This window comes from Vombatus ursinus, unplaced genomic scaffold (assembly GCF_900497805.2).
Source record: "Vombatus ursinus unplaced genomic scaffold, bare-nosed wombat genome assembly UNPS02014784.1, whole genome shotgun sequence".
NCBI classification, from domain to species: Eukaryota; Metazoa; Chordata; class Mammalia; order Diprotodontia; family Vombatidae; genus Vombatus; species Vombatus ursinus.
Window position 1 is genome coordinate 20,282,335 of NW_020954562.1, and position 72,089 is coordinate 20,354,423.

Consider the following 72,089-nt stretch of genomic DNA (forward strand, 5'->3'; position numbering starts at 1 on the left):
AAGTCACCATCCCTGTGAGTTACCAGACCGAAATACACTTCTGTGGTCACCACTCTCTTAAATCATAGGACCTTAGAGGTCAAGCTTAACCCCATCATTTTATAGATGAAAAAACAACTGATGACCAAAGTGATTAAGTGACTTACCCAGGGTCACACAGCTAGAAAGTATCTGAAGAAATGGCACTAGGGAATATGAAAATAAATAGGAATGCTGAAGACAAATTTCAGTTACCATTTTGCCAAGGACAAGTCCTACCAATAAGCAGGCATCTCTGGAAAGTAATACATGACTAGGTGCGTGAGAACTAGCAGATCCAATAATATCTTTCCTCCAATTTTTTCTTGTATTTAGTTTTTGTCTTTTAATTTCTGCAGATAAAAACTAAAATCAATCTATAGAAAAAATTTTACTTCACTAAAATATGATTGCTGATGTTATTAATATTGCTATTTAATTATTCTTTCTTTTCAAAAAAGAAGAGAAAATGAAGAACAGTAAGAGCAGCTATAGAATATAGGTGTGGGTAGCATTTTTTTGTAAACAATTCTTAAATGAACTCTCAATATCAATTTCTCAAGTAAGCAAAAAAAAGCTAAAAGAGAGTAGTCTTTCGAAAATTATTTTAAAAATAAAGTTTAGGGGTGAATATAGAAATGCTTACTTTGCTCTTCAAAAATATTCAAAGGCAGTGAGATCCAATAATCATGTTCCTCTACTGTAAAATGAGGATAATAATAGTACCTACCTCACAGGGTTGCTGTGAGGATCAAATGAGATAATATTTGTAAAAAGTATTTAGCATAGTGCATGGCATATAGTAGATACTACATAAATGCTTATTCCCTTCCCTTTCTAGATGTTTAGGTTCATTTTAATATGAATCAGATATGAAGGTGGAGCATTGAGAAAGGGGTGGGAACTGGCCTTGAGATTAGAATTGTGGTGAGGAGACATCACAAAAGTCAAGATTTAACTCATAATTTTCTCTTTGATAGCAGAGAAATAGGTTTAAATGTTATAGTTGGTGTGAATTAAATTCAAATATCTATTCTTATTCTAAACAAACCTTAAGAAATTGTTAATGGATCATAAAACTGGCTTCAAAAAAAGTGACAAACTAAATTCTTTCCCCTCTGCCCATAAAAAGAAAAACCCTCTATAAAAGCCTCTGTATATGTATATATATTTTTTCTAAATAACCAACTTCCAGTCTAAGAATCACTTGGTTCCAAGTCACAAGGTATAATTTAGATCTCTCTTTAGAAAGAGAGAAGCTATGAAAATAAATAGTCAAATCTGAATTGTTTCTATTCTGAAAATGCAATTTATTTCTAAAAGATGTGGGAATATTATGCTTTTGCTGTAGGTATGGTAGGTTTGTTTTTTTTTTTTTTTTTGGCAGAAATGCTGGAGGTTTTTACGTTTTAACAAATGATCCAATATATCTACGCAGATCATCATTGAAGTCTTTGAGTTTTTTTTTGTGAATCCTAGATAAGCATTTGCCAGTGCTGAGACAGCCTTTGGGCATCTCTGTTCTGAATGGAAGGATCATAAATCCAAGGTTCCTCAAAACTGAGGAGGTCAAAAGGCTCCAAGAACCAAGGTAACTTTTGGTCACTATAATCATAAAGGTCTTTCTTTATGGTGTCATTATAGAAACAACCAATATGATACATCAGGTCTCCTCTGCTAAGCAAAGGAATCAATGTAAGCACATTCAGCACAAGGACTATATTGTTTTCTGTTTCTACATTCTCAGTGCCTTGCACATAATGGGTGCCAAAAGGTATTTGCTGAGTTGAATTGAACTGAACTTAGTCAATAAAACTGACTGGTTTGACTAAAATTCAGTCAGATAATCCTTGAAGCCATTATGCAGTCAAGTATTTAGGTCAATCTGATGCCAAAAAAAAAAAAAAAAAAGGATTTAAAAAGTACAAGGCAACATGTCTAGGGTATTGGGGGGAGGGGTACAAAAAAAAAGTCAGTTACTGCCCTGAAAGAGCTTACATTCTACTGGGTCCAGTTCAATATATATGGAGGAAGAGAAAATGGTTGTTTTCTCTGAAGGCAGAATATTTTCAGAAACATTTCTATAGGAGTCTTGTAGAAGTACTCAAGTAGTTCTATGTCCTAATACTTTTGTCTCAATTTTTACATTAATAACAAGCCCTTCAAAGTCATTGATTCATAGGCAATACTTTGGCTCCATGTGCATTGATGTAGGTGAGAAGAATCTTGGCCCTCTGTTCTATCACATCAATAAGTTTTTCAATTCCTTGTCGACCTCCTTGGCTTTCCCAATAAACTTTATCAAGAAACAAGGACTGAAGGAGTTTCTCCCTTAAGTGCTGACTCTTCAGAACTGAAACTGCAGATTCAGGAAACCTGAAAAGACAAAATGGATTATAATCTAACCAATAGTTCTGGCCATCATTGATCCACCATAAATCATAGTACCTAATTATCTCTTTAAAAAACAAACCATTTAACTCACTGTCACACTACTGGTATGTCTTTTAACAATGACATATTAGAAAAATGTCATCCAATTTAACAGAGTTTTCAATATCACTCCCATCTTAATATCTGGGGATACATCCATATCGGCAAAGTGAAGAGCAGAATAAAGAGTCATTAAAGTTTCTATTGGGTGGCTTGAATACATTTCTTTAATCATCTATTTTGCTTTATCTATGGTGATAATTTTCAATTATCAGGAGAGATGAGTGTATAGGCAATCAGTTAAAAGTAGGGCAGGGTGTTTAACAAGAACTATATTAACAATTTCGGCAAAAGTATTTTTCATGGATAGTAGGTAAAGAACTAACGTGGGGGGGCTCTCTACAACTTCTTCCAATCTAAATCGAATGGGCTGAGAATGGCAGTTTGTTTGCTAGAAGCCTTGAAGCATCTGTCTAGACACCCTATGTGTGGAGAGGCAGGTAACTTCGTCCTCTTGAAAGAAGACATAAAAAAGGGGTCATTTGAGAGATCTGGGAATGGGAGGAGCAAGGTGTTAAATGCGGAGGTATGTACTTACAGGCTGCTTTGAACTCCCAGGAGAAATTTATTATGTAAATGAGTGGCTATATTGTTAAATAAAAATTTCATGCAATGAAGTATTAAAAATCCATGATTTGCAAAGTCTATAGATGTTCAACTAATTGAATTGTAGCAGGAAAGTAAACATTTGAGAAGAAACTATTAAAATGAGAGAAAGGAGAGAGGAAGTTAGCCTAAAAACATATCCAATCTTCCCAAAGAGAGGAAAAATGTTTTCTAAAAACAAAATTGTATGCATTTCTTAATTCTTCAAAACAAACTGATTAATGAATCTATTCCATACTTAAATCTTGAATTAATTACCTTTTCATTTTGCTTTTCAGTGTACAAGTTTTACATATATATATATAATATGTATGTATGTATGTGTGTGTATATATATATTACATGTATATATGATATATATATTTTTAAGTTTCCATTTTAAACTCATTCCTCACATATTAAAGTCTAGTTCTAGTAAAAGAGACAGCTAAACTCAAGATGGATGTTTTGTTTGTTTTTTTGTTTGTTTGTTTGTTTGTTTTTGCTAGACGATGGGATTAAGTGACTTGCCAAGGGTCACACAGCTAGTAAGTGTTATATATCTGAGACAGCATTTGAACTCAGGTCCTCCTGAATCCAGGGCCAGTACTCTATCCACAAGATGGATGGTTCTTCATGATGTCTTCTGGTGACTATTATTTCTAGGGAGCTAGAACTTAAGGAGGCATTTAAAGTGACCTATTTATTATGTAATATCCTTTCTAATGGGCATATGCACTAAATGACAATCTGGGTACCTGAATCTTCCTTCCTACAAAAGATACACAAAGGAAGAAAACCACTACATGCCAAACCTTCAGCTTCAGTGTGTGTGTGTGAGTTTGTGTGTGTGTGTGTGTGTGTGTATAACAAGATCAATGGTAGTTTTAGGTGGTAGCAGCAGTGTCCGGGAGCTAGCCAGACTTGCTCCCAAGAGTTGATTGTTAAATGTTCATAATGAATATTTACACCTTGGAAATTAACAAATATTCAAATAAGGGCCTGATTTATTATTTTGTTGGTTATCTAGACTTAAGAAAATGATAGAAAGTATATTAATAATGATTAAATTTTTAAAAACATCATGTATAAATTTTTTTTTCCCAAAGACCTTATCATTAAACATTTACCAGCACATCCCTGGATAACGATTTTAGTAGCTTCTTTAATAATTCAAAATCTATAATTGTGTCACTGGGAGTACTCCTTCCACCAACATAGATTGCAACTACTCTGTAACTTAGTAGATAGTCTTCAAGAGGTGTTAGAACCAAACAATTCATTATCCCATATCCATACTAGGAATGAGATTCTCCAAACTTAGCTGGGACTATCATCATACAATAGCAATGCCTTCTTTCAACAGGCCCACATTTTGTAGACTCTACATGGTCTAAAAGATAAAGACTATAGATGACCAGAAAAGGTGATGGGCCCATAATATTGCTGGAGATTGAAACTCCACAACATCTCTCATATCTGATCACTTCTCTCTGCTCCCATAAATTGAGGCTCTCATCACCTGGACTACCATGATGGCCTCTGAATCGGTCTCCCTGCCCCAAGTCTTTCCCTATTACAAGTCTGTCCTCCATATAGCTGACAAAATGATGTTCCTTAAACACAGATCTAACCACATCACTCACTTAACTCAACAAATTCCAGTGATTCCCTATTGCCTATAGGATAGAATATAAGTTCCCTTATTTAGCTTTTAAAGCCTTTCACAGTCTGCCCTGCCCTACCTTTCCATTCTCATTATCCATTACTCTCTCTCCTTTACTCTATAGCCCAGCCAAACTGGTCTTTTATCTGCTCCTTACACGGCACTACAACCCCCACCTCAATGCCTTTGTATTTGAACTATCTCCAATCCGAGAATAGACTTCTTCCTCATCTACACTTCAAAGTAGCCCTCTTTTCTTTTCCTTCAAGACAAAGCTTAGGCACTACCTTCTATAGAAAGCCATCCCAGCAAGTGCTAGTGCCTCTGCTTTCTAATGTCTTGAATTTAACTACCTTGTATTTTATGCAAGGTATAAAAAATATAAGATATTTATTTTCTATTAATTCTGTACATCCATACTACCTATACTTATATATGTAAATGGCACCTTCCCAAACAGAATTTAGGATTCCTGAAAGTAGGAATTGCTTCATTCTTTATTTTTTAATCCCCAGTGCTTAAAGCATATTGCAATCACTTGATAAATGCTGACTTGCTTTGACTTTCAGGATGGGAAAGGGTGAAAGGGCTATCATTTGCATTGGTGGAAGGAGTACTGGTGCCAATGAAATCACCGACCTTTGAAAGTGACAATGTGTTAGGAGCCACGAGATGATAATGGGGATAATTCCTGTGTACCTAGGTTTTGCTCTACTTAGCATTACTTCCTTTAACTCCAGCTTCCTTCCCCAAGAGACACAAATTATATTTCTGTTAAAAGTAGGGCCTAAAGCCTAATTTCTCTCAGCCTTGCTACTTTTCAGCACTGAAAAGAGTATGAGCTCATTATCATTATAATCCAAAAACTTACTCTTTGATTCCTTCTAATAATTTGAAATTTAAATTATCTTCACTTCGGTCAAAGAAACCTTTATTGTCTATAAAGACCAAATGCCTTGGGTCATGCTTTCTTTGAACAATGTGTGTTAGCTCCATGGTATCTTGGTTGTCACATTTCTGCCTCACTCCCTTCTGACCACAGGCATCCTCCTTCCGAGGTCTGAATCCACAGCAGTTTACATCTAAGCGGTTGTAGATCTGAAAATACAAAGGTTGAAAAAACCAATAATAAGCCAGGCTGCTAAATGTCACCAACATTTATGAATACCAGGGGAGTTTTACAAGTGATCAAATCTATGCTTTATTAAGAAATGACTAACCAAGATCAAAGAGAATAAAATAATTTAATTAAAGTCAACTGTCAGTATAAATTCACAGTTTGGGACACCTTGATTTAACCATGACTAGCATGGCTTCAGTAGAAGTCATATGGTGTAGGTGATAGAAAGCTGGATTTGGAGTCAGGTGAATCCAGAGTTTAAAAACCAACTCTGACCTTAGGCAAAACATTTAACCTCTATGAGCCTTGCTTTCCTCACCTATACAATTGGGATAGTAATATCAATAGAGTTGTTTTGAGGCTCCAATGAAATAACATGTGTAAAATATTTTTTGAATTTTAAAAGCCTTCTATTAGTATTAACTAGCTTCAGCTTAACCTAATATTAACAAGGCCAGATCAGTCCAAGCAACTTGGCATCTCTAGCCTTTACATATAAAATCCCCATTGATATAACACATAGATAAGTGACCAGAAAAATTCCTTGCTTTATTTCTGGTACCAAAGGAACTGCAGCTCCTAAAGCATAAAAATTTCAGTATAATTAAAACTTAATAGATAGCAGTATCACAATGAATAAAACATACAACTTGGAACCAAAAAAGCCCAGATTCAAATTCTGCCCCTGATATTTGATGGTCTTGAGACCATGGGCAAATAAGTCACCTAACTTCTCCTCATCAGTAAAAAGGGCAGGAGAGGAAAGAGAAAGACATTAATAATAATACCTGCAATACCCAGTTCATAAAATTGTTTTGAAGTTCAAATGAGATAATGTCTATAAAGCATTCTGCAAACTTTAAAGCCTTCTATAGATGTTATCAATTTTAATGATGATACTCAAACTTAGATCCCTCCCAAAGACCAAGTGCAATCTACACATTTTCTCTTTCCTTGGGGAGGAAACACATGAAGAAGACAAACAGCATCTTCCAAGCCCAGGAGTGTTCTCCCCACCTGTGGTCCAAACCACATATAAACTATATTACTAGTATGACAGAACTGTAGATTCAGAGCTGGAAGGAACCTTAGAGATCACCTAGTCCAATGCTTTTATTTTACAGATATGCCACATCTAGGGTCACATCGTCAGTTATGTTCTGGGCACTGCGCTAAGCAGCAGTGACATAAAGAAAGGCAAAAACATTCCTTGTTCTTAATGAGCTTATAATCTAATCACAGAGACACACGTGACCCACACAGGTAAGAATGTGGATTTAAATAGACATCTTTTGATTTTAAATCCAACACTCCCTTTCCACTGTACCATACTGCCCTCCTACTACTGCCAGCTTAAATTTGAAGAGTCCATAACTTTGTATGGAGAGGAAGGAGAACAGAGAACTAGACTATGTTCTGGGCATAGTCAAGGCATAGGTCTGAGTTTCAAGTCCCATTCACATGTGTCATTACACATTGCATCAAGACCAAAAATATTAGAACCACTTAAATAAGTTCATGGTCACTCAAAAATCCACACAGGAAAAACCTAATGGATGAAGAATGTTTATTATCTAGATTGTGCTAGGCAAATGAAAAGATAGCCTATAGAAATTGTCCATCAGCCTATATATCTTAAAAGGGTACTGCAAATAAATTGGACCCAAAAGTGAACAAAAGGAGGGAAATTAATTGGATTATTTTCCGGAAGTTAAAAGTCTGGTTTTTTGGGGGGTTTTTTGGTTTGTTTTTAATGACACCATACTATCACTGAAATAAAGGTCTACTTTTTTTTTCCTGCCAACATTGTTCCAGAGTGGTAAAGGGGAGACATCAAGAACCTACTTAACTTACTTGGAAATATTATCTAAGACTGATCACCATCCTCCCACTTCTGTTGTCTCTCCTTCCTTGCCCCCACCATCCCACCATCCCTGCCACTGTCTCTTCTACCTAGAATAGGCAATGAAAGGATAAGTCAGTCATAGTGAGCTGGCTTTGTAATGATGCTTAATTAGGAATGATCCATGCACTAAAAACAGAAATGGTACATGGGAGGAATTTGATGCACTATATGGCTATTTACTTGCACACAGCTTAGAGCAAACTGCTGATGAAAGAAGCAGATGTTCCAAGTGTGTTGACCAGCAGTTATAAGAAGAGTCAGAAATGTCATACAAGGGTGGCATTAGTATGGTCAAAAGAACAGAGATACGCCTAAGTGGATAAATAGAAAGCCAGGGACCTGCCTTGAATGTGGGCAAGAGTTCAAGAATCTGTCCCCAAGTTGATAGAAAAGCAAGTCAGTTGCTACAAGGGTCATGATGATGGAACAATAGCTTGTCCAAAGGGTCTCATGTGCTAACCAACTGACACAAAGGTCATATCATATAGGCTCACTATCACTTTAAAGGGAATATTAGTCTAATGAGCATAATTGAGAAAATATTTTGATAACATTATTGAACTATTTCTATAAAACCAGGTTTTATTTGCATAAGTAATTTCTGGGTCATAACTGGGTAGAAAAGGAAACATAATCTAAACAACACAGTATCTGGAAGCCATTGCTGTAGTTCTGTTAAGTACAGGGAAAAAATGAATTCAGAAATTTGGGCCTCTTTCACTCTAATTCCTTCTCCCCACATAAGCATTAGCCAAGAAATATTATGGAGTCCCCATGCAATTTACCCATACTATTTTCTATACATTTCTAGATATAAATTCACTGATGTAGTACAGATGGTCAGACCTGTCTACAAGCCAACAACTGTATACTGTATATCTCTCAGTAGATTTTTATGCATTCTGAGTACAACATCCTACTGTGATGCCTCCCACCATACCCTGAACATTGGGCTTGCTGTATCAGTGTTGTTGACTAACAATTATCATTGGCTCATGAAAACACATTTGCATTTGGATTATTTTTCTCTGCACTACAATTGCTAACAAAGATGTGGCTATAAAGAGCTTCACTGGCATTAAATAACAATCACTCTATAGAATATGTCCCCTTTCTCAGTGAATGGGTATTTATTCTACCAATCTATTTTCAAACTGCATGAAATCAACTAAAATTGAGATGGAAATGATCTATTTGGGTTCTCTTTTCTATTCCCTTGACAGCAGTAGGTTGTTTCCTGTGGTGTATTTTTAAAGTGCTTTGTCCAATCTAGTTCTGAATGACTCAAAAGATGATGCTTTCTTCCACCATTCCCCTTGGCAGGCTGCTGCAGTTGGAGGCTATCAGACCTCACTATTAAGAAATTTTTTTTTGTATTAAGCCCAACTTTCCTTGTGCAAAATGTTACCCAATTAAATTTAATTATACCCATTCACATAACCAGTAGACAGAAAGAGCAAAGATTATTCCAAAATAACATTAAGTATATACACATGTATGTATGTAAACATACATATGTATATATGTCTACTGTTATATATTGTTTTTATAAGTGGTTATATATGTACATATGTATACTAGCAGTCACATATATGTACATACATGTGTACTTATAAAATCAGTAGATATATACATAAAGAGATTGCTATATATAAATATATTTATAGATATATAAATCTAGACAAAAGAGGCTTTAAAGTCCTTGTTTCAAGTCTTGCTGCTGATATTTATTAGTTGTGTGACTGATCAAAACATTATGTCTCAGTTCCCTGAGGCAATTCTCTAAAACCAAATGTTACAAATTAGTGACCCATTTGCAATGGTGGAGAGAAATTCTATACTGAGTATATTCTACACCAATAAAATCACAGGTCAGACACCCACTGACTCACACTGCCCAAAAAAGATAGCTATTTATACATATTTGGGGTAATCCCTGCTCTTTTTTATTATACTCTTCAAGAAATGATAAATAAAGCCTCCTCCGTGCCATTGCCATCATCTAGGCAATTAATAACCAGTGCATCTAGTCCCTCTCTACAATTAATTTTCTTTAGACTTCGCAAGATTTTTTTTTCTCCCAGCTCTTCTGGGAAATCCATCTAGATCTTTCTATTGCCATTCATAGTCAGACTAAAAATAATCCACCCTCAACCCTCTAATCCACTCATTAAAGTTTAGTGCCTCTCTGGCTGCCAGTTAGTGGAGGAACATTCTGTAGAAACTTTTGCTTATTTTTTTAAGGGCGAGCACAGCTTTGTAAGCTCAAATAGGGCAACTCTCACTAATACGGAAGTAGACTGCTCATGTTGAAACACTCCCATTTTTGACTGGTGCATTCCTAAGCACTGTAGTTCATGTCTGCATTTCTGTTGTGGTGGTAGTTAGGTAGTCATGCCCAAAGGAAGTGGTGTTTAGGGAAAGTTTTAAATTATTTTTTTTTTAATGAAACAGCTTCAAACTGACTACCAAACTTCAGAAGAGATCATGATATAGCATGATGAAATTCCTGTCTTCTCATCTCTTACGTGAACAAAAAGATATGTTTTGCCCACTGTAACCTGCTATATTTATCCATTTCTCATCATTTAAGAAAATATGTGTTTTAAGCATTTTGCTAACTAAAATTACCTCAAGAATTCAGGTGTTTCTGCCAAATTTTCTGTTCATGGGGATATTTTTAGACAGATTTACTTCTACCAAGGTATTTTTTTCCCCCTCTTTCCTTTTTGGTACCATTACTTTCACGGCTCAGCGAGAAAACTTTCCCAGTTGGTTATTTAAGTTAGGCCTACAGAATAAAAATAGAATGGCCCAAACTTCATTCTGTCATTTGAAAAGCTCCACAAATATCTGAGATAGACCACCTTATGTTCTAGCCCTAAGAGCTATTGCTCACATACACCCTGTTCCTTCCTTGGGTGCCTGTTACACATTAAACCATGATTGTATCTACCCAAGACAATTCTAGCCAAATGATTATGTTATTTATAGTCTATCTCATTTTGTAGCAAAAATATTATCAAACACTGCTTTCTTCATAGCCAAACCCATTCTGACTAGGTCACATATCTGAATGATATCTGGATGACTAATACTCTACTAAAGGCAGCTAGTGAGGAAGTGCATGAAGTGCCCAGCCTGGAGACAGGAAGACTCCTTTTCCTGAGTTCAAAGCTGGCCTCAGATACTTACTAGCTGTGTGATCCTGAACAAGTCACTTAACCTTGTTTGCCTCAGTTTCCTCATCTGTAAAATGATCTGGAGAAGGAAATGGTAAACAGTCCAGTATCTCTGCCAAGAAAACCCCCAATGGGCTCACAAAAAATTGGACACAACTGAATAGCAAAACAACAGTATACTTTTGTCATCAAAAATCACTGGTTAAGAAAGAAGCAACATATGAGATATTCATTGACATTTTATGTTTTCTTCTACTACATTACCTGAACAGTTCTGTGCTCAACACCTTCCCCATCCTCCTCCAAATTCTCCTTCACAATTTCTACCTATCCCTTCAGATGCCTTGATACCAATGAATTTTTTGGCTTCACTGATTCTGGCTACAATTCAATACCACCATTTTTTTTCTTCATATAGATATGTCCGTACCCTCTGAGTCCTGTTCACTATCCTCAATTACCATCACTCTTCAGTACTATCCTTACAAAGCCTAGAAATGTGGTACTTTGTAAGAAGTTCCTTTCCTTTCCTTTCTGTCATGCCTATGCAATCCTGAAACAAGCCAAATGTTCAAGTTTTTTACAGATACTCATTTTTGGCCATGTGAAATTCTATTCTTACTGTCTCTTGCTTGAAAAAAATTCCCCAATGCCTCTAGATTCCTTAGCCTGGAATTTCACAAATTAGCTCCAACCTACATTTCTCTATCTTTTTCACTCTCATGTTGCCCTAAGTGAACCCTCCCATAACACTAGATATGCATGGTCTTTTTGAGTACACCTGGCACTCTTCTACCTCCCTGTCTTTGCTTGAAACATTCTCCTCCAGCTCACCTCCATCATAGAATAGGCATCATTTCTATCTATATAAATACTGTCTTTCTGGGTCTATCTAAAATACTTTCTCTTCCTTGAAGACTCCCTAATCACCCCAGACAAGAGCTCCCCCTCTTCTTACATCTAGGAGCCCATACATTCTTCATTCTACTAAGTTAGTATTAGGTACACCTAACCCACACCTTTAGACACAATAAATTTCTATGACTTAAACCTATGATGTCCCTGGCTCCTTGGCCCCATATTCATTCATTGTCCATTTCTGGAGACAGTTATCTGTCACCTATTTGCTTAGCTCCAACCCAGGCCCTGGACCCAAAGCAGTCACAATGTAAGGGAAGTGCAAGGACTGATGAATTTGCAATTTAGGTGGTTCAGCCTCAGCTCAGACTTGATGCTGGTCTTACTCTAGGTTTGTACCCCAGTTCTGGTAACTTGGCCCTTCACTTGTTCATTTGTGACTAAGCTCCTCCCTCTCATTTTCTCTCTTTTTTAATAGTATTTTATTTTTCCCCAGTTACATATCAAGAAAATTTTTAGCATTTCTTTTTATAAGATTCTGAATGCCCAATTTTTCTTGCTCCCTCTGTCCCCTCCCTCTTCTGAAAATGGTAAGCAGTTTGATATAGTTTATACATGTGGTATCATGCAAAAATATTTCCATATTAGTCATAGCTGGGAAAGAAGAAACAGATTAAAAGGAAAAAACCATGAGAAAGAGTAAAGTAAATGAAAAAAAAATGCTTCAATCTGCATTTAGAGTCCATCAGTTCTTTATCTGGATATTGATGGCATTTTCCTTCGTGAGCCCTTTGTCCTTGTCTTGGATCATTGTGTTGCTGAAAAGAGCTGAGTCATCCATAGTTGATCATCACACGATGTTGCTGATACTATGTACAATATTTTCCTGGTTCTGCTCATTTCACTTTTCATCAGTTAGTACAAGTCTTTCCAGGTTTTCCTGAAGTCTGCCTGTTCATTATTTCTTATTGCACAATAGTGTTCCATTACATTCATATACCACAGCTTGTTCAGCTATTCCCCAATTGATGGGCAACTTTTCAATTTCCAGTATTTTGCTAGCACCAGAAAGGCTGCTATAAATATTTTTGCCTTTTTTTATGATCTCTTTGGGATACAGACCTAGTAGCAGTATTGTTGGATCAAAGGGTATGCACAGCTTGATTGCCCTTTGGGCGTAGTTCCAAATTGCTCTCCAGAATGGTTTGATCAGTTCACCATTGCACCAACATTGCATTAATGTCCCAACTTTCCCAATCCTCTTCAACATTTATCATTTTCCTTTTTTTGTCATATTAGCCAATCTGATAGATGTGAGGTGGTACCTAAGAGTTGTTTTAATTTGCATTTCTCTAATTAAAAGTGATTTAGAGGACTTCTTTATATGTTTATAGTTAGCTTTGATTTCTTCATCTGAAAACTGCCTGTTCATATTCTTTGACCATTTATCAACTGGGCAATAGGTTGTATTCTTGTAAATTTGACTCAATTCTCTATGTATTTGAGAACTGAGGCCTTTATCAGAGACACTTGGTGTAAAGATTGTTTCCCATCTTTCTGCTTTCCTTCTAATCTTGGTTTAACTGGTTTTGTTTATGCAAAAGCTTTTTAATATAATCAAAATTATCTATTTTATATTTTGTAATGCTCTCTATCTTTTGTTTGGTCATGGATTTTTCCCCTCCCCATAGATCTCACAGGTAGACTATTCCTCGATCTTCTAATTTGCTTATGGTGTTACCCTTTATGTCTAAATCATGCCAAAGGTCTGTCATAACTAACTTTCCTAATATTCTATTTATCTCCTTAGTTTCTTTCTTGGTTTTTTTAATTGGATTTATTATGTTCTGAGAGGGGACAGTTGAGGTCCCCTCTCAGAGTATAGTTTTGCTGTCTATTTCTTCCTGTAACTCATTTATTTTATCCTTTAAGAATCTAGATGCCATACCACTTGGTTCATATATGTTTAGTACTGGTATTGCTTCATTGTCTATGGTACCTTTTAGCAAGATGTAGTTTCCTTCCTCTTTTAATTAGCTCTAGTTTTGCTTTTACTTTGTATGAGATCAGGATTGCCTCCCTTGTTTTGTTTTGTTTTGTTTTGTTTTGTTTTTGCTTTTTTTTTTTTTTACTTCAGCTGAAGCATAATATTGAATTTTTTATGTTTTCTTTTCCCTTTTTACTTGTTTATGCTTCTTTTGGGTCTTGATATTGGAGGTCAATTTTTTTACTTAGTTCTGGTTTTTCCTTATAAAAACTTGAAATCATTCTATTTCATTGAATGACCATTTTTCCCTTCATGTATTATGCTTAATTTTGCCAGGTGATTCTTGGTTGTAGTCCTGGTTCCCTTGCCTTCCAAAATATCAAGTTCCATGATCTTAGATCCTTTAATGTTGCAGCTGCCAAGTCCTGTGTAATCCTGATTGTGACTTCCCAATATTTGAATTACTTCTTTCTGCACAATTGTAATACCTTTTCCTCTACCTAATAGTTCTGAAATTTGGCTATGCTGTTCTTTGGAGTTTTTATTTTGGGATCTCTTTCCTGAGGTGATTGATGAATTCTTTCAACATCTATTTTGCCTTCTGGTTCTAGGACATCAGGGCCATTTTCCTTGGTAATTTCTCGAAAGATGCTGTCCACCTCTCCCCTTTGATTATGGCTTTCAGGTAGTCTAATGATTCAGATATTGTCACTCTTGGATCTATTTTCCAAGATCAGTTGTTTTTCCCATGAAGTATTTTACATTTTGTCCATTTTTTCATTCTTATGAATTTGTTTGGTTGTTTCTTGATGTTTCACAGAGTCATTAGCTAATGACTTGCCTAATTCTAACTTTTAATGTGTTGTTTTCCTCAATTAGCTTTTGTACTTTCTTCTCCATTGGTGAATTGAATTGTTCTCTTTAAGTAGATGTTTTCTCCAGTGGATTTTTGTATCTCCTGTTCCATTTGGTCAACTAGTTTTTAAGCAGTTTTCCAATCTGTTGGCTCTTTTTTCATAATTCTCTTGCATCACTCTTATTTCTTTTCCCACTTTTCCTTCTACTTCTCTTATATGATTTTTAAGCTCCTTTTTGAGCCCTTCCATGAGTTCTTTCAGGGCTTAAGATCATTTCCCATTTTTCTTCGAGATTTTGCCCATAAGAGTTTTGACATTGTTGTCCTCTTCTGAGTTTGTTTCTTGGTCTTCCTTGTCATCATAATAACTTTATATAGTCAGATTCTTTTTGTTGTTGTTGTTTGCTCATCTTTTTTTTTTTTGGCCTTTTTCCTTTCTTTTAAATTTGAGCTCTACACCTGGGGTGGAAACATCACTGTCTCAGGTTTCTTGTGCCAGTGGCTGCAGTCCCTGGCTATTTACCTGGTACCATGTTGATGTTGCCCTGAGGACCCTGAGGAATCCTTGTGTCTGGTGCTGTACTGAGGGTGTGAGGGGTGGCTGGTGCTGCTGGAGGCCATAGGGTCTAATAGTTTACCTCTTGCTGCACTGGAGTCCTCGTGTTGGTGTCCAGCATGTGCTGGGGTCTAGTGGGGTGTTTTTACATTCCACCAGGACTGCACTGAAGCAAATGGAGGTCTGGCAGCTGGAGGATACCTGTTTGCTCAGGGCTTGGAACTGCAGTCTGCTGATTCACCCTGTTTATGCTAAGGTACATGGGAAATCCTGCTGTTGGCATTTGCCATATTTATCACACTGGGGCTCAGGATCTCCCACTGGTTTGCTGAAGTGGGGCTTGCTTCTGGCTTGCTGGGATGCTTCCTGTCCTGGAATATGCTCCCCTTTTACCTGAGTAAGATGGATCTTTCTTGACAATCTTCCAAGTTTCTTTGCTAAAATATTGCTTCATCCCACCTTTTTGCTGGTTCTGGTGTTCCAGGATTTGTTTGGGACACTATTTTATGGTTGCTTGGAAGTGAATTTTGGGGAGGTACAGTGATTTACTGCTTACTCTGCCATCTTCACCCTCTTACTTTCAGTGTGATGGAGTAGAAAGAGAGTGTGACTTGACGTCAGGAGAAACTGTTCAAATCCCATTTCTGAGCCTCAATTTCTTCATTCATAAAATGGGGAGGGAGTAAACTAGATTATCTCAAATATCTTTTTCTAACTGAAATCTATGATCTTCCGATAAGAATCATACCCACTTCTCAAGATTGTTGAGAAAACTGAATGTAAAGCAGTTTAAAGTGCTATATACATTTCGGCTCTTTATTTGTATGGAGGCCACCTGGCAGAATAGACATAGGGCTAATCTCAGAGCTGGCAAGACCTGGGTTCAAATTCTGCCTCTGACCAATACTGAGTGAACCTGGGCAGGCTACTTAAATTCTCAGGGCTAAAAAGTTGCTGATCTGCACTGGTAAAGGGCATTCCCTCACTGGGAGTTCTCTACCTCAGTGAAAACACAAAGCCAGACCAAAATATTTTTGGTACTATTATTACTAGCCCACCCTCAGTCATAGGTTGCCTGTTCTATTCCCCAATGCTTATAATCAAAGCTGGATACTCTGCCCTGCATCCTATATTCTATAAGACTAGAAGCCTTGCTCTGTTCTTGATGGTTCTTCCACACCCCAGAGCCCTGTCTCTGAACTAGAGGCTCTAGGATTGTGTTCATGCTTGCTATGTCCAGCCAGATGTCCCTGGATCTCTGCTGTTGTCTGCTGCCATGTCCTTGATGTGTCACAGAGCTCGTCCTGCCTACCCACCATAGGACCACCCTCACTATTCTCTACCCCATCTGTCAAAAATACATGTTAAACACGGCTTTGTTTACCTTTAAGCCAAGAACTCTCACAAGCTATTTCCCACATATATTTGTACCTGAATCCAAATCCTACCATGTTATAAGCATGTAATTTCCAGGTCCCTGTTGAGATGAAAATAATCAGAAACTAATATTGTTATGTGCCCCCCCCCCCCACACACACACACTTACCCTTTGACTCTGGTGCTGAGGCTGTTCCTACCACCCACAAGCCCTCTATTTTTCACAAGCAGGGACAATTGGGAGCACAGACCATTTTCAATCTGGTATCACATCCACCAGGGCTACAGTCATCCAACAATATGCACCACCATTGCCCTTCAAATGATGCTATCACCACTTCCTAAAGATTGTTTAGGGACTCAGCACATGTTTGACCTCACAGTTCAATGCATCAGTGGAGTGGAACAGTCTCCACCTAGCCCCAGAACCCATTCCTCCACACTGTCAAAGTTTCTGGATTTCTCAACTCAAAGTCTGAGATGCACCCTCAGCTTCCCAGGATCTTGACCTGTCCTTTAAAACACTCATGATTCACACTCCACAGACCCACACAGTTAACTCACACCCATGGGCAATACTGTGACTCACAGTCCCACCGCTTTTCTCAATCAATCAATAAGTATTTAACAAGCACCTGCTTTTTGTCAGGCACTGTGCTAGGCACTAGGGATTCAAGGACAAAGAATGAACCAAGCAAGATTTTCAAGAAGCTTATATTTAAGGGGAAGGAAACAGTTGCACATATAAATAGATACAGCACAAATATAAAGTGAATAAAATACAGATATATGCAAAGTAGTGAGAACAAAAACAAAATTGGGGCAAAGTTTTGTGAGAATAGTTACTAGGAGCAAAAATAGTAGTACTGCTAATAACAACTAATATTTATATAGTACCTTAAGATTTGTCAAGCACTTTACCATATATTACCTAATCTAATCTTCACAACTCCTCTGTGAGATAAGTGCTAATTGTTGTATCCATTTTACAGAAGAGGGAAGTGAGGCTTGTACACATTCAGGTAATTAATTTCTCTCTGTGCTTCTACACTTTCCATCTTCTGCTTAACCAGGTCACAAACATCCGGAGTCTTTCTTCACACTATGCTTATCCCACCGATTTCCTGCCTTTATATCTCCACTACCTTGGACTTTAACTACCTGTCTCTTGTCTGGCATGCCAGACTTGTCTGGAATTCCACTTAATAGAGCCCAAACTGGGCTACTTTCTGTCTTCTATTGTCATCCTGTTTGCTTCTTTCCCCATCTTTGCTCACATCATTGCTTCCCATCCCTCCATTCCTTCAAGACCCACTGCAGGAGCCACCTTCTTCCCAAAGTCTTCCCTGATCAAGTTACATCCTTCTGGAGGAAAAACATGCACACAAAACGCAAGATATGTACAAAGTAATTACCAAGTAAATGTAATGCTGAGGGTACAGAAAGGAATACCCTCCCACTACCTCTTATAGCCATCTCTTGAAGATTCTGCCTAGTAACATTGGGCATTGTGTGATGTGCTAAAACCACAAGGTCATTAATTTAGAGCTGGAAGTGACCTTAGAGGCATCAAGCCCAACCCTTTCATTTCACAGATGAGGAAACTGAAACTGAGAGACATCAAGTGACTTGTTTGGGGTTGCCCAGCCAGTCTGAGGCCATAATTTGAACTGGGTCTTCCTGAGTCCAAACCCTGTGTTCTTTCCATAGTACCATCTAGCTGCCTTCTACACTCCATGGCAAACAGTGCTGTCTGAATAATGATGTGCGTATATGTATATGTAAAGTATATGTCCAATGACAAACTGGGTGTCTGTCATCTGAAGACCAGCTCTGTTAAGTTCAGAGAATCAGCTACCACATGACCAATTTAGCCCCTGAAGCTTACAGGAACTGTTTATTAGGATGTGGAAAGGTCATCATGCTCTGCATAAAAGGAGGAGGCACCCACCCCAATGAAATCAGGGGCCTTTTAAAGACTTACAGAAGTATTTAGATTCTATGACACATTTGATGCTATTTCAATAGAGCTCCTGCTATGTTTAGGATCAATATAATCCACATCTGACTTTTTATCAGATGCCAAACATTGCCATGTCACTGAGAGGCGCAGGAGGGGAGTTTGCCAGACAAGTGACAATCTATTTTTAGGTCAAAAAAAAATTCTAGTTCCATAATTTACACAACTAGTGTTGCATAAAAATAACTTCTCCCAATTGGCCACACCCACTCATTCAGAAAGAATTTGTGAAGGGCAGACCCCATGGCTAAGGAAAACCACAATCTTTGCATTTTAGGAAATGAGGATTTATATGGGGAATGTAGGATCATATCCTATGCTCCAGTTTAAAACAAGAGCTTTATAAGACTTAAATCCAGGAAGATGAAAACCATTTCAGCCACAGTGTTGATGCCATCATGGTGTTTGTTGTTGGTTTTTTTGGGTTTTGTATTGTTTTGTGTTTTTTATTCTTAGCCCTCCCACAGGCTTAACAAACAGACTCAAATCTTTCGCAGGCACCCCTGTGAGCTAGTTAGGTAATGTTGCCATAGAAACCTGAAATATTCCTTGTCCTCATTTTTGTGTGTATGAAATTCCAGCCTTCACATAATATTCCCATCAATTTCTTTTACATAATGCTTTTAAAAGAAAAACACTAAAGAAAAAATAAGCAAAGAAAAAAAAAACTCGGTCATGCTAAAAAGTAATTTTACTATAATTGACACTAACCCTCTTGGGCCAAGTCATGCAACTGTTTGACTCACACAAAATAATTTAGGGGAGGAAGAAAATGACTTACATTTAAGAAAAAAAGACTGTTTTGTTTGTTTTTAAATCAATAGAACTAGGACAACTACTTTAAAAATTAGTGATATGGGGAGGAGAGGGCAGGAAAAAAAAAAAGCTGGATTCAGGCAAATTGGTTTGGGGTATGAATATGTAATCTCTAAAATCCAAAGCTGATCTGGAACAAGTCTATTTGAGGACTCCCAAGGAATTTGCTCCCATTAGTAGTGATTCAGAGGTTTTCGATCTCTGAGGGGTCTCTAAGTGCAAGAACTTCAGGCAATCCAGGTGGTTTGAATCACTCTGCCAATGAGCGTTCTAAAGTCTTTTTATTTCTTTTGCAAATAAACTCTGACTGATAGCTGTGGGTGCAGCCAACAATGCCAAAAATCAAGTCTTACTATATAAATGGTGACTTTCTATCTTTATGTCTTCTTTCAGACCAATGTTTTCTTTTCACCACATAAACAACAAAAACAAGGGCGGCTTTTGGCCCATACTGCAGTGAGCTTTACAATAGACAGTGCACAGAGGCAGGTAGATGATGGAGACAGCTCATACTGGCTCCTTACACCTCAGAAATAAAAAACACTACAAATCAAGACTTGATTTGTTGTTTTATTGATAATCTAAACCTAAGAAAGTGATAGTATAGTACTCTTTTTTGAGAGCAGATAATTAAACATTTACCAGCACACCCCTGGATTCATGACATTTATTTGGACATCTTTCTCTACCACATGTTTCCTTGGTCCTCTCAGATTAAAAAAAAGTATAATATCTGGTACATAGTAGGTGCTTAATAAATGCTTGTTGACTTTACTTGACTATCCCTTCCCCTTTATTTCTCCCCTGAGTGCTGCCCCTTCCCCTCATTAGTACATAAACTCCTCGATTTAAGATTTTTTAAGTCTTCGTATTTGTATTCCCAATTCCTAGCACTTTACCTTGGCACCCAGTAGGTACTTAATAACTATCTAGCTACTGCAGGATCCATTTTGACAACTTGGCCTAAGTAGATGAAGATATTAAGATTGATAGAATAATAATAGTAATCATTGCTACATTATTAATAGTAATAAGATACACTTATATAGTACTTGCAGGTTCACAAAGTGCTTTTCTCAGGACACTTTCAGAAGAAGCCAAGATGCAGAGAGATGTGAAATGCCCAGAATTCCACAGCATTGGCACCAAAACTCAAACTCAAGCCTTCTGATTCTAACTAGCAAGTTTCCTGATCCAGTAAACTGCTTCCCTATGAATGACTCCGTTTGCTGAAAGCAAAGGAACAATGATTTAAAAAGTGTTAGCAGATAATTTTCCTGAACAAAACTTCTAAAACTCTCACGGAGAGGCATTATCTATCCCTTCTTGCTTCTCAATCCAGAAGCTGGGTTACCTAACCAGGGAATCAGAGGGATCCACATTAGCCCAAAATAACCTCCTCTCTCCCCACCCTTTTAAAACAAATCATTTCAACTAAACTTAATAAACATGTATTAAGAAGTTAGTACATGAGAGACATTGTTCTAGGTGCTAGCTAGAGATACAAAGGCATAAATGAAAACAGTTTGGTTTTTGGTTAACATTTTCTAAATCCATGGAAATTAATGGTACAAGATTAGAGTCAAATAGAGCTGAACCCCAAACACTTATTGATATGATTAACTTGTGACTCATCTTTATGCCTCAGCTCAGTATCAGGGACTCAGATGCACACATCTTGCTGCTCAGTTCATCCCAAACTAATCGGTGCCATTCAGCTAACATCTCAAAATGCATGCAGAGGTGAGCACACAAGCCCCTACCCACATTCATCTAAGCCCTAAAGTCACATTCCAATGCATTCCTATATTCCTAGTCATATGAAGAGAGTCCTTGGAAGTTCATGGGTTTCCTGAATATAATGGGGGAGGGGGGAAATTCTGTCACTGGAAGACTTCTTCCAAAAGCTTTGTTCAATCATAAACCTTTTAAATTCCCAAACTACACAACTGCTATCCTTCTTTAAGAAATACTCAATCTATCCATCTTTGAACTATTGGAATCATGCAATCAACAAATTAAAGATCAGTAACTCCATAGAGTAGAAACACTGGTTTGGGGTATCAGGAGAGATATGTGTTCTAGTCAACATTCTTCTAACCGGCTTGTGCCTTTGGCAAATCATAGCATCTCTCTATGCTTCCTCTGAAAATGAGAAGGATTAGACCAAATAATCTTATCTAGCTCTAGAGTTCTAGAAATATTCCTGAGCATCTACCCTTAGAAGGTACTGATAGTATACAAAAGAGTTTAAACTAAAGTTTCCTCAACCAACCTACCACCTACCTAAAAAGATAGCTCAAGATGCCAGGCAAGTTGCCAATCAAACAGTTTCCCATAGCCCGTATAGTTTGTACTGTGGGCAAGTCACGTAAATTCTCCATGCTCTAGGAAACTCTCTCTGAGACTATAGGTCAAAGAAATAGTAGTAGTCCAAAGAAAAACGTGTTGGAGGGGGCTACCAAAAATGTCAGATTTCACAAAGGTCAAGGGTGAAAGCTTCCAATTCAACCAACTAGGTGAAATGTAGAGGGTTCTACAGAGTTTTAGTTGTGCTTAAAACACTGATACTTACTGGATCGTGAAATGATGATAACCCTGAGGCCTAAGGAGATGAACAAGATCACATCCAGTCTAATCCCTTGCTTCAAATATTTATCATATTGCACATATATAATCTATATCAAATTGCTTACCATCTTAGGGAGAAAGGAGGAGGGAAGAGGGGAGGAAGGGACAAAATTAGAAACTCAAACATGTTAAAATAAATATTAAAAATCATCTTTACATGTAATTGGAAAAATAAATACTATTTAATAACACATGTTTATCATAGATTCTGCAAGACTGTCAGCTTCTGTGAACTGAAAACAATAGGTTTATTCATCATAGACTGAATGGTACAATAGATACGATGTCAGTGTTAGAGGTAGGAATAAGATATCAGAATCAAAGGATTATGGATTTAGAGGTGGAAGGGACCCTAGAGGTCATCTAATTCAACCTCCCTCATTTAAAGATGAGGGAACTGAAGTCAAGAGAGCTGTAGTTTGTTTCCCAAGGTTAGAAAGGTAGCAAAGGGCAAGGAGAATTTGAATCCAGGCCCTTGACTATAAAGCCATTGTTCTTTCTACTATTTTATGTAAGACTTGGATTCCAGTCCTGCTTCTGATACATATGATTTGTGACCATGGGCAAGTCACTGAACCTCTCAGTACTCCCAAGAAATTCTCTAAGGCTTTAAGTTACAGAGAATGTGCTCATCTGCTTCAGTGTAGTGAGTTTCCACGCCTTAAATCCCCTAAACTCATGAAAAATCTTTGCCCCATCCCCTAACAATAAACTTGGATATCAAAAGAAATAGGCACTGAATCCAAATGTGATGTTTTTATGCATTTAAGGAGCTTTAATAAAAAGTAATGCATGTAACTTAAATCAAAGCTATGTCCGTCCTTGCTTTCTAAAACAGCCCAGAATGCCTCAAGGTACTTTTCAGTGGATTCAGCATTCTGAGGTATCCAAATTATCTCCTCCTTCAGTGCATCCACAGACTAATAAAACAAGGGTGTGACTCAGCACCATTGTGACACAAAAAGTGCCCAGATGTACCAATGGAAATGGTAGTAACAGACTAATGATCACACCAAAGTCTAGGAGACTCTACAGGGACAGGTGGCAGAAGGGGAAATATGCTGGGGAGTTGTCTAAATGTATGCCTTTGAAAGAGATTCATTGGCTGCTGTACCTCTGAGTTTCATAAGTGTGTTTGCACAACTTTCCCATAATTGTGTCCTTTCTACCAGCACCAACTAGTCATAGAACCTGGAAGTCAAAGGGACCCTAAGAGAAAATCTTGGAATTCATCAGTTGCTTGTATTCTTTTGAGTCAATCAGGGATGTTTAGAGAATATGAGCAAAAAAATTGAAAACTCAGAAAAATATTGTTCTATATACAATAACCACTTCAGTCAAATCCTTTAAAATTTTTAAAATTACCTAGTTTACTAAGCTTGCTAAGGGTTAATGATTCTTGATGCTCAGATCTACATGAGAAACATTCAAAAGGCAATGGAGAGCAATTAATCCACAAAGAAAGGGAAGAAGGTGTTACCATAATATCAGAAGTTTAGAACTGGAAGGATATTAGAGAAAATTGAGTTCCACACCCTCATTTTATAGATGTGTAAACTGAAGCCCAGAAAGATTAAACTATCTGCCCAGTGCTGAAAAAATGTCTGGTGGGATTTGAACTGATTCCACATCCAGGGCCATATTCACTTATACCTAGATACTCCCACAGTAGAGTGTCTTTTAAGGTATTAGTTTATATATTCATAGAGGTAGAAGGGACCTAAGAAGTCATCTATCATTTTATGGATGAGGCCAAGAGCAGCTAAGTGACCTACCCAAGGTAACAGAGACACAGCCTAGACTTGAACTAATGTTCTCTGATTCTAGATTCAATGGATGGATCACTACCTGATGTTTCTTCTCTAAAGTCTTTGCTAGCTCTACTTTACCATTATTTCAAGCACTGCCCAGTTAGAGGTATAGCACTGCAGTGCTATTCATCTTTGGGCAAACTAAGTGGTGCAGTGGATGGAATGCCAGACCCAGAGTCACAAAGACCCATCCTTCTGAGTTCAAATCTGGTCTCAGACACTTACTAGCTGTGTGATGCTGAGCAAGTCACTTAACCCTGTTTGCCTTAGTTTCTTCAATTGTAAAATGAAATAGAGAAGAAAATGGCAAACCACTCTAGGACCTTTCCTAAGAAAACCCCAATGGGGTCACAAAGAGTCAGACACAACTGAACAACAACCAGAAAAATTCATCTTTCAATAAATTGCAAAGAACTTCCTAGAACTTTTGCTTGGGAATCTAAAAATTCCAGCTCTTCTATCAGACTAGAGTTTAAATGCAATTAAAATGCACATGAAATTCCTCAAAGTGCTAATGTTCACCCATTCAAATGTACTGTGATTAGAGAATTCAAGTATCTGTTGGTCCCAACTATTGACTTGGCTTCTTACCTGAAGCAGAAAATCAAAAAGTGCCATTTTAGACCATTCGTGGTGATGTACTTCAGTACATCCCCATTCAGCTTTGGGCACTCTACCATTTTGCCAACACTTTTGCTTGAGTAATTGTTGATAAGCACTCCAAGTGAGAGAAACAGAAGAATGACTTCCATTGTCTGTTGGAGACAAAGATGAGTCCCAGAGAATCACAGGGCAGGGACGGCCATCTAAAAAGGAGAGAAACAAAAATAAACAATATTTACATGTCTTAGATAAATCACTTCCAAACTCTCTGCCCCAATTTCCTCAACTGTAAAATGAAGAAGTTATTGAAAAATAAGTGTGTTCATCAGTTGGGAAATGGGTGAACAGATTATGATATATGTATATAACAATATTCTTGCTCCACAAGAAATGATGAAATGGACAGTTTCAGATAAACCTGGGACTCGTATGACTAGTGAAGTGAGCTTGAACCAAGATAACAACTTATATAACAACAAATTTGTAAAAAACCAACAACTTTGAAAGACTTAAGAACTCTGATCAATACAAAGACCAACCAAGATTCCAAAGAACTCTTGATAGAACTATTCTACTCTCCTTCTGATAGAGAAGTGATGGACTCAAGGTGCAGAATAAAACACATTTTTTTTAATATGGCCAATGTGGGGATTTGTTTTGCTTGAGTGGACTATGTGTATTTGCTACAAGGGTTTCATTTTTCTTTCATTTCAGTGAGGCAGGGGAAGTGGAAAGATTAAAATTCTTTTTGTTCATTGAAAAAAAATAAACTTTAAAAATAAAAACTTTTATCTTCTAATCTCTGGGATAGGGGGAGGGGAAAGGAACATAATGGGAAATCAAGGTGATGTAAAAACAAAAAATAAAATGTTTGAGAAAAAATAAAACAAGATGAAGGAGTCAGACTAAGGGATCTCTAACTTCCCTTTCAGCTTCAGTATTCTCTGATCCCAGAATTCTATGTCAGACAATCTTCCCTGTTAGAATCTTCCACACTTGAGAATCATTTTTTTTTACAAAGATATTTTATAGATGTGGAAGGAACTGGCTCCTAACCACCAATAACAACATCCTTCGGTTAATGTGGTCTTACTCCACTTCTAAAAACAGTCACCACAGAAAAGGAAAAAACCCAGACATTTATAATTGTCTGTTCGATGTCTGAGTAGAGCTCCTCTCCATTTGTAATAACAGCTGTCTGTTTTTCTGAGGCCACATTATGATGTCAGGAAGACAAGGATTTTTAGAAACGACAAGTGAAATTGTCTGGCTTTCCTAACCCTCCAATACAATCTGAAAATAAATACAAGCAAACTCAGCAAACACCCATTAAACTTCTATTATGTGTAAGATGCTGAGCTAGATACTGGGGATAGAAAGCTTAAAAACAACATAATCCCCTGGCTCGAGGAGCTTAGAATGGGAAGGATGAGAAAAGAACACAAGTAGCTCAATATAAGATAGAATGTGATAGAGGCAAAGCTGAAATCTCAAATGCTTTCAGAAACTTGAGTGGGAAAGATCTCTTTCAGTTAAGGGGATGAGGGAATCCTTCACAGATGAGGTAACAGCTGGGCTGGACTTTGAAGGATAAAAATAATTCTCAGCATTTCAAGATGAAACTGGCATCCATTCCAAGAAAAATTATTGCTAGGAATTCCAATACCTGAGGAAAAGGTAGTGAAGTGGGATATTGAGACCAAAGGAGAGAGCATGGACAGTGACATACAAACCAGAGACTCTTGGAAACCACTACTGGGGAGATCATCACTAGGGGAGGGAGTAGAGCAAGTCTGGGCTGGGGAAGCTCACCTGGGGTGTAAGTAAGTCTTAGAATTATAGAGAGTCTGCTGGTCTTCCCCTTCCTACTTCCCGGGGAATTTATCATCATTATTTGTCCGTTCTCGAAGAAGATCATGTCATCAGGAAGGTGATGTTATGACTTGTAAGTGAATTGGATTTAAGTGAGGGAGGGCTGTATAAAGTCACCAGCCTCACTCTCTCCTGCACAAGTCACTAATGAACTCTGCTTTCCAGTGAGTCCAGCCTAAGTCCGCTTGATGCATTATGCAACACGAAGCTCATGAAGACTCATTAGAGAGAGGAAGCATGCCCCTTCAGTTGTATGCACCCTCCCTGTAATAAGCTCCAGTCACCCTGCCCTAGTTAAGGCTGAGTTAGGAGAGAACACTGAATTAGGAGAGGCAAAACTGAGACCAGCAAGAATTCCAGCTTACTCAGAACACAAAGTAGGTGAAGGACAATCATTTAAATAAGCTTAGAAAAATAGGTTGGTACCAGACAGAAGAAAATGGATTGTCAGGTAAATACTATAGTTTATTTTCTGGGCAACTGAAAAAGCATTTGTAAATTATGTTGAAGAGACTTCTCTTGGCACTGAGTGGGACTATGCAGCTTAGCTGTGTGACTTTAACCCCAAGTCTAGCAAGGTGAGCAAGGATGTGTCCTCCACACGCTCAGTCCTCATCTCCCTCAAGCAGGAAAGGGAAGCACCATGAAAATATTACAATTGCAGTATATTAATTTTACTTAGCAAAGCTGTTCACAGTCATTGGATTAATTATGTTGGGTTCTTTTGGACCAAACCTCTTATCTATAGAGTTGGTCATTGTTTGTGATTGCATCTTTTCTTTAGCTCTTTTCTCCTTGGCTTTCCAAGTGGGAGGGAAGTGAGAATCTCCTAGGTAACAGGCTCTTATGCTTCTGTGTGTTGTCATTTTCAACTGTATTGATAATAGATAAATATTATCCCATGAGTTGGAATTGACTGGACTTTGGGAGAGGAGAAATATAGTAGGGGAGAGGAAGGAATGAAAGATGATGTTGAGGTTTTGAAGCTGGATGCCTGGGAGCATTTCAGTGCTATCCTCAGAAATACAGAAGGTGGTAAAAGGCGGGGTTCTGGCAGAGTAGAGGCTTGATTTTGTATATGGTGAATTTGAAATACCAATAGAACATCCATGTAAAGGTGTTTAGGAGGTAACTAGAAATGCAGAATTAAAGCTCAGGGGAGTGAATGGGATCAGAAATGCTGAGTTTTTTAAGCAGAGGTATCACTTGAAGCCATGGGAATGGAGGAGGTCATCAAGACAAGAAAGCAGAGAGGCAAGAGAAGGTCCAGAATAAAGCTTTGTGGGCCCCAAAAGGAAGAGAAAGGACATTTAATTTTTCTGAGAGAAAATGCCCAAAGCAAAAATATCAGTCTCAGTAATGGATCACATTTCTCACCTTGCCTCAGAAATAAAGTTTCCCCAAATGTCATTTCTTCTTAAGCATGTGTCTAGACAGTAAAAATCTCTTGCCCAAAATGCTATTTTTTCCCCTTGCTAATGACTTTTGAGTGCTGAAACTTCTTTCCCATTACTAAACTAAATGGAGAAAAGGGTCAAGTAGACCACTCACAAGCCAAGACTTACAATACATACAAACTTTCTGGGCCTCAGTTTCCTTATCAGGAAGATGAAGGAGTTGAACCACATGAACTCTTAAGGTTTCTCCCTTCCACCCCCAAGATGCTAAGATGCTAAGATAGACAAAAGCAGCATTGCAAAGACACATTAATGCATAAGGTTGGAGCTAACCACTCCCAACCTCTCCCGTTCTGTACAAAGTCACAGAAAGTGAATCTAGAGCTTCACTTTTTATTCTGCAATCCTAGGAAGAACCTTAAAATAACCCAAACAGACCCACACACACATTAAAAGAAAAGCATCCTCACTGAGCTGTAAGCATAAACCTAGTGAGCTCATTCCTGACAGACTCAGAAAATAGGCAGATTACTAAAGCCTCTGAAAAGATGATCGGAATGTCTTGACATGTTAGAGGAATTTTTAAAGTCCTTTTAAAAATAACCTCAAGTATTCCTGGGTCTTGCTGTTTAAAATTTCCCTCACTTTTTAGTGGCTTGGATTTTACCACCTCAATCATTTGCCTTAATGTAAAAGTTCTTATCTCAAGCCTTTAATACAGGAAACATTCTTCTTCCCTAACTACCCTCTAATTTGGTATTAGGGTGACCTCAATAACACTAACAGCACAGTCTCAATCATTCTAATCACCTCCTTTCCATTTGGGGCTCTTTTCTTCCTGCAGTTAACCGAGAAATGAGGGGGAGTGCAGATCATGGCACTTGATAAAGGCCTAAGGAAATTCCTTCGTGTGAAGGTAAAAGTGAGAAGAAAATGTGCCACCAAACTATTATTCATTTTCACCTAATCACAAAAGTCAGAAAGAGAAAAAGAACATGAAGCAACACAGTCATTTAAAAAGTCCTATCTCCTTTTAATATTTTCACTCTTTTCCTTTGACATTTCCATCTAATGTTTGACTTTACTGAAGACTGTGAAGCCTTCATATTTAACTTAACACCTTCCTTTAGTGGGGGGGGGAGGGAGGGGTGAAGGTAGAGGAAGATGATCAGGACTTGTGATGGTATGGCAAACCCCTGGCATGGAGACAAATAGAATTGCTTGGGACACTGGGAAGTTAGGTAGGCTGGCCATGACCACACAGCTAATTAGAAAGAAGAACTTAAACCAGGTTTTCTTGACTGGTATTGAGGGCAACCTTCTATTCATTACACCATGCTATCTCTCCTAATTAGTATCATACATATATGGGAGAAAATATAGCGAACAGAGTTCTGGACTAGGAGTCAGGAAAACCTAGATTCAAATCCAACTTCAGACGCTTCCTAGCTATGTGACCTAGGGTAAACCTTTTAACCTCTCCATGCCTCAGTTTTCTCCTCTGTAAAATGGGGGTAATAATAGCACCTACCTCCCAGGGTTGTTGTAAGGAACAAATAAGGTAATGCATGTAAAAGTTTCACAAACCTAAAAGCACTATATTAACATGAGGTCATGGAATCATAGATCTTGAGCTTGGAAGGGAGCTGCGGGGTCAGTTAGTCCAAGCTTTTTTTTTTTAGATGAAGAAACTAAGGCCCAGAGAAAATGATTTGCCCAAGGTAAGGCAGTGGTTGAACTGGAATTCAGATTCATATCCTGTTCCAAATTCAGTCCTCTTTCCATTTTACTTCTCTGTGTCTAGTTTCCAAAATTCTGCTCCAATGCTTCCTCTCCTTCAGCCCCCTCCCAAAACAAATATTCAAACAGAAGAGTTCCATGTAGAGTGAAGAAACATCTAAAAATCAGATCATCCAGGAGACTCTATCCCTTAAACAAAATGTTAGACGAAAGCATAAAGAGACAGATAAACTCTCTCAGCTCTCTTCTTTTTGGAAGAATATCAAACTTGAGTGTGACCAGGAGGGAGGATAGGCTAGCCCAGAGGTGGGGAACCTGCGGCCTCGAGGCCACATATGACCCTCTAGGTCCTCAGGTAAGGCTCTTCAAAGGGCCTAGAAGGTCACATGTGGCCTCGAGGCCACAGGTTCCCCAACAAGATTCTAAATCACTTTAATTTCAGAGAAGCTTTGGAGAGGAAATGAGTTTTGCATCTGCTCATTCTTGGGCCATCAGGATTTAGGCAAATCTTTGGACAGTGTTTTGAAGTCACACCAAGTAGTTCCACAATTATTATTTCAAAATTACAATGCATTAATAAACAATGGAAAGAGATATCTCAATGCCCTTTCACTGAGAAAACTTATTTTTAATTCCAAACACTCCAAAGTAATCAAAGAGAGTCATAATATCATACAGAAAATAATACATTGACCTAAATCAAAAAATTGGCTTTCCTATTTTCAGGAAACCATCACAATTACATATTAAGCTTTAGAATAATGTTCCCAATTTTTAAACATTAAGCACCCTCCTAAACCACCCACACACAGTAGAAGCTTCAAATAAGAGCCTAGAATTAATGTTTGAATTCTTCCCCACACTCATGCACATTTTCAAGGAGCACTCAAATTCTTCTGATCATCCTCTAGAAACACTCCCTAGCTACCCTCCTGGCAATAAATGCCACAGAGGGATTAAGCAGTACCCAAGGCAAATAGGTAATGAATAGTAGTTGAAAACTGAGTCCCATAGGGATCATTTCCATATAACCTGCAGCCCCTTAAGATTTTAAATTATTTCTTTAGAATATTATGCTGTAGTCTATGGCACAACTCCTTTGTGTCTCCACTCACATTACTCTTTAGGTTAATGATGCTTTTTGCAGATATTGGCCCAGAGTGAAGGAACTGTAAGTACCACTGATGAGAACTTGTAGAAATTGTGATTTTTTTTAAAGAAATGAATAGGACTTGGTTGGATTTAAGGGAGTGATTATGGAACAGAGCTTATAAACAGAACACTCGTTCAATCAACATAGACTGAACAATTTCAATAGGTTTTTCTCTTCTCATTCTGGCCTGTCAAAATGATGTACTGTTTTGCACTCCAGAGATACCTTCATGGTGGGAAGATAGAATTCTAGCTGTCATAGTGGAGAGACAGTGAGCTTTATGGGATAAGGGAAGGTTCAAATGAACTGAAGGCTATAGTTCTGTCTTGAGGATTGAGACTTACTAGTATATCTTGTCTTTTGTTGTTCAGTTGTTTTCAGTCATGTCTGACTTTTCATGGACCTATTTGGGGTTTTCTTAGCAGAAATACAAGAAGAGTGGTTTGCCATTTCCTTCTCATTTTACAAATGAGAAATCGAGGCAACCAAAGATTGGTTGCCTGTTGGTAGGGGGGTCATACAGCTAGTAAGCATCTGAGGACAGATTTGAACTTACAAAGAGGAATCTTCCTGACTCCAGGACTAGCATTCTATTCCCTGCACCACACAGCTGTCTATATATCTTGCCCAAGCAAGCTGAATACTTCTCCTGAATTTTTCTTTCTTCACAAGTATTTGTAAAATAATTCTATGTGATAAAAAGCAAAAAAAGAAAATTCCCTTGAAGTAAATGAACATATATATCAACAATTATGACAGCATTTATATAGCACTTTAAGGTGTGCAAATGCTTTACAACTATCATCTCATTTTTTTTCCTCTTAACAATCTTGTATGATTAAATTCATTTTACAGGTGAGGGAACTGAGGCAGACAAAAGCTTAAGTGGCTTACTTAGGGTCACACAGCTAAGAAGTGTTTGAGTCTAGATTTAAACTCAGGTCTTCCTGTCTCCAGCCAATTTCAGTGCTCCATCCACTGCACCATCTGCTACCTACAATAAAAAACTTTAATTTTTCCATTTTGGGGAATGTATCATCAAAGTTTAATTCAAAGATGATCATATCAATATTATTTGTAATTGAAAAAAATGGAAATAAATTAAATGTCCAATCATGGGATGGGAGGTGGGGCAGTGGGGAGGAATATCAAGAATATTGCAATGAAATTAAGATGGGGGCAGCTAGGTTGCGCAGTGGATAGAGCACCGGCCCTGAAGTCAGGAGGACTTGAGTTCAAATCCAGCCTCAGACCAAACACGACACTTACTTACTAGCTGTGTGACACTGGGCAAGTCACTTGACCCCAATTGCCTAAAAAATAAAAAAGTACAAAGAAATTAAGATGAACAAATATGAAGAATATAAGGAAATGTGTTGACATGCTTGAAGTGATACAGAGTAGGAAAATTAAAAAAAAAAAACAGAAAAGTATACATGAATTATGACCATATTAAAGGAGAAATCAATGGGAATAGACAAAAGATCCCTACCAGAGACCTGAAACAAATAAAAGTTATTACAACAGTTTATGGATTGAATTCCATTTACTTCAATGTAAACAATTGCAAAGCAGACCTGAGCATGTTGTTCCCCCACCCAATAAATAAACGTTGGTGGCTTTACATTGCCTATAATATCAAATGTAAGCTCCCCCACTTAGCTGGTTTAAAGCCTTGTGTGGTCTTTCCCCAAATTCTTCATCTAGTTTCACTGGGCATTATTCTCCATCTTACACTCTTCCATCCAGCCAAGGGGGCCTTCTTTCTGCTCCTGCAACATGATTCATATTCTATGTCCTCTCTGTGTCTCTGCACAGGCAGCCCTCCATGCATGGAATGCACCTCCTCCTCCCATTGATTTCACAGAATCCCTCTATTCCTACAAAATAGCTCAAGCACTATTTCTACATGAAGTCTTTCCTGATTCCACTTAACTACTAGTGCCCAATTATTTTGTATTTATTTCTATTTATCCTGTAAATTAAATATAAATGTCTTTATTGTCTATATAGTTAGAATTTAAGCTCCTTACCATTAGAGACGGTTTTATTTTATTTTTAAATCCCAAGTGCCTGCCACATAGTACACAGCTGGGTGGCTCAGTGGAAAGAACACTAGGCCTGGATTCAGGAAGACCTGAGTTCAAATCCAGCCTCAGACACTTACTAGATGTGTGACCCCAGGCAAGTCCCTTAAACTCTGCTTGCCTCCATTTCCTCATCTGTAAAATGGGGGATAATAATAGCACCTACCTCCCAGGGTTGTTGTGAGGATGAAATAAGATAATAATTGTAAAGTGCATGGTACAGAATAGGTATTATGTAAATGTTAACTATTATTAGTAGTAAGAGCATAATAAATGTTTGTTGATTGATGTGTAAGTTTTTGTGTTGTTCTTGTTCTTGTTTTGAACTGTAACAGGTAGGTGGCACATTAGATAGAGTCATAGGCTTGAACTTAGGAGAACTTGAATTCCAATCCTGCCTTGGTCACTTGGCAAGTCATTGACCCTTCCTCAGCCTCTTTCCTCATCTATAAAATGGATATAATAATAGCACCTCCCTCACCAGTATATGATATCTAGATATATATATGATATCTATATATAATATATGATGTATATCATTATCAATATGGCAAATTTCTAATGTGAAAAATGCCTCTAGAGAAGCATGTATTATATATCTACTTAAATATTATTTATTATGCAGTTTCCTTGATCACTGAGCAGTTAAGTAACTTGCTCCTGGTCACATAGATTAAATGAAGTGCATAGCATAGTGGAAAGAATGTGAGATTTAAAATCAGAGGATCTATGCTTGAATCTCAGCTCTGCAACTGTGCTACCTTGAGCAAATCACTTAAACTCTTTGGGCCTCAGTTTCCTCATCAGTAAAATAATGAAGTTGGACTAGATGATTTCTAACATCCCTTCCAGCTCTAAATCTATAATCCTTTGAACCTCTGTCTTGCTGAATATTCAAAGTCAGTTCTCTGTCATCTAAGCCACATAGCATCTTAGTAATTTTCATTATTGTTTACAGTATTTTTAATTCAGAAAGAGGAATTGAAAAGCTCAGTAGCATTCTTTGCCTGATTTTAACATCTATACCCTTTGTTTTGAACATTGGATCCTAGATTATGTCAAACTTTAGGTGAATGCTAAGCATGTTGGATGTAACTGAGAATATCCTTGTCTGCATCTCCCAGAGTAGATTCAGTAAGAAAATATCCTAAGAACTTTCACAAGAAGCACTTTTTACCACACGTGCCAAATTCCCAGCCTCTGTTTGAGCAAGATAAATTAGAAAGTGTCAACATTGCTCATAGCCCTTCACTAAAAAAACAACTTTACAAAGCACAGTAAGGGAAAGAGAAAAGGACAAATGAAAACTATGGAAAATTTTCATTATAGAAAATGAGTTCTGTGCGCCTCTGAGGCAATTGTCAATAATCCATTACAGGGCACTGACGATAACGTAGCTATTCCCTAATTGTGGATGGCAATTGTCAATCCATTATGTGGCACCAATGATAATGGAGCAGTTCCCTAATTGTTAATGAGCACCTCCACAGTACCATCTATCTCTCTTTTTCTACGACGCTTATCACAGTCAGACTCTGACATTTAAACAAAAATATTAGACAGGAGCATAAAGAGGCAGATAACCTCTCTCAGTTTTCTTCTTTTTGAAGGAATATCAAACCTGAGGGTGATCAGGAGGGCGAATCGCCTAGGCTCTCGAGATTCAAAACAATTTCAATTTAAATCAGGGAAACTTAGGAGATGGGATAAGTTTTGCATCTGCTCACTCTTGGGTCACAGGGATTTAGGCAAAAGCCTTAGACAGTATATAGAAAGTGTATTGAAAGGAACAAGTCTTTTTCATGGTGGAAGAATTAATTAATTCCTAAGGAGAGGACCATGTGATGTATGTCACAAGAATCGGGAACAGAAGATCAGATTAAAGACTTGCGTCTGGTATACCTAATATGCAGGCTTTAGCTCACTTTGTGGCAGCAGCCAGGATATTTCAACATTCCAGTGTGAGAGTGAGGAATGCTTCTTTCCCTCTGGCAAGAGCATCAACCAGAGGAGGAGAGGCCATTCTCAAGCCATCTATAAATGGAAAAAAAGCTTTGTTTTTTTTTTAAATCCCCCCCCAAAGTTCTTAGGGAACTAAGCATGAATTGTGTATTGAGTAGTGCCTCAAAAATAGCCACCGAGTGGTATGATACCTCTGCCAACAAGAGTAATCTAAAGTTGAAGAAGGAATTGGAGTGTGTGATGTAGGATGAGATCTGGTAGAAAGAACATTTGATTAGGAGTAGAAGGATCTGATTCTAGTCTTGGATTTACCGTCCTTTCATCTTTCTGCACCTCAGTTTTCTCATTGGGACAGTACAGAAATGATGACTCTTGTCCTACCTTACAGGTTGTTTGGAAGAACAAATGAAATATTAGCTATGAAACCACTTTTTTAAAAAACATAAGGATCTGGGGGCAGATAGGTGGCATAGTGGATAGAGTATCCAGCCCTGGAGTCAGGAGGACCTGAGTTCAAATTCGACCTCAGACCAAACAGTTGACACTTACTAGCTGTGTGACCCTGGGCAAGTCATTTAACCCCAATTGCTCAAAAAAAAAAAAAACACAATGATCTGGGGGCAGGGGATTATAAGGGCTTTATTATTTTTTAAAAGGAGGGACAAAATCCTAGAGTAACTCAGCAATCTAAGCCAAAGCCAACCTAAGCAACTGAGCCCTTCAGTCCATAAGGGATATTGGAAAATTGAGTATTCTTTTGTTATAGATTGCCTTAATGTGTTATGATACCTTTTCTCAATTACATATGCTACTGAGCAATGTGTAATGAATTCAGGACTTTAGGAGATCTATGGAGTATACTAGGAAATTAGGTAAAGATGAAAATGGCAAAAAAGGGGGAGTGTCCCATTTTTTAAAGAAAGCTTGCACCAAACTAAATTATCTGCTTTGCTTTTAAAATAAAATTATGTTCCCTATTCAGAACCTGGCCCAACAGGCAAGAACTTCTGCTCTCTACATCAGCCTTTGACTTCCTCCCTTGCTATGGAAATTCCCTGGCTTTCTATGTTTCAATTTTTCCCCTCTGCAAAATGGAAGAAAATATTTGACTTTAGAAGGGAACAACATGACACAGTCCTGATGCCAGACGCTCCACCCCCAACCCCAAATCATCATACTAGAGACCTTGACTGAACAGATGAGAATCTACTTGTATCAAAGGCTTTTCTTTACATGAGGCCTTTTCTTACCTCTTCAATCATTAGTTCTTTCTCTCTCTCAATATTCCTTTTTATTACTTAGTATATCCTTTATTTTTCATTTCTGTTTACTTTTCATAATGTCACCATACCAAGCAGAATGTAAGCTCCTTGAGGGCAGGGACTGTTTTGCTCCTGCTTTTGTAGCCCTATCACCTAATTCATGTGTCATGCACATATGCGATTAATCTATTGATGAATGCTCTTTGCCTCCTTGAGAGCCTGGACTCACCGGCGCTGATACGGGAGTCAAAGGTCCACTTCTAGTTTAGGATCCCTACTGGTAAGGACCAGCATGTAGGCCCAGAACAAAGGTATGGCTATTGTCGATGGCCGAAGACAACTATATATAAAGTACAACTGCAAATTGCTTAGACCCAACGAGGCCAAAGTAGTTTGCAAGTTTGTGGAAGTCAGCATGTTTCTGAAAGCACTGCCATGCCAGGGCTATTTTCAAAACCTCCCCTATGCTCTACTAGACTCGCCTGTCAAGCTGGAAACAAGACCAAATTATGAGATTCTCTTCTCCCCTCCACCCTCTCTCCAATGTCACCTAGCAACGGATTGTACTTTTATCAGAACCTATCAAGGTAGGGGGGATAAAGTAAGGGAAAATAAATACCCCAAGATGATTGTCTCTTCCTTTCTAACATAACAAGTGTATGGCAGGTTGGGAAACAATGAAACTTTCAATGGGAGCTTGTGGAGTGCTTGTGGTTTATCAACTAAGCAGTCATGACATACAGAATTCCTGGAACTGGCCACCTTCATTTAACATGACAGCTCTGTGACCATAAAGCTTCATCCTAAAAATAACATGGACATCATGTATCTTCCATGCTGGGCATGAAAAATAGTAGAGTGCTAAAGGCTGCCTTGGCAGTGTCCCTTGCAATTCATTCACACTGTTAAATGGACTATGAGGGGAAATTTTGGCAGTGTTGCTAAATTGTTCACAGAAGGGGGTTTTATTTTATTTGTCCCCTGTTCTTGGCTTTCACAAAGCCAATGCCAGTTTTATCTTTTCCAAATAAATTTCAAGCTACTTTGAAAACATTTTTGTTTTTGAAAAAAACATTTAATTGATGTCAGAAACACAAAAGAAAGCATCCAATGACCTTTGCCATGGTCTATCTAGAAGCCACACTGCCCTTGATATGAAACTCTGTAAAGAACAGTTTGACACATACATGTGACACAGTGTAACATGGCCAATACCATTGATAAAATTTTGATTCCTATGTAATGCAAGCCAATGCTGATTTTTAAAATTGCATTATTCTAACCATTTTGGAGAACAATTTGGAACTATGCCCAAAGATCTATAAAACTGTGCATACCTTTTGATCCAGCAATATCATTACTAGGTCTATATCCCAAAGACATCCAAAAAAAAAAAAGGAAAAAGACCTATTTGTACAAAAATATTTATAGCAATTCTTTTTGTAGAGCCAAAAAATTAGAAATTGAAGGGATGCTCATCAATTGGGGAATGGTTAAACAAGCTGTGGTTTATGATCATAATGGAATATTATAGTGCTCTGTGACAAGCAGAGTGATTTCAGAAAACCTGGAAAGACTTACATGAACTAATGCATAGTGAAGTGAACAGAACCAGGAGAACATTGTACACAGTAACAGTAATATTGTTCAATGAAGAACTATGAATGACTTAGCTATTCTCAGCAATAAGAGATCTAAGACAATCTCAATGGACTAATGATAAAGTATGCTATCCACCTCCAAAAAGAAGAACTGATGTTGTTTGAATACAGACTCAATCGTGCTATTTTTCACTTTCTTTCTTTACTCATTTATTTTTCTTTCTTTCTTTTTCTTTTATTTCAACCTTCCTATACAAAATGACTAATATGGAAATGTTTTGTGTAATTGTACATACATAACTTATGTCTGATTGCTTACCATCTCAGAGAAGGGGGAGAGAAGGGAAGGAGAAAGGAATAGAATTTGGAACTCAATAAAATGCTATTAAAATATAATTAATTATAGCTATAGTTTTCCTAATGTCAAAAATTGCTTTTTTTAAATAAAAACACACATTTCGAAGGGTTCACATTTATATATTTGTTTGCCTTTCTTCCTAACATATAAGTATTGTGAACATTGAGTGTCAAAATGGATTAAATTTATCTGAGAATAAAGATGAAAAAGGAAGGTAAGGTACAGTAGAGAGAGGGCTGAACTTGCTGTCACCAGACTTGACTTTGGGCAAGGCATGTAACTTCTCTGGTCTTCTCTGGTTTCTTTATCTATAAAATGTGAAGGTCAAACCAGATTTTGTCAGAGGTTCCTACTAGGGGATCACCTTTATGATTCTAAACTTGAAATCATCACTTAATAAGATATCTGAATCAAGATTATGGTGGAACCACTAGGGCTTTGCCCCAGGGCACAGAAGTTTAAAGGATATTAACAATATTTGTAGTCTGAAACTGCTGGCCTTGGCATCTAATTAATAAAAATTGTTTAAAGTGATGAGTTCTAAGAGCTTTCTTCCCCTGGCAGCTTTATCTCAAATGAATTCCTTTCTAGCCTAGCCTTATCCACCCATACACTGGCTTCCTGGTGTACCAAGGTTAATATTATCAGAGATCAAAACCTGGAAAAGACCTCTGAGGTCATCTAGTCCAACCATCTCATTTTACTAAGGCCCAGAAAAATTAATCAGCTTACCCAAGGTACAAGGGCACATAAATAGTAAGCATCAAAGGTGGTATTTGAACCTTTGGCAGCTGACTCTAGAACTCCTTCCAACACACACCCATGCACACATGCACACAGAGAGTGCTTCAAATTGCTTATCCCAAGCCCAAGAATTGCATGTTACAGTTATGTGGTGTGGGTTATAATTTCTAAAGTTGATTTCTAGCTGGAATTATACCATACTACAGTTCTATAGTTGAAGAAATAGATTCATCATTACAAAGACCAAATTAAAACCGTCTCCTTAAGACTGAATTTCAGTTCTTTTGGTAAAGTAGTGAATAAATAAATGTTGGATGAGGAGTTATCTGCAGGATGAGAGGAGGCCTGATGTAGAGGATAGAAAGCCAGTCTTGGAACCAGGAAGGTCTAACAGTGTGACACCGGGCAAAGAATTTGCCCTCTCTTGCTCCAGGAAATTCTCTGGGATTATAAGTTGCATTGTTACAGTGGGTTTCCTCAACTGGAGTTCCTTGTGCCAATGAAATCACAGGTTCAATACTTCAATACACAGTTACACAATCACACACCCACATAGAAATCAACCCAATGGTGGCTGGTAAGTTTTATAAAAACCACAGCCCTCTCCCACACCACCACTAAGTATTCTTTTAGTTTTCCTTCTTCTTTTCATTCAACTCTTGAACAAATACACCCTTTCTCTTTTCTGTGATAAAGTCTGGGGCTCAATTCTCACTAAATGGTATATTAGAAGGAACTGCGGTCACGATCGTGTGTGTGTGTGTGTGTGTGTGTGTGTGTGTGTGTGCGCGCGCGCACACGTCTGTGCGCATGTGCATCCTGATACTTTGAGATCTAGGTCACATAGTGTAAAGAGTACTGAACTTAGAGTCAGAAAGACATGAGTTCAAATGCTTCCTGAGAACTTTATTAGCTGTATGATCCCCAGGCAAGTCACAATTTCTCTCAGCCTCACTGTCTTCTTCTATAAAATGGGGGTAATTATAGCACCTATCTCATAAGCTTATTGAGAGAATCAAAAGACATAATATAAGCAAAGCGCTTTGCAAGCCCTAAAGTACAATATGAATCTTAGCTGTTATTATTATGAGTATAAATTTTGCTTTGTAAACCATAAAATATCATAGATACATATGTGTATATGTACATATGTACATATATACTTAGCTATTATTGTTATAAAGTGCTTTGCAAAACTTTAAGTACTATGTGAATGTTAGCTATAGTTATTATTATTATATGAGTAAAGTGCTTTGCAAACCATAAAGTATCATAGATACATATATACAGCTATTTTTGTATTATAAAATACTTTACAAATATTAAAGTATATATAAATATTAGTTATTATTATATTATAAAGTATTTTGCAATCCATAAAGAGTCATATTAAAGCTAGGTATTATTGAATGTGTAAAGCACTTTGCAAAACTTGGCTAAAAATTTAGATACTATTATTATTATGTGTGTGCATATACATATAGATGTATACACACACTACAGTGTTAAAACCCAGACTTCTCACAGCTTTAAACCAATTGCACATTCAATGACAGAAGGCATGGCCCAGTCTGGACTGAACTAGCTGCTATGTGCTTGGTTTGCACATCCATATCTAGCTTTAGTTACTTCAAGTGCACTGATGCACTTCACTGCTGTTAGCTTTCTGTCTCAGTCACTGGGAGGGTTCTAAAGTAATCATACCACTGATTCCTAACTTAAAGGAGAAGAGGCTTGTAAGGTTAAATCTCCCCATTGTATGTGTATCGATATTTCATATATATTTGTATGATATTCTTTGGGTATTCATATTATAATAATAGCATTTATCAAGAAGCATATATGCCAGGCACTGTGCTAAATGCTATTTACAACTATTATCTCATCTGATCTTCACAACAATTCTGAGCAATAGGTGCTCTTATTATCCTCATTTTACAATTGAGGGAACCAAGGCAGACATTGGTTAAGTGATTTGCCCAATGTCACCCATCTAGCAAGTATCTGAGGCTAGATTTGGTCTAAAAAGTTCCTGATTTGAGGACAAGCATTCTATCCACTGAACCACCTAGCTGCCTGTCATCTTTATAATCTAAATGCTTAACAGATCTACAGTCTTGATGGCTTGTTTCCTCCACTAAACCAAGCTCCACATTCTACTTCATGGCTGTGGCCCAAAAAGTGCATCTCCTGCAGGTGATGCACTTCTCCACAATTAGCTGGGTTTTCCCCTGAAGGAAAGACTACCTGCCTGTCATCCAGGCTGTATATGAAGCGTTGACAGGTTTGTAGGGCAGACCAAAGCTTCTGCTCTGCTGGCATAGTCTTTGAGAATCCCAAGTTACATCCATGTGAAAATGAGGCATGTAATGACTTTTGTGGAGGTAATTGAAGAAAAAGAATTACCATCCAAAAGATAGGAATAAAAGAAGAATATAATAATATTCTTATAATAAGATAATAAGAAGAGATATGAAATAAGAGATATAATAATAAGATAATAATATAATGTAATAAGAAGAGCTCACACATATTGTACTCTAAAGTTTAGTAGGGAGGCAGCAGGGGATGATGGGAAAAGCAATGGCTCTGGAGTCAGAAGGCCTGGTTTTGAATTCTACCTCTGAAGCCTATTACTGTGTAAACCATGGGTAAGTCTTCAAACCTCCCTGGGACTAAGGATTTTCTTCTTCCCATCTCTACATTACACTGGCCCTCGTCATCATCTCCCATTCTTGCCCCATTCTCCTGTCTTTGATGAAGAGAAGGCCAGTCTCTTCACTGAGGCCAATCCTTCCACATCCACCTCTGTTCACACTCCCTCTAAAAATCTGGTCCCATAATCCTCACCCTTTCTCCATTATCTTCATTCTTTCCCTCTCTATTTACCAGTTCTTTCCTCGATGGCTACAGACATGTTCAAGTTTCCAAATTCTTAAAAAAAATTCTTTAAATCCTACCATCTCCCAAACTATTCTCCCTTTCTCAGCCAAATCCCAACCAAAAACCCTGCCTTTACTCCCTCTCTTCTCATCTCATCATAATCTTTTGCAGTCTGACTTCTGACATCATTGCTCAACTGAAACAGCTTTCTATAAAGTTACCACTGATCTTTCCACCATCAGATCAAATGACTTTTCATTAATTCCAATCTTGCTTGCCCTTTTCTGCAACTTTTGATACTGTCAACCAGCCTTCCTCCTGGATAATCTCTCCTCTGGATTTTCATGTCACTGTGCTCCCCCAGTTCTCCTCCTACCTGTTTGATCATTCCATCCTAGTTTCCTTTTACTGGACAATCATCCATATCATGCTCTCTGTGAGTATTGCCCAAAGGTCTGTCCTGGGACCTCTTCTCTTCTCTCTAAAACTGCTCTTGTTGAGCTCATCAACTCACATAGCACCTGATTTTCATCTTTGTACTGAGGACTCAGAGAACTATATTTCCAGCTCTTGAGTTCTAGCTGCCCACCACAAATTGCCAGTTGGATATTTCAAATGGGCTGCCTCAAATTCTGTTTGTCTAAAACACAACTTATCTTTCCCCTCAAAACTCCTCTTCTCCCAATCTTCCCTGTTTCTCCTTAAAAAATCTCCTCATTTCAGTCACCTAGACTTACAGCCTTAATGTTTCCTTGACTCCCCATTTAATTTTTTTTCAAGCTGCATAGCCAATCAATTGCCAGATCATGGAATTTCTTTCTCTACAACATCTTTCATCTTATGTCCCCTTTTCTATACTCCCTCAGCTATTGCTCTATTTCAGGCCATCATCATCATCCATCTGGTACATTAAAATAAACTTTTTTATTGGACTCCCAGCCACAAGTATCTCCCTACCCCAATCCCTGTGCTACCAAGCTGCCTAAGTGATTTCTCTAAACATGTCACCTTTCTGACACCACCTGCAATTCAGAAAATGGCTCCTAATTATCTCTAGGACCAAAAATAAACTCCTGTGTTTGTCATTTAAAGCTCTTTACAACATGGCCTCTTTCCAATTTGAATACATTACTCCCCTCTATGAAATTTATAATCCAGCAATATTAGCCTACTTTCTGGTCCTCACACACATGCTCCATTTCCCACCTCCAGGACTTTGCTCTGACTATCCCTCATGCCTAGAATGCTCTCCCTCCTCATCTCAGACTCATAGAATCTATAACTTCCTTTAACACTCAACTTAAGTGCCACCTTCTCCAGAAGCCATTTCCTAGTCCCCTCAGCTGCTCAAGTCTTCACTTCAAAAGTTTACTGGAAAGCTTCTTGGGATTCATCTGGTATGTAATAATGTGTGTATATGATGTTTCACCCATTAGAATATAAGCTTCTTGAGAGCTTATATTCTAATAAGCTCCTTGAAAGTAGGAACTCTTTATGGTTTTTTTTGTATCCACAGTGCTTAATACAGCCTGACACATAATAATTGTTTAATAAAAAAAAAAAAACTTAAGTTTTTTTTGGGGGGAGGGGTGGGTAATCAGGGTTAAGTGACTTGCCCAGGGTCACACAGCTAATAGGATTCTGAGGCTGGATTCCTCCTGACCTCAGAGCCAATGATCTATCAATTGTGCCACATAGCTGCCCCCATAAATGCTTGTTGATTCACTGATTGACTGAATTTTTAGCCAAACGAAAAAGCTAATAGGCACTTTTCAGTCTATTACCATGAGCTTGCCTTTGTCCTTGCTTGGTATGATAGGTTTCCCTCCTTTGTAGAATGAATGGCATTGAGAACAGTAAGAGCATCCTTATTCAGCTTTAACAGCAAAAAGTAATGTTGGGTTCCAAGGTGAGCGAGCCCAAATATCCCAATGCTTTTTATTACTTTGTTTGTTGAACCAAACCCATTTGTCAGGAGACCAGGGTATGGACGCATAACTCTAGAGTACACTGACCTGAATCAAGGTGGTCAGAGAACTCCAAACTTTTCTGAGTAACTCACAGCCAACTCAGAGGGTGTCTATTTTGAATCCAAGCTACTTAGCCCAAAGGCTTTCCACATTAACAGTTAAGTTCTGGAACCCATCATCACAACAATTAAAAATCTACTCCATTCCTGAACCTCTGGGAATCTCCCCCAAGTGTACCAGAACCTCAAGTGGAAGGGAAGTGGCTAAAGGAAGGGGGGTATGGACCCAGTTCTGACTTACTCCTACCTGTTCTAGGGTCTTTTGAATATTCTAACTCAATCTAAGCTCAGTGTAAACTCCCTGAGTGCAGTATTGTACAAAAAAGTAAAAATAATGAAAAAGTTGACCAGAAGCATCCTAATTTGAATCAGCATTTTGGAATCACTTCATGGATGAGATTTGTGGTCTGATTATATCCCCTGGCCTGGTATGGCAGTGACACAGTGCTCTTACCTAGAGCTTTCTCCATATGCAGTGATTGGGCCCTTCCTGGATTGTGCCAAATGGTAGTCAGCCCACCTCCAAAAAATTTACAATTCTAGAATCAGTAATGAAAGGGACTTTGATAGTTTGTTTTGTTTTTTGACTAGGCAATGGAGTTAAGTGACTTGCCCAGGGTCTGTGTGTTATGCAGCTAGTAAGTGTTATGCTTCTGAGGTCAGATTTGAACCCAGGTCCTCCTGAATCCAGGGCCGGTGCTCTATCCACTGTGCCACCTAGTTGCCCCATGAAAGGGACTTTGAAAGGAAAACTAATTCATTCTCTTGCTTTTTAACTATATTTAAGTCGTCCAAGAAGGAAAACTACCCTATTTTTAAAGGCTACTACCTCATAGGACAATGAAGATCGAATGAAACAATGTGGATGGAGGGGTTTTGAAAATATCCATATATGTAGAAAAAAAGACATTGCAATAAAGGGCCCATCCTGAGTAAGTCTCAGGGACTGGATTCCCAGGAGTGCCAATGGCCTTTCCAGCTACTCTACACTAGCATCTTCCTGCAATGTGATTTAGAGGTGACCCTGGTTCTTGAAAGATTTGCACCAATGGAGCACAGTATAGCTAAGTGGAAAGAGCACTAGCTCTGGAGTCCCAGAACATGGGTTCAAATCTCACATCTTACACAACCTGAGGGACCTTGGGCAAATCGTTTCACCTTCTCAGGCCTCAATTTGCTCACATGTAGAATGAGATTATATGGTTCTAAGGCTGCTTCTAGCTTCAAATCTGAGACCATATTTAAAAAGTTCCGGCAGGAGCCATTGATTGGAAAGGTCTCATGTACTAGCCTACCCTCACTAATTTTGGAGTTCATGACTAGGTCGGTCTCAAGCAAATGAATTCATCAGCCACAGCAACTCTCTAACACTGACTATTAAACTGTGGAGGAATTCTTCTTGGCGCCTGTGAAGGTAGTGCCCACACCAGAAAAATGACATCTTGGAAAGACTGAAGGGATTTAACATGGATTTGCTCAAGTTCTTTAATGGTTTAGTCTGTTAACAACTCTGCTTGCCAGCAAATTTGTTTTTGTATTTTGCTCAACTCCAGGGCAATGTAGGTTGAACTTAATTCTCTTCCATTCTGTCTTTAGTAAAGGTATTCAATAATCCTTAATATACTTAAAAACCATAAACTCTGCCCCTAGGTTTTTGATTAGGGCAGGCACCAACTCTTCCCTTCCAGGCCCCTCTCCTCCCAAATTACCATTGGATATAATAAGCTTTAATAAGCCACTAGGAAGTAGACTGAGATCTCTAGGGGTGCTCAATTAGCCAATGAGTTCATTTTTCCCCCAAAACCAAACTTCTCGAAAACTCCCATAGCTTACTCAGATATTAATTAATAAATGCTAACTCTATGGAAAGAAATTCTGCTGATGTTGCTGCTGGCCAACAGAGAAATATGAGTGGGGAAGACCATTCAGAAAAATAAAGAGAAAGAAAGAGGAGAAAAATCTATCCAAGAGTCCACAGAAGCTGCAAAGGGAGAGAAATGTTACCTTGAATGAACTCAGACTTCCTGCTCACAGATGGCAGGGTTCTATTGAGGCCCAAGATACGGTCCAGGTGGAAAGCAAACACTTCACTCATGTCCAAGGGTCTCTTGAGCAAACCACAAGGACTGGTACCACAAGAAGGCCATTTGTTCTTCGAGTTCCCCTCCAGCACCAACAAGCGGGCCCCAGTCTGAGAAGGTAATTTTTGGATGTCTCCAATGGCACTGTCCGCCAACAAACGCATCCCACGGATGTCTTCTTTGCTCAGCCATGAGGGGGCACTCTCACTATATATCCTAATGTTGCTCTCCACAGTTCTAGGCAATTGGAGGGCTGGTCCCTGGACCAGTCTCCAGGGATGCCCCCAGCCCCTGTCCACCTGGTTCTTGTGGGGATTCCCAGGGACATCAGCATCTGCTGTCACTGCCAGCCCATGGGAGCGGATGGATGGTTTAGTCCACATCTCCTGTCTCTGGGTTAAGGCGACCAGGGCATACTTTTTCCTGCGTTTGGGCTTCACTGTACCTCGAATGTTAGCAGGTTTGCTCCTCTTGGAGCGCAGGGTGATGTAGACCACATTGGGTTGCAGGGTGGTCCCATTTCCTTGGCTATAAGGAGGTGCCAGTGTGCCATCCAAGGGCAGCTCCTGAAAGGGTGTCCCAGCAGCATCCAGGTTCCAGTGTGGCCCCTTTTCTGGTGCCCTTCGATGCTGGGGTGACACATGCCCAACTTGGCTCACCAGGAAGCCCAGGTAGAGAGCACAGGCAGTCCCTAGCAACAGATTTCTCCTGGTCCTTGGGCGTCTGCTACTCCAAAGCCTCAGCACCCTCGGGATGCACAAGGAGCAGACAAACCAGTTTATCAGTTGGCCTGGCTTGTCTGGGCAGGTCATTTCTCTGGTGCATCCACATGGTGAAGAGACTTTAAAGTCTGCAGACTGCTCCAGCTGGGATGATACATGCTTTCCAGCATTCAGCAGACCCCCTTCTTTGATTCCTAAGTAGTCTCCAATGAGTAGTGGCGGAAGGAAAGGGTTGATGACGGGGCTGGGAATGTTTTAATGACTGTGACACTTGGCCACAACAAGCTTCTGGATTCTTATCAGCCTCCCCAAGGGAAATGTGATTTGTTTCTGAGAATGAATGGAAACAGAATTAACTGAGTCACCAGCTCAAACCACTCCAGTTCCTCCCCTACCACAGTGAAGGAGATGAAATTGACACTCTTTTCCTTTCATAAATATACCCACTAATTGTTAAAAAAAAACAAAATTGAGAAGAAAACAAATGAAAAACCCAAGATTCAAGTGAAGATATGACAAAGCAGTTCCCAAATCCAAGTTAAAATAGAATACCCACATCAAAGAGCAGAGTGCCACTGCCAAACCAGAATCATTTATTTTTGTACTGAATGTGCCTGTCAAGCATTTCTCTTTTGGGTTCCAGAAAATATATGACACAAGTAATGGACAGTTTCTTTAATGTTTGTGGGTTTTTTTCTAATGTGCTGCTGTGACACATCTGCATTAAATATTTTTGTATTAATTAGGTTTGTAGCAGCTTCAAATATAAACATTTAGATTTCCAGAAGCATGCAATCAATCTTCATCTGCTCGGACAGAGATTTCTTGACATTTTCTTCATTACCTTACATTAAAAGAGCTTAGTACAGTCAAGTCACATACTGATGCCTTCTATAATTAGTTACATATTTCTCCTATTCAGTCACACAAAAACTCAGCTGCTTTTTAAAATATATTATTATTATTATTACTACTATTATTCTTTTCCTGTCCTCCAAAAGTAATTAAAAAAAAATAAAAGGGAACATTGGTCTAATTTTCTTTCCATTAGAAAAAAAAAGTGATAAGCAGCCTTACCTATGCAGCTGGTCCCATGCTTTGCTCTAGGAAAGTGGAAGTCCCTGACACTAATGCAAAGAACTTTCTAAAGGCTGAAGTATGTAAGTAGAGCACATTTCATGGACAAAAGTAATCCACATTTCTAATATTTCAATCTAGCGCAAAAACTCCTTAGAAAATTTACTAATTGGTTATATATGTATAAACTAGGCAGCGATACACTCTTACGAACCTCATTTATCTTTTTTTTCTTAATACATATATTTTAAAATACAAAACGTCTTTTTTGAATTGTGAAACAAAAAAAGCCCCAGGGGATGGACTAGGTTTTATTTGAAAGCACATTCCACCTATTCCTAACTCCTGAGAGCCCTCTAGTGACCTGCTAACAAATAGCTGGAGAAATCTCAACAAGCAAAATTAAAGGTATCAAAATTATTTTCTCTGTCTTATTAAAGCATTTGCAGGGGAATAAGTGAATTGTTAGGTCAGAAATGTCACCCAGCTCCCTCAGCCATACCCACCTGGTGATGAAGTCCCGGAATTAAGAAGCACCAAGACTGCCAAAATTGCTCTGCTCTCCTCATCATCCCGCCACTTTAAAGACTTACTCTTCTTCCCCCCACTTTAGTCCTGGGGAAGAGAAAAAAAGGTACAACTGTAAGTGGGGAGACAAGACCCAGACTGGAGAAAGAGGTCAGAGAAAATGAACAAACCATGGAACAGTGAGCTGCAGAGCTGTATATGAGCAGGGAAAAGGCATTTGAGAGTGTGCACTTAGGCACCGGGAGAGTTCACATGGAGAAGTTGTGGGATGTTTCTGATTGGAGACTTTCAAGAGTAGGTCAGTGATTGGTTTGGAGAGTTAGCAGGTCTCAGCACAGAAGCAATAGCTTGTTAACCTGGGGTCTCTTCCAGTCTCGTTTCTTGAGATTCTGTGGCAAATAGGAACTAAATCAGGAGGATATTAGGATCTTTTTTTTAAATAGTTTATAATAACTGGAGGATGAAAGAATAAATAAAAATCCTTAAGATTAACATAGTGAACATATGCCTAATCATTCCTTGTATTTTAGAACAATTATAAAAGGGATAAGAAGAATTGAAGAATACATAGGAAAATAAAATAATCAGCTTGTAAGTGGTAAAATTCCAACAAATTTGGCAAGAAGGCTAAGTATTACTTTAGCCTGTATAAACTTCTCTTTCTAGTCTGTTTGCCAAATGGAAGGAGGAAGACGATGGATTCCAATTTTTACAGCAATCAGACTAGCAAGTTCCTATAAGTTTTGGCAGTGAGATTAAATAATCACACATTGTGAATAGCAGATTTTTTACACCCCTTAATTTTAGTACCCTCTGCCCCTCCTCCCTTTTTTTGCTTCAGAATCTCTTAAAGTGCACTTACAAAAACACTGTATTTCATCACTGGAGTGAGGCAATCATTCAATTTCACCAATGGAAAAAATTATTCAATGATTTTCAATTGTGTTTTTAACTTTTTTTTTAAATAAAAAGAGCATGACCCCTTTAAGAATTAAAAGTAAGCCTGGCAGAGGCCAGGCTGGAAAGTTCAATAGACTTTTCTAGATGGTAGAAGGGGGAACAAACAAATAAACAGAAATCATTCAGTAGAAGCAGGGGAGAGATTTGAGCAAGTTAGTAAATTTGGCTGTCAGACAAAATGTTATCCTTACTGAAAAAATACCATCACAGGGTAGATAAGGCTCTGCAGATGCAATTCTGACATATTTCCATAATGTTTCTTCTTCCAGGCATAATCGATTATGGATTTAGAACAGAAAGGGGCCTCTGAAGGCATTTAAATGCAAACTCTTCATTTTGCAGAGAAGGAAACTGAGGCCTAGGGTGGCTTCAACTTGACCCAGATCATATGTCAGGGGCAGGATTGAAATTCAGATGTTCTGACTCCACAGTCTGTCCTTTTCCCTTTTTGGCCCACTTTGAGGGCTATCTAGAACAAAGGAACATATCTTTTCCCTGTGGGGGAAAAAAGTCAGAGTGAGAAAGCAGTTTTCAAAAACCAAAGATTAAATACTCACAAGATGAATAAACTCCTTCTTTCTCATAAGTTGCAAGCAAGTGGTAAAAGGCCTAAATGAGGTTACCAGGGAGGGCTGCTGAAGACAGAGTGAAGTAGAAACTTCTTAATGGCTCTGAGACTGAGAAAAGATTCAGAGTGGGTGAAAGCTGTGAGAATATCAGTTAGATGTAAAATGTCAGAGACTAGCCACTAGCCTTTTTCGTAAGAAAAAAAAAAAGTCAGAGACTAGCCTCTCACCTGTCCCCTCACTTTCTTAGTCTGTTTACCTATTCACACAACAAGCACTTAAGATAGCTAGTATCATGTCTAGACAACTTTGAAGAGACAGCTAGGTCTCACAGTGGATAGAGCACTGGACCCAGAAAGACCTGGGTTCAAATCCATCTTCAGACATTTTATAGCTGTATGACTCTAGATAAGTCTCTTAATGTCAGTCTGACTCAATTTCCTCATCTATAAAATGGAAATAATAATAGCACTTACCTCCCAGTGTTATTGGGAGGGAAAAAAGGATATAATATTGTAAAGTACTTTGCAAACCTTAAACAACTCTATAAATGTTAGTGTGATAGTATTACTACTAATAATTATTATATAATTATAATTATTGTATAATTATAATAATAATTACTACTAATAATACAATATCTCATTTGATCCTCTCAAGGCCCTGTCAGGTAGGTAATATTAGAAATCCCCAATTTACAGATAAGAAAAATGAAGCAAACAGACATTAAGTGACTTTCTCAGGGTGCTACAGCTAGTTAATGTCAGAGACAAGATTTGAGCCCATGTCCTCCTGCCTCCAGTTCCACTGCACCAAATGGCCAAGTGTTCCTATTTAAACAAAGCTGTGGTCTCAGGTTCATCTATATTCTGAAACCAGTTCTGGTGCTGTGGAGAAAAAAAATTCAAGGATTCCCTAGCTCAGAAGATAGCTTGGTGCAAGGAATCATTCTTGGTGGTAGTGAGCTTGCATTAACTTTTACTTGTGGAATGAGGACTACAAATACCCTCCTTTTGGGGGGATGGCAGGGGAGGATGGACACCTGGACCTAGAGCAGCTAACTGCTATTTCTCTCATCGTTCTTTCCGTTATGAAGATCTGGTTTCAAAATAGTCCCAGGGTAATTAGAATAACCCAGCCATGCTGCATCGGAGGAGGATATGTGACATAAAGACAAGTGAGAAGAGAAAGGAGGTACCTTATCAAATATCAATACACAGTGGGAAGTTCTAACATGAGTGGAAGGCATATCACCCAAGGATGGGGGAGAGAGGAGACAGACTCACAATAAACAATTATGGAATTATAAGCCTGTCTAGTCAAACAAGGCCCTTTGTTTTTCAAATGTAGTATATTTTATTTTCCCCAATTACATATTAAAACAATTTTTAACATTTTTTTAAAGTTTTGCATTCGAAATTGCATCACTCACCCCTTCCCTCCCTTCCTCCCCTCCCCCTCCCTGAGACAACAATCAGATATTAGCTGTATATATGAAATCATGTATTTCATATATTTCTATATTAGTAGAATATACTAATATATTAGTAAATATATTTCTATATTTACTATAATAAATAGTAAATTTATTATAGTAAATATTTCTATTTTAGTCATTTTGTACAAGAAGACTCAAATAAAAGAAAAATAATGAAAGAAAGTGAAAAATAGCATGTTTCAGTCTGTATTCAAACTATCAGTTCTTCCTCTGGAAGTGGACAGTATAAGCATACTGTCCTTTATATACATCATTAGTCCTTTGGGATTGTCTTGGATCATTGTATTGCTGAGAATAGCTAAGTCATTCATAGTTCTTTATCATACGATATTGCTGTTTCTGTATACAACATTCTCCTGGCTCTGTTCACTTCACTTTGCATCATCCATGTCTGGTTTTTCTGAAATCATCTTGCTTGTCATTCTTTATAGCACAACAATATTCTATCACAATAATACACCACAGTTTGTTCAGCCATTCCCCAATTGATTGTCATCCCTTTAATTTCCAATTCTTAGCCAACACAAAAAGAGCTACTATAAATATTTTTGTACAAATAGGACCTTCCCTCCCCCCTCTTTTTTTTTGATGTCTTGAGAATATAGATCTAGCTGTGATATTACTGGATCAAAGGGTATGCACAGTTTTATAGCCCTTTGGGCATAGTTACAAATTGCTATCCAGAATGGTCGGATCAGTTCACACCACCAATGCATTAGTGTCCCAGTTTTCTCCCATCCCCTCCATCATCCAACATTTTCCTTCTTTGTCATATTAAAAGCACATTCTTCTAGAGGGAGACACTAAGACAGAAATAGCTAAAGTGACCAATAAATCCAATGAGCACCAAAGAAATTTTTACCAACTGCTATGCACATCCTTACTTAACTTACTCATCATTGGTTAATTCAAATATACTTAGAGTTGCTTTCTTGAAATTGAGTTTGTTGGGGTTTTTTTTATCTGTTTCATTTATTTACTCCTGAGTATAAAATGATGTTAGCACCAAAGGTCAGGAAACTCTCATGTCAGTTTGCAGTCTTGGCAGAGCTGACTGGCTGCTGGGTCAAACTCAAGTGTGTCATGTCCTGGATAAAGGCAAACGGGTCCTGGATAGCTGTGTCACAAACTAGCATAATATCTTTATTGTAACATCAATAAATTATAACTGGGGAAATTCCCTGTGCTTAATGGTTAAAGTTTATCATAAACATCTTGGCAGATCTTTTCTATCTTTCAACCATTTTACATCTTAATTAGTTTTTCATCAGAAAGTTGTGTCAATACATTTGTATTTTAACATTAAGTTCCCAGATGTGTTTATAGTGCTCGTGGAAATGTCATTGGAGAAAAAAATGAAAAATGAAGCTGGACTAAACCAAATATCCAAATAGGAGATCTATGCCACAGAATACACAATTTCAAAAACATTGAGAAAATAAATTTTCAAGATATATGAAGGAGGGAAAGACGCTGAAGGAATAGGAAAAAAATGTCAAATCTCATTAGGAAAAAATGACTAAAAGAAGGTTAATAATTACCAACATACAGGAAAACAATTTTTACAATAATAACATTGTGAGGACAAACAACCTTGAAAGACTGAAGAACTCTGACCAATGCAGTGACCAATCACAGTTTCAGAGAACCGATGATGAAGCATGCTATCCACCTCCTGACAAAGAGGTGATGGTCTCAAGATATAAAATAAGACATACCTTTTTGACAAAACCAATGTGGGAGTTTGTTTTACTTGACTATGCATATTTTACTAAAGTTTTGGCTTTTCTTTTTTTCCGTTGGGTAAGGAAGAGGTAGAGAGAAAATAAATGCTTATTAATTGAAAAAACTTATGGGAATAATCTTAACACATATGTGAGTGTATACACACTTAAATGAGTATATTAGAAGGGAACAGGTAGGCTTTTGCAAGAGATATTCTATATTAACATTTTCCACCAGGTGGGATTTATACCAGGAATGCAGAGTTGGTTCAATATTAGGAAAACTATCAGAATAATTGATCGTATCAACACCAAAAAGAACAGAAATCACATGATCATCTCAATAGATGCAGAAAAAGCTTTTGACAAAATACAGCACCCATTCCTATTAAAAGCACTAGAGAAAACAGAAATCAATGGAGTTTTCCTTAAAATGATAAGTAGCATCTACTGAAAACCATCAGTAATCATTGTATGTAATGGAGATAAGCTAGAAGCATTTCTGATAAGATCAGGACTGAAACAAGGATGTTCATTATCACCACTATTATTCAATATTGTACTAGAAATGTTAGCTTTAGCAGTAAGAAGAAAAAGAAATTGAAGGAATTAGAATAGGCAATGAAGGAACAAAGCTATCACTCTTTACAGATGATATGATGGTATACTTAGAGAATCCTAAAGAATCAACTAAAAAACTACTTGAAATAATTAACAACTTCAGCAAAGTTGCAAGATATAAAATAAATCCACATAAATCATTAGCATTTCTATATATTACTAACAAAGCCCAGCAGCAAGAGATAGAAAGAGAAATTCCATTTAAAGTAATATAGACAACATAAAATATTTCAGAATCTACCTGTCAAGACAAACTCAAAAACTTTATGAACACAATTATAAAACATTTTTTCACACAAATAAAATCAGATCTAAATAATTGGAAAAAATATCAGTTGCTCATGGGTAGGCCAAGCTAATATAATAAAAATGATAATTCTATCGAAGCTAATTCATTTATTTAATGTCATACCAATTAAATTACCAAATGCCAAATTAAATTACCAAAAAATTATTTTATAGAGCTAGAAAAAATAATAATAAGATTGATCTGGAAGAACAAAAGGTCCACAATATCAAGGGAACTAATGAAAAGAAATGCAAGGAAAGGTGGCCTAGCCATACCAAATCTAAAATTGTATTATAAAGCAGCAATCATCAAAACTACTTGGTATTGGCTAAGAAAAAGAATGGTGGATCACTGGAATAGGTTAGGTACATAAGACCCAGTAATCAATGACTATAGTAATCTACTATTTGATAAATACAAGGACCCCAGCTTCTGGGACAAGAACTCATTATTTAATAAAAACTGGGAAAACTGGAAAATAGTATGACAGAAACTAGGAATAGACCACCATCTTACACCACATACCAAGATAATGTCAAAATGAGTATATGATTTAGACATAAAGGGTGAGATTATAAGCAAATCAAGATAGCAAGAAATAGTTTACCTGTCAGATCTATGGAGAATGGACATTATGAAATGCAAAATGGATCATTTTAATTACATTAAATTGAAAAGGTTTTACACAAACAAAGCCAATGCAACCAATATTAGAAGGGAAGCAGAAAACTGGAAAACAATTTTTACAGTCAGTGTCTTTGATAAAGGCCTCGTTACTAAAATATATAGAGAACTTAGTGAAATTTATAAGACTACAAGTCATTCTCCAAGTGACAAATGGTCAAAGGATATGAACAGGCAGTTTTCAGACGAAAAAATTAAAACTGTCCATTATCATATGAAAAAAATGTTCTAACTCACTATTGATTAGAGAAATGAAATTTAAAACAACTGTGAGGTACCACATCACACCTATCAGATTGGCTAACATGACAAAACAGGAAAATGATCAATGTTGGAGACAATGTTGGGACACTAATGCATTGTTGGTGAAGTTGTGAACTGATCCAACCATTCTGGAGAGTAATTTGGAACTATGCCCAAAGGCAGTAACACTTCCAGATCTGTATCTCAAAGAGGTAATAAAAATGGGAAAGGAACTCACATGTACAAAAATATTTATAACAGCTCTTTTTATGTTGGCAAAGAATTGGAAATTGAGGGGATGCCATAAATTGAGGAATGATTGAACAAGTTGTAGTATATGAATATAGTGGAATACCATTGTTCCATGAGAAATGATGAGAAGTGGACGTCAGAAAAACCTGGAAAGACATGAACCGATGTGGAGTGAAGTGCACAGAACTAGGAGAACACTGAACACGGTAACAGCAACATTGTGCGATGACCAACTTAGGATCTAAGACCAATTCTAAAGACTTGTGATTGAAAATGCTGTCCACATCCAGAGAAAGAACCACGGAATCTGAATGCAGATGGAAGCATATTATTTTCTTTTTATTTATTTTTTGTTTGTTTCTTCTTTCTCATGGTTTCTCCTTTCAGTTCTAATTCTTCTTTACAACATGAGTAATATGGAAATATGTTTAATGTGATTGTACATGTAAAGCTTATATCAGATTGCATGCCATATTGGGGAAAGGGAAGCACAAGGAGGGGAAGACAATTTAGAACTCAAAATCTTATAGAAGTCAATGTTGAAAATTAAAAACAAATAAATAAAACAATTTTTAAAAAAATGTTTTGAAGTAGTAAAAAAAAAAACCTTTAGCTGCTTCATAATAGAACATACAGATTTTTTTGAAGTCAGATATGATTCAAGACAAACAACAACGACAACATAGCAGACTTGTCTGTGTGCTAGCTACGGGTAACCAACATGATATAGAATAAAATGGGGGAAAAGGCACATTTTAAAATGCTGTTTCCACTAATATTTTAAAACATTATAATCCTGACCCTAATTAATGTAGTGAATAGATAGTGGAAGTACCACTTACAATAAAGAATCAGGAAATATGTCCTGAAAAAAAAAATATTTTCCATCACTCAGTTGATTTAAACATGGCAATAATCCATTGTTTATTATTTGTTGACTACAAAAATATATATAGTAGAATAAAATACTCCTTTAAAGACTTTCCCATACCTATGTCAAAATTCTTTATGATGTCTTGAAAGAAAAAGGCATTGCAATGTAGTGAACAGAGAGTTGGCTTAGTAGCCAAAAAGATCCAGGTTCAATACTAACCCCTGCTACATAGTAGCTATGTAACAAGTTGCTTAGCTTCTCAGAGCTCTAGGCAACTATCCAAAATTATAAGTTGCAGAAAAGGTGCCCACATGCATAGGTAGAAGTTCTTCCCCAATGTAAATCCCTATAGCACTGAAATCACATATTCAGTTCCTATGCCCATATTCTTGAAAAGCATAATGATGACTCTGACTAGAAAAGACAAGTTGGTAGAAAATGAATGTTATTGAGACTATGATATAATAAGTAGCGTTTTCTAATGCCAAACCTATATTTGCCTAAAAGACTGTTTTATGGAGAACGCACACAAGGCAAGCACTCACATGGAGGTCAGAAGAAGCAGTGCAAGGACACTCTCAAGGTCTCTCTGAAGAATTTTGGAATCAATTGTGAGACATAAAAGACACTGACACAGGTCTTCTCAGCATGGTGTGCTTACATCAAAGAAGGTGTTGTGCTCTATGAGCAAAGCAGGATTATAGTAGCTCAAAAGAAACGTGAGATGTGCACGTTTAGAAACACCTCTACCCAAATATTTGTATGGTAAATCCCGATCCATGGTAAACTCTTCCAAGCTCTTACTAATCTGATCAGCTGAAGTGGGCCAACATAGTGATGTCATTTTGGTCCTCTTCGAGCATAAAGGATAACAACCAACCAGCCAGCTAGCATCTATGCAGCACTTTAAGGTTTGCCATGCAGTTTACCTGTCTGATATCATTTGATCCTCATTATTTCTCCAGTGTTGTTGTGTGTGAGAAATGAGACGTTAAAATCTCTAAGATATTAAAAATGAGTATTACCAAAAGGGTGATTGAAAGAAATAACCACTGGATAACTTTAATGCTCCATTAGCATCCGTAGATGTCAAGAGAAAATGAAGAAAGCACAGTAAAGTGAGTGGACTCTTTGTTGTGAATTTAGTTAGGATAACATATAAAGGATGGTCAGGCATGTGTAAGTGATGATATGCACCAATGGAAGGAATAGGGATGAGTTCACAGATACATGGATGTACTGAAGCTATAAAGAAGCATTCAGGCCCAGAGGTCTGTTTTGAATTATAAAGTCAGTGGCTATTTGAGAGAAAATCTCCTGGATAATAAAACCATGGGCTTCCCTTGTTAGAGAGTGACAGAACTGAAGAAGCCAGCAAAGGAGCTAAGCTGCAAGAGGCAGAAAAATAAAAGATAGCAAGAATGGCCTGTAAAGATTGATCTTAGAGGTGGATCCAAGATGGTGGAGTAAGGCAGGAACTCACCTAAGTTCTCCCCTAAACTCCTCCAAATATCTTTTAAAAATGACTCTACACAAATTTTAAAGCAGCAAAAGCCACAAAAAGACAGATTGAAGCAAAATTCCAGCCCAAGACAACTTGGAAGGTCAGCAAGACCTGTCACGCCTGGGCAAGAGTGGAGCACAGTGTAACTCAGGCCATGCCAGGACAGCCCCAGCTCCATCAAACCAAGATCAGGCCTTGGGAGTGACTGAGTCAGCAGTGGCAGCAGCAGCGACAGCAGCTGCTTCTGGAGCTCTCAGCCCACAGATGGTAAGAGGGTTGAAAAACTGGTCAGAAGGAACTTATCAGAGTCTTTTACCAAGCACTGAGGCAGGACTCAGTTGTTTTGTCCACACTCAGATCCCAGTCGCAGTCCTGGGTGGCAGTCCCAGGGTAAGAAGGAGCACTACCACAGCAGAGCATGCAGCCACAGTGCAGGGGGGACCCTCCTCACAGTTCTAATGAATGCTCACAGACCAGAGCACAGGCCAAGAACAGGCCTGCACAACCTGTGGCCATGGGGCTGCTTACAGCCCTCAGGCCACTTGAAGCACACCAAAGGATTTCTTGCTGCTTGTGAAAAATGTAGAGGAAAACATTCTTTGTATGTAGAGGAAATCTTTTTGTGGGCAGCAAGCAATCTGTAAGCACCTTGGGGCCACATGTTGTGCAGATCTGCCCTAGTACATACCACCTTGGAAGAACTAAAAGCTTACATGTCCCTAGAAGTATCTCTGAAAACAGCTGCACAAAACTACTGAAGCTTGGGACAGCGTACCCTCCACCCTGGAGGCAGAGCCCTACTTTAACAAAGACTTAAAATTCAACTAATAGGCTGGAAAAATGAGCAAACAACAACAACAACAAAAAAAAAACTCTGACTAATGAAAGTAACTAGGGTGACAAGGAAGATCAAAACACACACTCAGAATAAGATAAAAAAGTCAAAGCTACATTTAAAGCCTCCAAGAAAAATATGAATTGGTCTCAGGTCAGGTAAGGGCTCAAAAAGAATTTTGAAAATCAAGTAAGAGAGGTAGAGGAAAAAATGGGAAGAGAAATGATGCAAGAAAATCATGAAAAATGAGTCAACAGCTTGGTAAAGGAGACAAAAATAATACTGAAGAAAACAACAACATAAAAACAGACTAAGTCAAACAGTGAAAGAGGTCCAAAAAGCCAACGAGGAGAAGAATTGCCTTAAAAAGCAGAATAGGCCAAATGGAAAAGGAGCTCCAAAATCTCACTGAAGAAAATAACTCCTTAAAAATTAGAATGGAGCAAATGGAAGCTAATGACTTTACAAGAAATCAAGAAACAAAAAAAAATAAAATAAAATAAAACCAAAAGAATGAAAAAATAGAAGACAATGTGAAATATTTCGTTGGAAAAAAACAGACCTGGAAAATAGGTCCAGGAGAGATCCTTTAAAAATTATTGGACTTCCTGAAAGCCATGATTAAAAAAAGAGCCTAGCCATCATCTTTCAAGAAATTATCAAGGAAAACTGCCCTGATATTCTAAAAGCAGAAGGTAAAAATTAAATTGAAAAAATCCTCCCATCATCTCCTGAGGCAGATTCCAAAATGAAAACTCCCAGGAATATTATAGCCAATCCAGACTTCCCAGGTCAAGAAGAAAATATTGCAAACAGCCAGAAAGAAAAAAAATTCAAGTATCATGGAGCCATAGTCAAGGCAGCACAAAATTTAGCAGCTTCTACATTAAAGGATCAGAGGGCTTGGAATATAAGATTCTAGAGGGCAAAGGAGCTAGGATTACAATCAAGAATCACCTACCCAACAAAACTGAGTATAATCCTTCAGGGGGGAAAATGGATACTCAGTGAGATAGAGGACTTTCAAACTTTCTTGGTGAAAAGACCAGAGTTGAATAGAAAATTTGACTTTCAAAAACAAGACTCAAGAAAGCATAAAAAGGTAAACAGGAAACAGAAATCATAAGAGACTTAATAAGGTTAACCTTCACATTCTTACATGGGAAGATGGTATTTTTAACTCATAAGACCTTTCTTATTATTAGGGTAGTTTGAAGAGTATAAATAGACAGAGGAACAGATATGAATTGAATATGAGGGGATGATATATAAAAATAAAATTAAGGGGTGAGAGAGGAATGTACTAGGAGAAAGAGAGGGTTAGAGGTAGATTGGGGTAAATTATCTCACATAAAAGGGGCAAGAAAAAGCTTTTACAGTGGAGGGAAAGAGGGGGGAAGGTGAAGGGCAGTGAGTGAAACTTACTCTCATCAGAATTGACTCAAAGAGGAAATAACATACACACTCAGTCAGGTGTAGAAATCTATCTTACCCTACAGGAAAGTAGGAAGGGAAGGGGGATAAAAGAAAGGGGGGTATGTGATAGAAGGGAGGACAGATTGGGAGAGGGAGTAGTCAGAAGCAAAACACTTTTGGGGGAGGGACAGGGTGAAAGGAGAGAGAGAATAGAATAAATGAGGGGATAAGATGTAGGGAAATACAGTTAGCAATAGTAACTGTGAAAAAAATTTTGAAGCAAGTTTCTCTGATAAAGCCTCATTTCTCAAGCATATAGAGAACTGAGCCAAATTTATAAAAAAATAAGAGCCATTCCCCTATTGATAAATGATCAAAAGATATGATCAGTTTTCAGATGAAGTGATCAAGGCTATCTATAGCCACATGAAAAAATACTCTAACTCACTATTGATTGAAGAAATGCAAATTAAAATAATTCTGAGGTGCTACCTCATACCGATTAGATTGGTTAATAGGAAAGAAAAGATAAATGACAAATTTTGGAGGGGATGTGGGAACAATGAGACTTTAATGCACTACTGTTGGAGTTGTGAAATGATTCAACTATTTTGTAGAGCAATTTGGAACTATGCCCAAAGGGCTATAAAACCAGGCATACCTTTGGACCTAGCAGTACCACTACTAGATCTGTATCCCAAAAGGGATAAAAAAAAGGAAAATGACCTATATGTATAAAAATATTTATAGCAGCTCTTTTCTAAGAGTTAAGAATTAGAAATTGAGGGAAAGCCCATCAATTTGGGAATGACTGAACAAGTCATGGTATGTGATTATGATGGAATACTATTGTACTATAAGAAATGATGTGCAGGATGCTCTCAGCAAAACCTGGAAAGACATGAATGGGCTGATGCAAAGTGAAATGTATTGTGTACAAAGTAACAGCAATATTATAAGATTATCAGCTGTGTATGACTTAGTTATTTTCAGCAATACAACTATCCGAGATAACTCTGAAGCACATATGATGAAAAATGCTATCCAACCCCAGAGAAAAGATGATTGTGTCTGAATATTGATTGAAGCATACTTTTTAAAAGTTTCTTTATTTTTCTTGGTTTGTATGTTTTGCGTGACTACACATGTATAACCTATATTGAATTGCTTGACTTATCAATGAGGTGGGGTGGGAAGGGAGGAAGGGAGAGAATTTGGAACTCAACATTATAAAAACAAATGTTAAAAATTGTTTTTACATGAAACTGGGGGAAAATAAAATACTAAATAAAAGCTAAAGTAAAATGGGGTGGAGGTGGGAAGATTGATCTCCTTCTGGGAAGCAACAGGAAGTGGAAAGCAGAGACTATCAGGGAATTGTGACTGAAGCCACTCAGAGAGAGCTGCAGGGAAAGAAAAACATAGCAAAGATAGAGATTATTGAGAAGAGAACACTACTGTAAACAAGAAAATTATGGCACCCCTTTTTTCTGGTCCCTATCTGGGGCAATACAGTAAGTCATGAAGACTTATAGAGGAATCTATAAGGAGAATTGGCCATAGGGAAGGGGTAGATCCCTCAACTCTATAGGACAGTGCTTCTTAATCTTTTTTTGTGTCATGAACCCCGTTGGAAGTCTGGTGAAGCCTATGGACCTTTTCTCAGGATAATATGTTTAAATGCATACAATATATTATGTAGGATTACAAAGGAAACTGCATCTATTGAAATATAGTTATCAAAAAAAAATTAAGTCCAAAGACCTCAGGTTAATAACCTCTGCTCTAGGAGGTCAGATGTGGGTCCTTTCTGAATCCACTAATTTGTAAAAAATAAAACAAAATAAAATAAAATAATAAATTAATTAAATTACATTGCAATTTTAAATTTGTTTAAAAAAATTATGCTTTGAAATTTGTGAGCTTGAACCTAGGAAGACACATAAACTGATGCAAAGTGAAATAAGCAGAACCAGGAGATCATTGTACACAGTAACAGCGATATTGTAATAAACTTGGCTACTCCATTCAATACAATGATCCAAGACAATTCCAAAGGACCCATGATGAAAAATGGTATCCACCTCCAGAGAGAACAATGGTGAAGTCTGAGTGCAAATAGAAGCATAATTTTTTTCACTGTCTTTATTTTTCTTGCTTTTCTTTTTACAACATGGTTAATATGGAAATACATTTTATGTGATTTCATATATATAATTGATATCACATTGTTTGCTTTCTTGGTAAGTGATGGAGGGACAGTAAAGGGGGAGAGAATTTGGAACTCAAAAAAACTTTTAAATGAATGTTAAAAATAAATAAATAGCAAATACATTTTAAAAAAAAAGAAAAGAAAAAGAAACTTGTAGCTTGTACTTGTAAAGGAAGCCGGTAGCTCCCCTAAGGAGTAGTGGTCGATACTGGCTTCAGATTATCTGAGCTGAGTCAACAAGTCAAAAAAAAAAATGAGAAGTTCCCAAAGTGTCCCTTAGCCCAGGAGGGAAGAGAAAAATGCTGACATGAGAATTATCCTCAAATCCCTTGCTGTGATCCTGAAATTTCCTAGGCCAGACTCTTTACCCTAGGTTCCCAACACTATGATACCTAATTTCCCTGTGGTATCTTTGACAATTTGTTTCCCAGTACCTAAGTCTGTATGCCTTGTTTATTCCAGCTCCCAGATATTCTGAATTTCTTTCCCTCTCCTGAATCTCTTTACTTTCTTCTTCTTAGCCTATCTTCATGGATATGACCCATCCTGGGAATCTCTAATCCAGACTATCTTGTTCTCTTGACACTCAGGATCAAGGGTGATTACAAGAGTGGAAGATACTTAATTTGTAACTAGATCTAAAATAAATTTCTTCACATCTGTATATTGAAAGTACACTTAATGAGAGCAATTGTCATTTAATTCACAACTGTGCTTATTTTGTTAAGGTATAATTTGATGAAAAAAATGGAATTGACTTTGATGTAATTGGAGACTTAGTTATTCATGTTTCAAGTAAATCCAACTAGCTATTCCACGAGATAGTCCCTCTCAGTTTACCTTTCTATTCTACCACTAGACATCTTTTGTCCTACAAATAGCTGCTAAAATTCTTTTCAGTGCTGAAACTTTCCCCACAAATGTAGTTGAAATTCTCATCTATGTAAACTCAGAATCTTTACAACAACATATAGATATCCCTTTAGTAAATTTGGGCCTTATTGATTCTTTAAAAAACCATGCAATATGATGGGTCCAATTAGCTTTTTCTTCCATGCATATTTAGGATTAATCAATATGCATTTCCTGATATGTGCCAGGCACTGCTAAACAGTAGAGACAGAATATTTTTTTTTTCCAAAAGCTGTCCTCTTATGCTAGTTATCCATACAAGCAAAGTTAACTTGAAGGAGGGCATACACTAGGGAAAGCAATTTTTATGTTCCCCATAGATTACTGCTAATTTGCTTTTTTCTCTTCCCTATATTAGGGCAAGCCTTACCTAGGTGAGTCCCTCTTCTCACTCTCCTTAACACTTTTAAACTTTCATCTTTAAAAAGAAAATCTTATTAGTACTGTGTTTGCCATCCTGCATCAAAGAAATGAGTTTTGGTGTTATGTATTGACAACAAAGGAAAATTTAAATTATTCTTAAAAGAAAGAGAAAATAACTGTAATTATCCTGTGAAGCAAAGGAGAAGCAAGCTAGTTTCTCTAATCTCAGAACTGGAGCTTTCCATCAACCTCTGAAATGTCCTTCCTGGGGATGAAGGGATTAGTTCTTGTTTCCACTCTAGAATCTGAATCCACAGAACTTTCTCATTACCACTCCTGCAGAACCTTCACTAGTCAATTAACCTCTTTTTGCCTCAGTTTCCTCGACTGTAAAATGAGGATAATAGTAGCACCTACCTCCCAGGGTGAGGATCAAATGAGATAATAATTGTATAGCATTTGGTACAGTGTCTGGCACATAGTGAGTACTGTATAAATGCTGTTTATTTATGTAATCATTCATATATTTATTTGTTTGTTTGTTTGTTTATTATTGCTGTTGCTATTGTTTGTATAAGAAAAGGCACACAGAATTTGGAACTAAGAGTCTCAAGTTTAAATACCAGGTCTGCCACTTACTAGGTCTTAGCTTTCTAATTAGTAAAGTAAAGGTGTTGGGCTAGAAGATTTTTATGGTGTCTGCCAGCTCTAAAGGCTGTGATTCTATGATCCTATCCTACTGCCAATGTGATCTTGCTTGGGATAAAATGGGTAGAAGCTGCTAGGTACTGCTTTGCAGGAACACTCCAAACACTAACTCTTATGTACCAATTAAGTTCAGTTCCACCAAATAATCCATTTGAACAAGCATTTGTTAAATTCTTTCTATGTTCTAGGCACAGTGCTAGGTTCTAGGGATACAAAGACAGAAAGGAACATAGTTCCTGCCTTCAAAAAGCTTACATTTTGCTGGAAAAGTTTATATTCTATAAACCACAGCACAGTAGTATTTCACACTGTACACATATTCAGTGCATTTCACACTCCTCAACTGGGTAGAGAAATCTTTTTAACCCCTATTCAACTCTAGTGAGGCAGAGAAGTTCAGAATCCAGCTTTCCTCCAACCATTCATGGTTTAAACTCAAAATCAATCAAAGAATAGATAGTTGACATGCCATACAGTTGCACTCAGACTTCAGCTCCACTGCTTGTTTGCCTATGGAGACTGGCAATGAAGTAGCTGTCATGTGTGAGAAACAGAAGAAGGCCAGTTTGTCTGTACCAAACAGTACATAAAGAGTAGTATGGCTAGAGAGATTAGTTTGCGATGAGCTAGATAATGTTGGGTTTGGAGTAAGGAAGTCTTCAGTTCAAATCTCTCCTCAGTTGTATGACCCTACACGAGTCACTTAACCTCATTATGCCTCAGTTTTCCCATCTGTAAAATAAAATTTAAAAATTAGGGTAATAACAGAAATTACCTCACAGCATTGTTGTGAGGATCAAATGAGATATCCTATATATAATGCTTTGCAAACTTTAAAGTGATCTGTAAATGCTAGTCATTATTATGTTTTTAATTGCTTCAATTCCAAAGAAAGAAGTTTATTTTTGAGTCCCTAGAATTTATTGATTAGAGGAGTAATACGGTCAGCACTTTGCTTTAGGAAAATTCCTTTCGCAGCTGTACTAAAAAGGAAAGAGACAGGAAGCCAGGAGACCAATTAGAAGGCTATTGTAATAGTCAAAGAGGTGGCAAAGGCCTGAACTAGGGTAATGAGTATGAGTGAAGAGGACAGCTATGAAAGATGTCACAAAAATAAAAACAAGATTTGGCCGTTGACTGGCTAACCGGGATGAATGAGAGTGAAAAGTTGAGGATGACACCAAAGTTGCTAGTCAGGCTGCCTGGAAGGATGGTAGTATCCTCAAAAACAGGCCCACAGGTACAAACACACACACACACACAAAACTACATTTTGCCTAGGATTTTCATTAGCGCTTATTTTCCTCCACCTTATGCTATATTATATATACATATTCACATACATATTTATGTTTATATTTACCTATTCCATCCAGTTCTGTAACTATCAATTTCACATTGTGTTAAATCCCATACATGTTCCTATAAATCCATACACACACACATACACACACACATATGTGTGTGTGTGTGTGTGTGTGTGTGTGTGTGTATTCCAGGGAACTAGGAAAAAGATCTTTCCATCAACTTTTTTTTTGTTAAAAGTCTCATTTTCAAATATCTAAGAAACTGATTCAAATTCATAAGAATAAGCACCATTTCCTCAATTGATAGAGAGGATATAAATAGGCAATTCATAAAGGAAGAAACCCAGGCTATCTATAGCCCTAGGGAAAAAAAAAAGCTCCAAATCGCTACTACTTATAGAAATGTGAATTAAAGTAATTCTAAGATTTCACCTCATGCCTATCACGTTGGCAAAAATGACCCAAAAAAAGAAAAAGAAAGAAAATGAAAAATATTGAAAGGACTGTGGGAAAACAGGCATATTGATACACTGTCAGTGGATCTGTAAATGGGACTAACCATTTTGAAAAAACAATTTGTAACTATGCCCAAAACTGTATATACCCCAAAGAGAACCAAGATAAAAGGAAAAGATATATGGAAAAACCTATTCATAACAGCTTTTTTTGTGGTAATAAAGAACTGGAAGCAAAATGATACCATTCAACTGGGGAATGGCTAAACAAATTCTGACTTATAGATGTAATCAAATACTATTGTCCTCTGTGAAATAATGAAAGGAATAGTTTCAGAGAAATTTGGGAAGACTTGCATGAACTGAAACAAAGTAAAGTGAATAGAACCTGAAGAACAATTTATACCATAACAACATTGTAATGACAAACAACTTTGAAATATCTAAGAACTCTGATCAATGTAGTGATCAACAAAGATTCCAGATGATGAATGAAGAAACATGTTATATAACTTCTGAACAGAAATCTGAACCCAGGGTTCAGATTGAGACGTGTATTTTTGGACCTGTCCAATGCAGGAATTTATTTTACTTGACTATTTATATTTGTTACAAGGGCTTTGTTTTTTTCCAAGTGGGAGTGAATGAGAAGGTGAAAAAAAATAGATTTTTTTTAATAAAAAAGAAATGACTGTGAGCTAATCTGAGGAAGCGGTCAGGAGTGGGGAGAAAGGAATAACCTCTATCATTCTGAAAGGCAAACCTGAGTATCAATGAGCCTGACATGAGATGTTGGATGGTGACAGCCAAAATCAATATTCAAAAAACAAAGCAGTCAGAGGATTGTAGCCAACCCCTCCAACCAAGAACATAGTCCCAGATAAATTCAAATCTACCAGAATTTTCATTTATTGAAACATGGGGAAGATCTTTTTTCTTGGGAAAGAAAGTCAAAAGTGAAAAAAAAAATTACTTGGCTTTCAAGACTCACTTGCATAATAACATTTGAGTTAGGTAATGAGTAAATCAGAAACAGATGGGTGGTTTTGCCTCTAAAATAGACAGAGTTTTTAAAATAAACGGAAAAAAGAATTTGGCAAAAATGGGAAGAGTTTTAGCACATTCACCTTTTTAAATGCAATACAATTGATGATTCTAGAATAGACCTACATAACTTGGCAGTAGGTGGGGGCCAAAATTAAAATAGGCTAAACTTCTTTGGGCCGCAAATTGGTGTTTAGTGGCTCACTTTCCAAGTAAAGGTATAATTAATGATTAAACTATTTTGCAAATAAACCATATTTAAAAAGGGAAATTTCAATTAATATCAATTAATTACACTTATTACTTAAGATTTTTATTCATCACGAAATCATCAGTGTTTAAAAAATTACTTTGCTAAGTGGCATATGTTTTAATACATTTTTCAGATTTTCTTACTATTCACATTTAGTAATGACTGAAAACACAACAAAAAGATATGACACTTGCTCCTCTCAGACCAGAGACAGACTGTCCATGATTGGTCGTCATGGGTCACATGACAAACAGGAGAGCGTGTGCAGTGGCAAACAACCTGCCAAGTTACATGATGGGCACAATAGTGACTAACGGAAGGCAGGTTAAGCAGAGCATAAACAAAGCACTTATTATATCTTTACTTTCTTTTACAACCTCTACATTTTTCACAGGCTATCTGAAATCTTTCAGTGGGCTGCAAGCAGCCTATGGGTCATATGTCACACAGGCCTGTTCTAGAATTTCCCACATATATTTGATTAACTTCATGAATCTTCTAAAAGGAGTTGAAGGTTCAAGTTTACAAATAATTAAAAATTTAATGGACTCTTTTTCTCTTCCATTAATTTTAAAATTCCTAACAGCTAAGCAAATAGTTTTCTTTGTACTAACATTGTGTTTCTGATCTCCACTTGAGTCTATTAAATCAAGTTCTTAATTCAATGCTCTGTTTCATCCAAGAACGGACTTATTATTTATCTTTTTTGTACTGACATTTAGAACCATAGGATTTAGAGCTGGAAGCTTGGAGAACATCTAGTTCAGCCTCATCAGTCTATAGAGGAAGAAACTGGGTCTGATGGAGATAAAGTAGTTAAAGCCAGACAGGTCCTCTGCATCCAAAATTCTATCAGTCACCTCAAAATAAAGCCAGGTTTACATAGCAAAAGTCAGTCAATAGAACTAACAACCAAGCTTGGAACCAAAAGTCAGTTTGTAGATCATATGGTCCAAATTCTCACATTCTATTAACGCAGAAACTCATTAGAGAGGTCAGGAGATTTGCCACAGAGACTGAACCAAGGCCAAAAAATACTGTTGCTTTACTACACTCCTAATCCAAGGTTCATTCCACTATCTCATGAAGCTTATCTCATTATTGAATTTATTTTTATGGCACTATTATTAACAATAATAGCAACAACAATAATAATAATCCATAATTTGGGAAATAAGAAAAGGAAAAGGCTAGGTTTTTTGACTACAGTAGGAAGGGATCTCTGTGTCCTTCTAATCCCAACCCATACTTGAAAAAGAATGTCCAAAAAGTGACCATTAATACTTTGAATTAAGACTTTTAATGATGAGGAACCCATTATTTCCCAAGACAGTTTAATGCATTTTTGTATAGTTCTATTTATTAAGAAAAATTTCCCCCATAATCCAAGCCCAAATTGGCCACTCTTGTGGTCTTTGACCAGGCCCTGCTGAAATCCCCACTGAGATACGCAGTGGGTATAATAAGAATTTAACCAGGTGAGAGCAAGTAAACAAGATTATAAAACATGGAGCAGGGTACGGAAAGATTCAGAAAAGCAAAATTGTGAAAATCACAACTATTATCCAAGCAATTCCCAGGCTGACATAGCATCTAACATTTGGGGATAAATTCAGTCACAGTGAGAAGGGTCATGGTTTCTCTGACCAGGCAAGACCTTCATTTTGCACAGCCTAACATGAATTCTGGCCTCGCTGTGGGGATATGGAGAGAGTCAGGGAGAGTCCACCCACTGCCTACCACTGTTATTGTGTCCTATTTTGTATCATATTTTGCATTTGGCAACAACTGTATCCTTACCAGCTTAATACAACAGAGAGAGAGAGAGAGGGAAAGAGAAAGAGAGGGAAAAAGAGAGAGAGAATACGCATACGCATATATGTATGTGCATACTTATATGTATATATTTGTATATTTTCATATATGTGGATATGTGGATATACACACATATATTTATATTTCTGCTGAATCAGTTATTTGCACCATCCTAATACCTGGACTTATGACAGCTTCTTGAGCTGCCTAGCACTGTCTCTTTACATCTTCTGTCTCCTTGGACCTCTGACATCAAATAGAATAAGTCTAATCTGCCATCTATATAATGGACATCCATTAAAATACTTTGTAATACAGTTGTAACTGCTAGGTCTTCTTCAGGATAAATGTACCCAGTTTCTTTCAACACGCATGAGCTCAAGGTCCTTCACTGTCCATGTTACTTCTGGACACTCTCTGGCTTAGCAATCTCCTTCCTAAGGACAATGTCCATAATTAAGTGAAATATTTCAGATGTAGTAATAATGAGGGCATAGTGAAACAGGACTATTAACCTTCCTAGTCTTGGGTGCCATATGACTTTTAATGCATCACCATGTATCTCTAAGATCTCATTAGTTTTCTTTTTGTTACTATATACAATGTTGAGATTACAGTCCCCTAAAACCCCTGATCTTTTTCAGATATACTACTCTTTAGTCAAGACTTTCTCATTTTATTCTAAAGCATTTATTTTTTTACCCCAAGTGCAAGATTCTATTTATCACTGTACAATATTTCATTATTTTTATTAGAAGGGTCTGACCTGTCAATGTATTTCTGTATTCTGTTTCTGTCATCCAATATGTTAGTTATCCTTACCAGAATCGTCATCTGTAAACCAGATAAGTGTGCCATCTGGGCCTTTGTCCAGATCATCGATACCCAGACTGCCAACTCTAGACATTACTACAACCTCTGTCTGGCTAGCTGAGATACTCTCTGGCAGGAAGTTGACTTGGAATAGGTTTGGTGACATTTAGTCAGTATGTTTCAGGGCAGGATTTGAACTAAGGTCTTCCTGAGTCTAAGAAAGGCCTCCTATCCACTATGCTTTACTGCTCCTCCTAAATGAACTTAATAATAATCATATAATAAAGAGTTTTGAGGGTTTTTATGACATTTTAATAATAAATTGGTAAATATGAAGTTCTGAGTTGTATTTATCCAGCTTGTAAACAAAAATCATGGAAGATATATCCGAAGACTCAATGTATTTTATCAAACGTGTTTACCAACATTAATTGGCAGGGAAATTAATGGAGATTTATGTTGAATTTCAATGGTGTTCTGCTTCAACTGTGTCTGTCCCACATTTTGCACATAGGATAGCAAATTTAGAGTTGAAAGGGATCATCTAGTCCAATCCTCTTATCTTAGAAATGAAAAAAATTGAGGCCCAGATAGACTGATTAACTTGCCCAAGGTCAAATAGGATGTAAATGGAAGGGCCAGTAATTGATCCCAGGTCCTCTGAGTTGAAATACAATTCTTTCCTCTCCATCAGTTGAATAATTCCCTGTGGAAGCCATTAACTTGACTTAGAGCAGGGTACATAGCAGGAAAAAAACCCACAAAAGACTATTGGTGATAACATCAGGTGTCTCTTGTACCCTCAATGAAGGTCACAATCCGTTCTTAAGTCTACATCTTGCCTTAGCCTCATATTTACTTTTGTGGGCAGAGATTCTAGTATCAGAGAATCAGAAATCTAGGGGTTAGAAGAAACCTCAGAAGCCAGCTAGCCCAATTCTCCCCTTCTGCTTTACAGATAAAGAAACTGAGACCCAGAGAAGTTAAGTGGCTTGCTCAAAGTTACATAGTAAGGAACAGAGGTAGAATTTGCACCCAGATCCTCTGATTTCAGAAACTAGTATTCTGTGCTTGCTAGTTCTCATCTAGCTCTCTCCTTTTCCTTCTCCTGTTTTCACTTTTCAACTCACTCTTCTTTGTTCCTGAACCAAAAGCACCCCGAGCAACTCTGAAAGTTGTAAAGGCTAGATAAGAGATGGACAAAGCCAGAGGATGGAAGATCAAATGAAGAAAACCATGGCTGAGTCATAGACAAAAGGCACACTCAACTCTCACCCATTCAGTGCTTTATCATAAGCCTTCAGACTTATCTTCCGCGGTTTTTGTTTGCAAGCTGAAGAAATGTGACTCAGAACATCATATTTACTAATATATTATTAAAACATCATAAAGCCCCCCCAAAATATTATTATTATTATTATTATTCAATTGGTTTAGGAGAAGCAGCATAGTGAGTAGGAAGCCTTTCTTAGATCCAGGAAGACCTTAGGTCAAGTCCCGACCCTGACACACACTGACTAAATGTCACCGAACCTCTCAGGTCCTCAGCCAACTCCCTCCCAGAGAGTATTTCAGCTGATGATCCAGAGGTTGTAGCAATGTCTAGAGTAGCAGTCTGGGTATCAGTGTGATGCATAAAGGCCCAGAGCGCATGCTTATCTAGTTTACAAGTGACAATGCTCCAGTGTTATCATTGTCCCTCTTCCCTGCTCTCTTATAACACCTGGGTCTGTGATACTCATTTATAAAGAACCTTAAAGAAATGTGAAGGACTTCCTTCTACCTAGAATGGCCTGTTATGGTCCAGGCACCGTTTTCTGAGGAGGTGATTTCAGGTGCTTGGTTCAATGGATGATTCTTACGGAGAATGTACTTAACCAGTCCCTCTCTCTTCAAATGGGATACCAAGTGTGAAGAAAGCATTTTGATGACTTATTTTTCAATTCCACAGTTCACAGTGACACTTCTGCCTGACTTTCTGGGTTGTTCACTTGATTTAACACATCACTGGTATTTTTAGGGATGCCATCAGCAGCTCACTTGCTTCCTTGTCCTTCTCAAGTGAAGCGTAACTGGGAAGTTGTTGCCATGGAAATAGCATTCAGCGCCACTCTGTTACTAGCTCCCATAAATGCAATGTGATGAGAAGGACTAATACATTACCTCCTACCTGAGCTTTATGGGTCTCGAGATCCATTACCTAGAAAAGCTCTAAGTCATTACGGGCCTTGACAGATTGGCTTGATGAAGTATGGATTTGACAGCTTGTCTGAGTAGATGGATTAGAGCTATCATCTGGAAATCATGCCCTGAGCAGACCTGAGAAAATGCTTTACTACTTAAATTGACAAAAAAATGCCGAGTCATGAGGAAGATTTTGTTTTATGGGGTTGGAGGAAGTGATTTATTTGGGATCCATAATAGGACACAATGATATAAGAACAGCAACATTTCCCAATGTGCCATGTGGGACAAAATCTATTCCCCAAAACATATGTGTGAAATCAAGGGCAAGTCCAGACAGGCCAAGGTAGAAGTGATAACATTGAGAATTCTGGAGGTTGACAAGGCTCAGGTTGTAAGGACAGTGCTGGCTAGGGAAGATTATGTTGACTAAACACAGAATTGTAAAATGTTAATGTCTGATGCTGAGTCTAGTTCAGGGCTCACAGGTGAAAGGGCAGGGCAGCAGTAATATAGAGAAACCAGAAGTACTTTTAAAAAACATAATTTAGGGGCAGCTAGTGGATAGAGCGCAGT

General features: G+C 37.6%; 1 protein-coding gene across 3 annotated transcripts; it reads right to left on the minus strand.

The window, feature by feature from the left end:
* Window positions 1-1,372: 1,372 nt before the first annotated feature.
* GASK1B (golgi associated kinase 1B) lies at window positions 1,373-48,212 on the minus strand. Of its 3 annotated transcripts, XM_027866794.1 has the most exons (6): window positions 48,152-48,212; window positions 47,960-48,068; window positions 45,578-46,706; window positions 24,474-24,688; window positions 5,634-5,860; window positions 1,373-2,394 (listed from the first exon to the last, which is right to left on the minus strand). In XM_027866794.1, the coding sequence occupies exons 3-6, from the start codon at window positions 46,464-46,466 to the stop codon at window positions 2,187-2,189; spliced, it is 1,539 nt and encodes a 512-aa protein (XP_027722595.1). In that variant the 5' UTR covers window positions 46,467-46,706; window positions 47,960-48,068; window positions 48,152-48,212; the 3' UTR covers window positions 1,373-2,186. The 3 variants fall into 3 exon arrangements, with proteins under 3 accessions (XP_027722595.1, XP_027722596.1, XP_027722597.1); XM_027866795.1 differs by having other exon boundaries at window positions 47,960-48,194; XM_027866796.1 differs by lacking the exons at window positions 47,960-48,068; window positions 48,152-48,212 and adding an exon at window positions 47,454-47,512.
* Between the last annotated feature and the right edge of the window lie 23,877 nt (window positions 48,213-72,089).

Excerpts from the sequence above, each read along its gene's own strand:
- GASK1B (XM_027866794.1), bottom strand. The coding sequence starts at position 46,466 with ATGACCTGCCCAGACAAGCCAGGCCAACTGATAAACTGGTTTGTCTGC. Across the intron at positions 5,861-24,473 it reads TTTTTGATTTTCTGCTTCAG|ATCTACAACCGCTTAGATGT; the intron begins GTAAGAAGCCAA and ends TTGTATTTTCAG. Across the intron at positions 2,395-5,633 it reads TTATTAGAAGGAATCAAAGA|GTTTCCTGAATCTGCAGTTT; the intron begins GTAAGTTTTTGG and ends TTGTCTTTTCAG.